We start from the raw sequence: 69,825 nt of genomic DNA, 5'->3' as shown, positions 1-69,825 counted from the left end.
TAAATCAGTTCACACATATGTAACAAGTCATGTGGAAAATAAAAGTTGCACACACATTACTTTATAACATTCTACATCTAAAGAACTACAGGATACGAGAAAGTGAGAATTGATTAGTGACCAGGATGAGAGGATTCCCTGAGGAGCTGATAGTTTGAGACCCTTTTGACCTTGAAATCTTTACATCATACAAGATCGACCAGCTCAACTTAGACACTCGCATCTGGTAAGATACTTCAGAAATTATTCTATTGAGTGACCTTAAAAGGGGCAATATAAGAGAAATAGTGTTTTGGTGCCTGCTGTGTGTCCTGTTCACGCTCTGCAGAGCATGACAAACGAGCATGTGAACACAGCAATCAGACAAAATGCTCAACATTAACCTCAAAAGGACAACAAAACATCTGAAAAAAAAGGGAGAAAGAACATATGATTCTCACTCATGCTCTTTATTTAGTTGTAAAAATGGAAAAAATTGAGTGCTATTACATTAACTTAAAGGTCAAAGCTTTAGTGGTAATAAGGGTGGCGACCTTTATAGCAGATGGTCAGATCTGAGCAGACAGCCTTTACTTATCCGCTGCACCAGTACTGCTCCAGGCAGTTTGTCTATGAAATGCCATATGCCATCCACCTCTGGCCACAGTTTCAACCATGCTGACAATCCCAACCTTAAGGTTAAATGCTTATTTTATAAATTACTATGAAAAATTGTTATGACAGTCCTAAAATGAATAGTTCACCCAGTAATGAATATATGAATTTCTTACAAACTGCTTTTGCTTCACAAGACATTAATTGATGGATTGTTACTGGTCTGAATGATTCCAGCTAATCTTTGACTGAAAGAACTTGGTGAATAAGAGTGGCTGCTGAATCAACACATGAATTACTGAAGTGTGAATTATTATTACTTTCAATGAACCAATTCAAAATTAAGCAAGTTTTGTGTTCCTAAGGAAATTGATCGGCTAGAGATGTATATATTACTTGTGGATTATTGTGATATTTTAATCAGTTGTTTGGACTTTTATTTGGATGGCACCCATTCACTGAAGATAATTCATTGGTGAGCAAGCGATGTAATACAAAATTTCTCCAAATCTTTCCTAACTCATCTACATCTATGGGGGCAGCTTTGGACTTATAACCTGAAGGTCGCAGGTTCGAGTCTCGGTGCTGGCAGGAGTTGTAGGTGGGAGGGAGGGAGTGAATGAATGGTGCTCTCTTCCACTCTCAAAACCCATGGCTGAAGTGAGCAAGGACACTGAACCCCCAGTTGCTCCCCGGGCACTGGATATATAGCTGCCCTCTGCTCCGGGTGTGTGTTCACTTCTGACTGCTGTGTGTGTGCACTTGGATGGGTTAAATGCAGAGCACCAATTCCGAGGATGGGTTACCATACTTGGCAAATGTCATGACTTTCACTTTTCACTTTCATCTAGGATGGGCTAAAGGTTATTCTATAAACTAATACATTTATAAACAAAATTCAGCATTATTTTTTTTTTTTGGGGGGGGGGGGGGCGTGAACTGTACCCTTAAAGTGACAGATCTGACAGGTTGCTGTCCTTTTTACAAATTTTTCTTTTGCAAAATTACAAATTCAGTTCTTGACAGTTTTATCTGCATTCAGCACTTCTGGATTTGTGCAACAGTAATTCTCATTTAGAAAGCCTTATTCCCTGCAATAATGAGTAAAACTGAATTTTTACAGTCAAATGCAATTAAACCACACCATTAGATTAGATTAGATTAGATTCAACTTTATTGTCACTGCGCATGTAAGGTACAAGGCAACGAAATGCAGTTAGCATCTAACCAGAAGTGCAATAAGCAGTAAGTACAGAATATACAAGGTCTACAATATGTACAATAACTATACAGATAAGTATTATGGACAAAATTTACAGATTTAAAAATACAATCAGCATGATATACAGATAGGTGTACTATGAACATATTATACAGATTAAATATGTGAAGTGTATGTACACTATAGGCAGAACTATGAACATATGAACAATTTAAACTATTGCAATGGAAAGTAAAGTGCATAGAAAATATTTAAGTGTGCAAATGGGTTATTCAGTGTTCCTGGATTAACAGACAGTAGTGCAAGTAATAGCAAGTTTGTTGTTTTTGCTTGTTGTAAATAAATAAATAAATAAATCAGTCAGATGTAGTGATGAAGTGGAGTCTCGAGTCAAATGCAATTAAACCACACCAATGGAAATCTGTGTTTTTGTTGTATGGCTGCCATTTTAGTTAAACTGTCTTTTAAATCCTTTTAAACATTAATTATGTCTCTGTGGTCAGAGAACAAAAGAAAAAGCCAACTGGCAAAGTACCACCCTGAAAAAAAGCTGAATTATTCTTTTGTACTTCCTTTCTTCCCAAAAAGAACAAAGTTCGGCTTTAACTTAGTTGAAAAGTCATCCTTCAAAAGTAACTAGTGCTACTAGCCTAAACAATGAGGTCAAATTCATGATTAAGGTGGACAATTCATGACAACAGAATGTCAGGAGGCCAGTTTAATGCTTCATGTGAAGGACACTCCTTTTTACAGGTGCCGGTCTAACTCTTTATCAAAAGGTTGCTTCACTTTACATTCTGAAATCCGTTTAGTTATATAAGACTTTTGCAGTCATACAAGTCAGGGAATGAGCACCCCTACTGGCCGGACTAAAACTAGCTCCAGCAGCAAGCTAGTTGTTCACAATGGGCTACCAGTCATCAGAATGTGCTACAAGCTTCAAAAAGAAAATTCCAAGAACAAAGTTCGGCTTTAACTTAGTTGAAAAGTCATCCTTCAAAAGTAATTCAAGCCAGGGAATGATCCGCTCCTGCTGGGTGGACTAAAACTAGCTGCAGCAGCTAGCTACATTTTCTCAAATGGTCTTCCACCAGTGTACCAACCAAGCTCTGGCCTGCTTAGCTTTAATGAGGAACCAGACTCTGCCTACTGCATGCAACAGCTGCGTTCATAGTATGTGCTTTAATTAAGCTGCTCTAATAGAGGGGTAGCACATCCTGTCAAGGATATCAAAATCAAAACAATTTGAGTGCAATTTAAACCCGGATAACCACTCTAAGCTCGTCTGCCTTGGGAAAGCTAGCGTGTCTCCGACATAGTGATAACACTCGTTGCCTTTTCTAGTGCAGCTCAATCAGGTCTCGTCCCATTTGTCGATCTTTCTGATATCACAAATCATGGAAATTATGCGTTGTAGTCCAAACGAGTTGTTCGTTGTAGTTTTTGAAAAGTGATTTCTGTTAAATAAAATATATCCTTCTAAAGTGGACTTTGAGCTTTGTAACTTTGTAGATTTTTTTTATGCTCAAACAACAACATTAAAGACTAACTAAAGTTGAAAAAGTGAAAAAGCATAATAGGACCCCTTTAAGTGAATTCTATACTTCTGTTGTGGGCGGTCTCCTTTCAAAAGCTGATAAACATTGCTCTACACCAGCACGGTTAACTTACCATCTGTTAAACCCTGAACTCTCGGTTGATTAACCCCAAACCTCGCTTACTTAAGGTATGTGGCTCCAAAAATGCGTCCAGGAGTAAGTTCATTCAACACAGAGTATTATATGTTCCTGATTTAGACTCAAGACATTCTCAACAGAGCAACGAATCAACGAGTTGCTATGGAAACAGACGCTAAGAAAAAGCGCAGCCATGCTGTTTCTTTCTTCTTCTTTTGTTCAATGGTCATTTACAAGCTTAGTGCATATCACCACCTAATTTATGGTTGTGCAATCATTTTTTCTGTTTAGTCTTTAATCCTTGAGAATAAGAATTATGTTTGTTTGATGCTAATTATATATTAAGTCATATCAGATATATATCTTTATAAGAGAAATACATTATAGAAAATGCCAATGCACGTGTGAGATGATAATATAAAATGTAATAAATATATATAATATAGTGAATTAAACATTACCATGTCATAATAGTGTTTTATAATTTATACAGATAACTGATATGCCAATAAAATATAATAACCATATTAGTTAGATACAATACAGTTTTATATATATATATATAGATATATATATATATATATATATATATATATATATATATATATATATATATATATATACATAGTAAGCTATATACATAACTGTCTATTGTACAAATATATAATATTGTGCGCTATCTGTCACGGCTCGTCAGTAGATCATGTGCTGATCATGCATGCACTGATAGCGCTGAAGTGAACTAACCCTGGAACATAACCTGCAGGTTATCTTCAGAGAGCAAGTTGCTATGGTTACTTACATACCCTGAAAGTTACCTCCAATTTTGGAACCAAAAGCTGAGGTAATCCGCTCACTTATCCTCAAACATACCTGGGTATGTCACTTAACCTGCTTTTTGGAATAACCCCCAGGTGTGACCATTTGGGTGGGAGAACAGCTTCTACAGAGGCTTCTCATCCCCCATACACAGATGTAATCTCTTTGGGGCCGAGAATAAATGTTTATGGCCCTTTTGTTCTGGTAGTATTTAAGGGAAAGTTGCAAATCAGTCATTGGGATTCTGTAGTCAGCAAACCCCATGCACATGTGAGACTCTGGAGCTTTGCACTAGAACTCACATACTGGTGTGTGTCAGGTATGCATTTCATTTTTTATCCAAAAGTGTAATTGTGTTAAACACATTGTGCCCATAGAGCACACTGTATAGTTGTTTGTGCTACTACGTGTGCACATAGGCTAGTTAAGTTTATTCTCTAAAACACATGATTGCTTTGCTATAAGTGTTGTTTGAAATACTTAGTTAAAAGATTATAAATGCTATGCATTTTAGACCATGTGTCTTGTGTTAAATTAGGATAAGTGTTACATGTGTGACTATGTTAAATTTGTTTGTCTATGTGGATCACTTGGCTGTTCCCCATATAGCTACAGTATCTATGTACAGGAGCATGGTTGCCACGCAGCTACAATGTGATTCACAGTTGCATTATCCTTTCTTAATTGGCTTCTAATTGTTTCATTGTGTAACTGGCATTATACAATTTTACCTGACTAATAATAAAATGTTATATTTGATTTATTCTGAACTCTCTTGAAATCATTATGACTAGTAAACTATGAGAAGGCTTTTGTTAATGTAAAATCTACGGCCAGGATAGGTCAAAATGAAGGCTCATGAATGATAGGAGCAGTAGGCATGTCATCGGAAACCTTCTGATTTCTGTCTATCACTGGTGTTAGCAAATTGTACGGGAAAGGACTGAATAAACTACACTTTTTGTCATAAGCAAGAAGTAGGTGGCAGGCAAAACAGGTATTAGTACCTACACCCTCTGACTAGCATCAGACTGGCGAGTTTGTGATCGTATACACAACATTTTCAAAACGATTCGCGTTTACACATATCCATGAAAATGGGCAAAAACGCTGTATTACGTATGCCAGGGGTGAGTGTGATTACACCAATTGTACTTGATTACACCAAGTACAATATGTTCCTGGATCAACATTCCTGGAACAATATTCCTATCAACCAATCAGAATAGAGATATAACTTTTCAGGAAATATCTGTTTTAGGCTTACAGTCAGGGTTAGGTGCTTCTACACTCTTGTTAATCAGCTATCATTTCACACTGATTTTAGGAATAAATTATTGGTTAAAATAGACATTTGGTCCCCAGTGAACGGATAATTGAAAGTATAGTGAGTCCGGAATAATCAGGTATTTAAATTATAAAACAACGAATGCTATAAGTTTTTTAAATTATTGTTGCAATTTGTATTCAATAAACACTTGAAACTGGAGTCAGATTGAACACGGAGCTAGACTAAAATTTAAATGAAATCCTGATCAATTCAGAAGCACAAGTAAAAGACAGAATATGCTTTTTGGGCTGGCGAGTGGATTCTTACAAGACCAACAGTTGATTCCATTGCAGAAGTTCAAGTGGAATAGCTGTGCAGCAGAGGTGGTAAAATAGGTTTGAAGGTGTTATTTTGTGCTTGTCGGACCTTACATAGTTTCATTCATTTGAGTTTTTTTCTCCTTTCATGTTAAAGATTTGACTAAAACACATGCCATTTATTGATACTTTTATTCAGCAAATATGCAAAGTCCCTTTTTTGATGTTACAAAAGATTCCTATTCCAAATAAATACTGTTATTTTGAACTTTATATTAATCAAATATCCTAAAAAAAAAATGTATCATAGTTTCTGCAAAAACATTAAGCAGCATACCTAAATTTCAACATTACTAGTAAGAAGTGTTTCTTGAGCACCGAATCAGCATATTAGAATGATTTCTGAAGAATCATGTGACACTGAAGACTGAAGTAATGGCTTTGGAATCATTGGAAAAAAAATCTAACAGAAAACAATTCTTTGAAAATGTAATAATAATTTACAATATTACTTTTTTACTGTATTTTTGAGCAAATTAATAAAATTTCTGAAATGTATTTTTCCTCAAATTAACACAAGAAAGGTTCTCCTGGTCTGATCAGACTCCAGACTCTTAAAACAGTGGTAGCAAATTTATTTACCTTAACTACTGAACCGTACAAGTCACGGCAGGGAAGATGGAAGACAAGAAAGAAGAAAATGATGGGGGAGGGAGTGTTATCGAACAACATCTGAATGAAGTGAGGGGGAAAATGAAAGGTGACACAGAGTTTGTTGTCCTTCTGGGTCATATTCACAGTGACGACACTAGCTGCTTCCTACATTCAGCTGAGGTCATGCAAACCCCATTTAACAAATTAAAATGTCTATCTATCTATCTGTCTATCTATCTATCTATCTATCTATCTATCTATCTATCTATCTATCTATCTATATCTATCTATCTATCTATCTATCTATCTATCTATCTATCTATCTATCTATCTATCTATCTATCTATCTATGTCAGCAGATAAACTGTTACTGGCAACTCCTCACTCCAAAAGAAAGTCTAAAGGTGATAGAGCATTTATGGTTGTGGCTCCCAATTGTGGAATAGTCTTCCACTTCATATTTGGCAGGCTCCATCCTTAGAAGTTTTTAAGTCTCAGTTGAAAACTCATCTTTTTACATTAGCTTTTGCAGAGGAAAGACCTTCGTAGAGACCTTTCAACGTGGAACAATCACCAATGCGTAATGACCGGATAAAGGGTAGTTGTCATCTGTTGGTTGGTTTCATAAAGTGGTTCATTCTTACCAATTACGTTAGATTTTATTGCTTTTAATCCTTGTATATGCTTTCTATTATATTGTGAAGCACTTTGGGCAACTAAATTGCATTAAAATGTGCTATACAAATAAATAAAATTGAAGTTGAAAGTAGAAGTTGAAAAACATTTATTTCAGATATTCAGCAAAGAAACACTCATCCATATAACTGAAATAACATAGGAAATGAATAACGGTCATTTTAGACCCATGTTGTGCATTAAAGGGGTAGTGATAAAAAAAAGATTTTTTAAAAAAATGAAAAAAGTAAAAATTAAAATAAGGATTTGTGATGATCAAAAACAAGTTAATTGAGGAATTCCTGAATGATGAAATTAATTTTTTGCAAAGACATAGAAAAAATAAACTCAGTCGGATCACTTTAGACCAAGGATGTCCATCAGAGGGTTAAAATCCTTATGCAATTCGAATATAGATTGATATGGTGAATTGCTTCTGTGAAACAAAAAAGGCCTAGCATGTACATTCATCATGGCTTATTAGACCAAACTCACATCACCCTACATGACAAATCCATTATGTTTGTAGACGATAAATACACAATGTCCAGAATCACTCGGAACTGCAGGGTGCTGGAGGTGTGAAAAGTATGTAAACAGCAGGTGCTAAATGCTTTTGAAAACACACACATGAATGTGTCAATGCTGTTTTTGATGTGGAAAAAACATTTTAAAGCAACCTAAGAACCTCAGCAGTTGTGACCAACCGTGCCTATGCTGAAGAAATGCTCACATATGCCTTTATATAAAAATAAATTGAGGTCCACTTATGTAAAGTTCCAGTACAGTAAATTCATTCACAAAGAATTCATTATTTTTCTATAGGCGTAGTATAGACGTTTTTGACTGTTTTGACAAACACCAGGAACATGAGATGTCAAGTTAAAGGTTTTAAAAACATGTTTTGGGAGCAGTTAAAACATGCTAGACTGACATTATTAACAGTAGCACTGCATGATTTAAGAAAGGCAACTTTTAAAATAAATAAATAAAAATGAACAAAATAAAAAAATGCACACCGAAACCCTGATTTTTTGATTCTGCACTGCCATTAAAAATATTCAGACCTAAATTTAAGTATTTGAATTGCCTATAAAAAATTCCATCCATTTTGAATAGTTTTTACATAAACTAACAAACTTAATGTTATGCATATTTGAAAGTCATAAATAAAGGAAAATGCATAAAAACGCCAAGATTTTATTTAAACAATCATAACATTTCAAAAAGCATTTATTCAAATTGCTTAGAATCAGCATAAATCTGTTCATTGTAAAAAGATGTATTTAGTTATAAGTATGAACATGGTTAAAATATTACTCACTGTGGATCAAGCAACATTCAGTTAGCTTAAATGTATGAGCTTGAAATAAATTACATTTATTGATAATAAATCTATGTATCTGTCTATCTATTACTGTATCTGACAAAGGTGCATCACATGAAGTTTAAAACTTTTTGATGGAAATTTAATATACAATTCAAAAATAAATTTTAAATTAAGACCTTAAATGTTTTTTTTTTGGCATACCTCACACCTTTAAATGCAATAATGTGTTTATGAACTCTGTGAAACACTATAAATTATAGTCACTCATCCTCACCCTGGCACAAATAGGGCAAGATGGAGCATGTGACTACAGAGCGTCAATTTTCTCAGTCAAATTGGTTGGATTAAAGCAATCACATACACAAAGTGGAAATCTTCACCCAGCATTCCTCTCGACGGACTCACCTTTTAAAGTGCATCTCCTGATGAGGCCAAGCAATTAGACCCTTCCCCACAGGCTCTCAATTCTTCTGTCTCTCTTCAGCACACGACAGAGTGCCGGGAAAGAAAGAGCTGCACTCTGCATGTTTTATCATTTCATCTGATGTGGTAATTTTCTGCCCTAAATCATAAGTACGGCAGATGATTATTACTGCATTGTTTACTAGGCCTGGATGCCTCGGATCAAGCCGATGCTTACATACCCCCCTGACATTTTCTGCATGCAGAGGAACGAGACAAAAAGAAATTGGAACAAAATATAAAAAGACTAGACTTTGTTTCAATGCGTCAATTAAGTGACGCAATCAAATGACACGGACAATGACTCAACTTGTGTGCCAAAAAAAAAAAAAAAAAGTGACAACGCGTACAAACAAAACGCATGATTACAGTCTGTCTCATGACCCTACATTAACTGGGTAGCACATACGCATCCATATGTACATCATGCACGTCTGTGGAAGCGGACCGGAAGGAAATACATATAAGAGAATGTTTCTCACACCCCATTTCTAACATTCACAATTATAAAAGAGGAAATTGCACTACAAAGACCTGCACAAGAACAGCTGGTCTGCACGTGGTTCTTTTTGTATGTTTTTTTTTTTCTCTTCATCTCTCCTTATTCCTCCTCGTCACACAGTCGGCTTTCACTCCTCCATTTTGTCTTCACCACATGCTCCCACACTTTCAACACTATCAAAACTGTGATTCATCATTGCAAGCAGCCACCCCGTTCACATCCTGTCATTCAGTGCCAACAAAGACATAGACCTGTTCCCAGTTCTTCACCCTTCCCCTCGCTCCTTTTATGCAATCTTAGATAAGGGCACAAGGCCACACACTACAATTGGGAAATTGAATTACCCTTCTGTTACATAAGTATTTGTTCAGTAATTCAAACGAATAGTCCTTTGGGTGTCATTAGGCATCTGGCACACAGTTTTACTGATGTGGTAATGGAGAGTCTTTATCATGTGAATGGCACATATTAATGTTTTGTAACAGGGAGATAAACACAGGAACAAAAGAAGGTTGACGAGTGGGATGAAAAATTAAAATCACAATAACCCATAAACTTTTAATTTGTGCTATATTTTGTGTGTGTGCATTTTTATATCTTTAAAAGTAAAAAGTGGTTAGTGTACAGATTTGCATTTAAATACAGGGCAGAATAAGCACAATGTAAACGAATAACCATTGTTTAAACGTACAGCTTGTGTCAGAAATGTGCAGTAGTGATTTATGAACTTCCATTCTAACTTGAGCGGCAAAAATTTGTTAATTCTTCCATACATGAGCTTATGAAAACTCTCCATCATCTGAAATTGCCCTAGCCCTAGTGTAAGTTCATTACCAGGATAATATATTACGTGCCATATTTGCTAAAAAGTAAAATTTAACTAATACATAATAGATATTGTTAATGAAAAGTGCATCAGATTAAAAGGAAAAAAAAAATTAAAAATGGAGTTGATTTAAAATACAAAAACAAAACAAAAAACAAAAACAAAAGAAACAAAAAAAAAAACATACAAAATACAGAATAAAAATACATTTCCCTCCATCTTATTTCACAATTCTAGTGCGAAGACGTTTCTTGATAAGGTTTTCACTTTCTTTCTCCTCTGGATTCCGGCCAATGATCTACAAGAAAGGTCAAATGTCAACTGTCACTAAGAACGTTAATGTCATTTTAGGTTGAAATTCATTGTACACATTGACAGCGTGAAGTACACTACTTTTCAAAAGTTTGGGGTTAGTAAGAGGTTTTTTTTTTTTAGAGAAATGAATCCTTTAATAAGAATGCATTAAATTGATCAAAAGTGTGTGTGAAACTGTTTCGAATAAATGCTGTTCTTTTGAACTTTTATTTATCAAATAATCTTAAAACAAATGCATCATGGTTTTCAAAAAATAGCAAAACTGTGTTCAACATTGATAAGAAGAAATGTTTCTTAAGCACCAAATCAACACATCAAAATTATTTCTGAAGGGTCGTGTGAACTGAAGACTGGAGTAATAGCTGCTAAAAATTCAGCTTTGCCATCACGGGAATGTTTTTTTATATATATATTAAAATAGAAAACACTTATTTTGAATTGTAATATTTCACATTAATGCTGTTTTTACTGTATTTGTAATCAAATAAATGCAGCCTTGTTGACCTTATAGGACTTCTTTCAAAAACACTAAAGAAAAATCTTACACGTTTACCAGTACACTACCTGATGGGCTGGTATGTCCATTGGGGAGGAGATATCTGGTCTGTCATGTTTTTGTTTGTCACGTTTGGTTTTGAGTTTTAGAGACATCGCCCCACCATCAGGGGACTTTCTGCTCATCAATCCCATGATCCTCTTTGCTGAAACAGAGAAAGCATACGATTGTCAGACAAATAAGATGGCCGAGTCTGACAAAGTCTTGGAATTAGCAAAAGGGTAATAATGATGGAAAATGTTTTTTTCCAGACCTTTACTTCCAAGAAAGGTAGGAGAGCCATGAAGAAAGTCTCCAATCTTCTGGATGGTTTTGTCTTTTTTTCCTTTTTGGTTTGACTCCTGGGCATTAGAGGGCTGAGAGGAATGAGAACAGTGTTCACCACTCACTGCTATGATCAGGATTCAAGACTCTCTCAATCACAGTCTTTGAGTGTGTGTGTGATGCAGTGACTCTGAGCCACGTTCTCTTGCTTAACTCCTCCACTGTCTATACCTCCTTCTTCCACCTCATTTCTAACTCATTACATCTCTTAATTAATCTAAACCTGAATTTCATTATCAACCTGTGAGATTGATTTCCTTATGACAGAACAAATTATTATTATTTTTTTTTTTGTGATAAATTTACTTAGTGCTTGAGTATTATAATGTGGTCACTGACCTCTTCCTGATGAGGCGTTAGGTGAGGAGTCATTCTGCTCTTTGTATTTCTGATGTTCTCACTTTCCACCCCATCCTGAGGAATGACAAAGTGCAAGAGTAAACAAATATTTCAGAGTTTGGAAGGCTAACATTAATGCTTTGGTTTCTTAAGGCCTGTTTCACACATTTTGTTTCTGCAAAGTGTGAGCAAAGCCACAGCTACAACAACCGGTTTGCATAGTGCTTTCATACTAATAGTGTTTCTGCTGTGTAACAGACCTACACCTCTGTACAGAAAACAAAGTGATTTCTGGCTTACAAGATACTTGCAAGAAAATTTATCTAAACAAAGCCTATTATTTTATATTATAAAATGGTTACTGGAAGTGGGCCATATTGAATGTTAAAAAATTGACTAGCATGAAATCTAAATGTTGGGGGTCAGATTATTTTTTAGAAATGAATACTTTTATTCAGCAGAGAAGCATTAAACTGTCAAAAAGTGACAGTAAAGACATTTATAATGTTACCAATGTTTGTAAAAAATGCTGTTCTTTCTATGACCCTGAAAAACGTCTCGCGCTTTCCAAATGTTTCACAAATATTTTCAACACTGATAAGAAAAATAAAAGTTTTTTTTTTTTTTTGAGCATCAAATCAGCTTATTAGAATGATTTCTGAAGATCTTGTGACACAGAAGAATGGAGTAACGACTGCTGGAAATTAATCACAGGAATAAATTACATTTTACATGCAGCCTTTGTGAGCCTAAGATACTTCTATAAAACAATAAATAAAACAATAAATAAATAAATCTTACCAATCCCAAACTTTTGAATGGTAACAAGTCCACATTGGACCTAAACTCCAAAGTGTAGCTATAAATTGCTTAAATTGTCTGAATTCAGTCAGATTTACTGAACAAAAGGGTTTGTATGCACCAATCGCTGCATGTAAATAAGAGTTTAGCATGAATGCTGTAACCACTTAATAATACGGCTGCCAAAAATTAATATGTGCAGTTCACACAATGCAGACAGTGAAACAGGCCTTATTAGAATCTGAATGCTTCGCTGTGATTGGTCAGATAAGATGTGATGGATGATCAACTAGAAAAGGAAAAGAACAGTTACCCAGACGCAGTGGTTAACAGACCCTCTGCTTATGTTCTGACCAACAAGCAATCATAGAATTGCTAATTATATTATATGTTAAATGCATATGGAGAAACACTAACAGCACTGAGTGTCTGACTCTCTAAACTGAATCTTTCATCCTAACAAAACACAAATTGGTTTCAGGTCAGCTGGAAACAGTGCTGGTAAAATTCTTGACACTCAAAAGAGCACAAACCCCTGAGGATTAGTTGACAGATCTAGTGCCAAGAGAGTGCAGTGTATTAAATCATCATTAATAAGACAACAGAGCATCTGCCATATCCCTCTCAATCTCTCTCTACACACACAAACATATAAACAAATAATACATGAAAAAAAAAAATCCAATCTGCAGAATAAATAAATTATTCAGTCTGAAAGAGTTCTTAGTCTCTCCAGTGACTCATCATTTTCAGTTTCTTCTTGTCTCTCTCTCACCAACCTGTCTGCGTTTTTGCTCCATCACTCCCTTCCTGTCGCTATCTCTCTCTAGACAACAAGATCACATCTGTGACATTGCATGTGACAGCCAATGCCACGCTCGTAACCCCCACCAGTCTAAACAGGGCGGACAGGGGCGGATCTCTGTCTGTCACACCTGTCACCTGCTGTTTCCAGTGTTGGGAGGTGAGATACTATGCCACTCTCTTACTTGCAAGCTCGCATTAAAGGAAGACTAATGCCCTGACTTCCAGGAACCTGCCAAGTCGTTCACCGTTCAATCGTATCTGAGGGAAACGCATGAGAGATCAAGAATGATGGCTTGTTCTGCAGTCAGGTGCTGGTGTTTCCCTGCCATGAAATGGGAAAGTGTAATTACAATAATTCAGAGGTGTCAAGGGTGAAGGTATTGCATGATCACAATGATTTCCTCCAATTAAATGCGAAAAGTCATGATCTTGAGGATTTGATGAGTGAATGATGAATTATGGGTGTATTATAAATTCTACAGAGCATTATTTCCCAAAGCCTTTGTTGTTTATGCATCATGTAGAAACAAATGCCCTGGCACTGAGTGCATGGATGGCTCTTACATGAAATATCACCCTAATGGCTCTGTAAAACCATATAGCAAAACCCACTCCATTTACACACCCACCTTGATAGAAAGGTTATTATTTCTTTGATACATCAAAGGCTTGTGGGATAATGACTCATAAGCTGCATTTCCACCATCAGGAACTCTAAACAAATGGCCTGGATGAAATGGTCACAAAAACTTTATTAGGGACTTTAAAGGGTTAATAAGGCAACTGGTAGGATTTCATTTCTTTATTTTTAGACTTTATAGGTACATTGATCAAAGAGGTCTAGGCTAGGCCACGTTCTGCTTTTAGTAAATGAGTTTGGAAGCTAAAACAGAGCCTTTAAAGTCAACATGAAACAGCATATGCAAACTTTACTTTCGTAATGGGACACATTTCAGAGTGAAAAAAGAATATTCAATGAGAATGAAATAGATTTTACCCATAAGGAAAAAATTGGACTGTAAATAAGTGGGAAATTTAATCTCAGGATAGAGCCAGACCTAATTTCAGTTTGATTTTGGTTTGTGATGGATTTTGTGTGTGTTAGTGTCTTAAAGTTTTTTAGGATTTTTTATGAGGTATCCCAATGGTAACACTCTTTCACATCTATTGTTATTTAGTATTGCTGTGGTGTTTATTACACTAACTGGAATCAGGAAGGTTTCACTACCACTAAGAGTAGATAAAAACAATGACTAAGTACACTACCATTCAAAGTTAGGCCTCAGTAAGGAATTAATACTTCTATTCAGCAATGATGCATTAAATTGGTCAAAAGTGACAAAGACCTTTGCATTTTTACAAAATAATGTTTTTTTCCCCCAAATAAATGTTGTTCTTCTGAACATCCTATTCATTAGAGAATTAGTTTCCACAAAAATCTTAATCAGCACAACTGTTTTAATAAGAAATGTTTCTTGAGCACCAAATCAGTATATCAGAATGATTTCTGAAGGATCATGTGACACTGATATGAAGACTGTTGAAATGGCTGCTTGAATATCAAGCTTTGCCATCAAAGGAAAACTTAAATTTAAACTATATACAAACAGAAAAATATTTTTAATTGTTAAAAATATTTCACAGTATCACTGTGTTTTTGATCACATAAATGCAGACTTCCTGAGCACAAGAGACTTTTTTGAGAAAAAAACAAAAAACAACAGGAATATGTATTAAATGAATATATTTAACAATGAACATTCTATCACTGCATACATATTTTCTGTGGAACTAAAAAATATCTGAGGACTTTTTAGGCCTGTCTGTGCTGAAGAATCTTTGTGCAGCACGTCAAACCTAAAAAAGACCATAAATCCTGACAGAATTTTTTTCTTTTTTGTGAACTGTTCCTTTAAGAAAGTAAAGAGAGTCTCTTTGGGTTTCATGTTGATTTTAAGGACAAACTTTGCCAGTAACTTATTTAATGGAACACCTCCATCACACAGACTTGCCCAAATTGATTTAGTGTGAAATAAAAAATATAGAGGGCCAAAAAACAAGTTTACGATTTCATGGATTTATACACCCAATATCCAGCTCAGTGGGATAACCTCAGGAAATTAACATGACCCTGAGTGTCAGAGGCCAGACCATTAGGAGTCCTGAACATGGAAGAGCTGTGGTAGGATTAAACAGGAAGAGGTTACCTGAGCGCTGGGTTCAGAGAAAGCTTTCTTTTTCACCACGCTGCTTCTGCCTCCTTTCCTCTTCAAGCGAACAGAAGCCCCATTAAAAATAGTTTGTTCCATTCAATTACAAAAGTCTCCAACAATTAGCAGCTACAAAGCATGTGGAAGCGTGACTCTGTTGCCAGGGACAACCAGCGAGACAGCACACAATTCTTTGTCAATAAGAGAGCATTTATCTGGAGTGAAAAGCATTTTTTCAGTGTGCAACATAACATCTTCACAGTGCTGCTGTTTGGAAAGAATAGCATGACCTACCCAGACTAGAGACTCTTAAGTGCATAGCTACCCTTATAAAGTGTAATATAATAAAATGTTAACACCCTGTTTAGTCTGCGTTTATGGTAGATTTAAATGTGTGCATCCATAATCCCTTTGTCTGAACAATTCAATAAAATTTCCATAAACCGGTTTTAGAAATCTATAAACCTACTGTGTATTCTATAATTATTGTTATTGCTCCCAAAACAAGTGTGCACAATTTTTTATGTTGCCTGGAGAAGAGTGTGTGAGGTTAGGCCAAAGCACGCTCAACCACACACACATATAAATATATTCTCACACACAGAACTACATGCTTTATAGGACTGCCATTTTGCTGCCCATGCACATTGAACACTGATCGTTAAGCATAAGTGAGGAAAATTAGAGCCTTGTTAATGCCTAATTAGGACAATTAAAGGGCTGCTGGCAGTGCAGATTAGGTCAGCAGCAGATGGTCTGCTGGTTTTATGAAGAGTATCAATAATAATTTTTTAATAATCAACTAAAGGGGAGGAAAAGGACTGAACACTGTGTGATAAATCTGAACTAACATTCTACTCAATTTCCCATGATTCTAAGGCCAGAAATTGAAAAGATCAGACATACAGCTCAAGCACAAGATGATTGAAGGTCATTCCAGTCACAGCACTCGATTCTAATTTGTGTGAATTGAGAACTATTTTCTAAACCCCCTCCATCCATTTCATTTCTCACCTTCTCCATCTCTCCGCTCTTCCTCTTGCGTGTGGGTCGGGACATTTTTACAGTAACGGCGGAGTCTTCGCCCTGCCGCTTAAGAGCGAACCGATCCGGCTGCAGAGGGCTAAAGGAAATTTCTAGCTCGGGCCGCGGAAACCTGGAACGTCTGCCTGTTTCCGTGGAGATCTCTGATGAATCTAGCACCAGCGGACAGCTACCGGATGAACTCTGTGATATGAAGATCATTATTATTAACGTGATTATCATAATCAATGGATTGAGAAATATGTGCATATATTCATAAAGTAGATACTTTTAATCAAAAATCAGCAAATGCAACAAATTCATCTAATGAGACAAGAGGTTCCAAAACTGTAAAATACTACAGATTAGATATTAGAAATCCTACTGACCCCAAACATTTTAAACAATAAACATGTCGGTTTGTTATGGTTCGGTATGGTTTCGGTACAGCAGGGGGAATTTTTTATTTTTTATTATTATTAAACAGTGGTATTCTGAACAAATTGCTCTTTCTTTAAATAAATTCAATTATATTTCCCTAGAGATAAAAATCTACCTCAGCTTCTGCTCTAAACTATAGGGAGCTCTTTTACATTACTATAATGTTACAATTAACAACAGAGCCCAAGCTTAAATTTAATTACTATTTATTGTTAAATATAATAATCAACACTCAACTTAAAATAAAAAAAAATTGTATGCAAACATGTAAACTGCACATAATGCAGTTTTTGAATTAACTTCTAAATGATAAAATTTCTATTTGTTGTTGAAATATATTTATTCACACAGTGGCTGTCAAAACTTGTTTCATAACAGATGTATTTAAACATACATTAAATTATTAAGACATCACTAACTAACAGGTAAAGTAAACTATAATGAGTATACGGTCTAATATTTCACAAAATGCGCTTCTCTGCACTTCATTTCTTTAGCGGTGGACACTAATGACTTGCCTGAGATAAATTAAATGCTACATGCTATTTTGTTTACAAGCTACTTTATTGATGTCTTTCCACGGTTTAACCACTGATTGAGCGATTCCGTGAGGCATGAGTTGTTTATTCAAATTTATTTCACACTAAAGCTAGTAGTAAAGAGCAAGAGATGATAACGCTCACTCCACGTGGCTGTTTGATCTGTCGTGCCACATCAGAGAGAGTCAAAACTGCATTTATTGTTTGAATTTCCTGAAAAAATTGACATAATTTGAATGATGACACTTTGTTTCTTATTAAAAGTAACAATATATGAAACTGGAAGTTTCCAATGAAGTTTCACTTCTGTATCACTTCTGTACAAATACAATGCTGTATTTGTTCGGTACACATGCATACTGGACCCTAAGACCTGTATTGAAAATTTTCAGTACGAATACATGTAGCATTACACCTATAGTTTATTCACATACTAATACATATATGTCTTAACTGTCAATTTTTCAAAATTAAGATTTATACATCATCTGAAAGCTGAATAAATAAGCTTTCCATTGGTGTATGGTTTATTAGGATCTACTATCAATCAACTATTTGAAAAACTAGAATCTGAGGGGGCAAAAAAAAAAATCAAAATACTGAGAAAATCGCCTTTGAAGTTGTCCAAATAAATTCTTAGCAATGCATATTACTAATCAAAAATTACTTTTTGATATAGTTACGGAAGGAAATTTACAAAATATCTTCATGGAACATGATCTTTACTTAATATCCTAATTATTTTTGGCATAAAAGAAAAATCGATAATTTTGACCCATACAATGTCTTTTTTTTTTTTTGGCTATTGCTACAAATATACCCCAGTGACTTAAAACAGTTTTTGTGGTCCAGGGTCACATGTAATTAATCAATTTTAAATTACTGCGGTCTAAACAAACATTAATCTAATAGGAATTAAAATGAATTAACCGTGAACGATAATATATTAATAAATTAATATTAATCTAAATCATTAATTTATTATACCATTAGTGCCAGCATAACAACTTTCCCTTGTGGTGTTTATCTATTGTTACTGACAGATCATTCAAAACTAAGAGAGATGAATATGCACTTGTGAAAACTAAATGACAACTAAAAGAATAAAAATTATAAACAAGCAACAGAAAGTAATTGACATTTTTACAATTAAATGATAAATAAGACGTATTTCTTTTTTACCTGACTGGTGACAGATCCTCTGGCTCTGCTTGTGTGTTTAAGTGTACTGGTGTTCAGAGGCTTTGTGTCAGATAATTCTGCTTCCATTGTCTAGCACAGCAATTTAGAGACAGTCAATCAACATTCCTCACTCAACATCTAATTAGAAACTCAATTTAATAAACAGCTACAGTATGTCTAATAAACAACACATATCACCTCAGGTTGGTACAAATAAATACTAAGAACTGCCTGAATGAATGCATGTGTACAAAACAGGCAGTGTGGGGAATTCTTTGGAAAATAAATAAAGGGCTTTTCTACTTTTCTAGTATAATAGAATCTACAGGTCCTTCTCAAAAAATTAGCATATTGTGAAAAAGTTCATTATTTTCCATAATGTAATGATAAAAATTAAACTTTCATATATTTTAGATTCATTGCACACCAACTGAAATATTTCAGGTCTTTTATTGTTTTAATACTGATGATTTTGGCATACAGCTCATGAAAACCCTAAATTCCTATCTAAAAAAATTAGCATATTTCATCCGACCAATAAAAGAAAAGTGTTTTTAATACAAAAAAAGTCAACCTTCAAATAATTATGTTCAGTTATGCACTCAATACTTGGTCGGGAATCCTTTTGCAGAAATGACTGCTTCAATGCGGCGTGGCATGGAGGCAATCAGCCTGTGGCACTGCTGAGGTGTTATGGAGGCCCAGGATGCTTCGATAGCGGCCTTAAGCTCATCCAGAGTGTTGGGTCTTGCGTCTCTCAACTTTCTCTTCACAATATCCCACAGATTCTCTATGGGGTTCAGGTCAGGAGAGTTGGCAGGCCAATTGAGCACAGTAATACCACGGTCAGTAAACCATTTACCAGTGGTTTTGGCACTGTGAGCAGGTGCCAGGTCGTGCTGAAAAACGAAATCTTCATCTCCATAAAGCTTTTCAGCAGATGGAAGCATGAAGTACTCCAAAATCTCCTGATAGCTAGCTGCATTGACCCTGCCCTTGATAAAACACAGTGGACCAACACCAGCAGCTGACATGGCACCCCAGACCATCACTGACTGTGGGTACTTGACACTGGACTTCAGGCATTTTGGCATTTCCTTCTCCCCAGTCTTCCTCCAGACTCTGGCACCTTGATTTTTCCGAATAACATGCAAAATTTGCTTTCATCCGAAAAAAAATACTTTGGACCACTGAGCAACAGTCCAGTGCTGCTTCTCTGTAGCCCAGGTCAGGCGCTTCTGCCGCTGTTTCTGGTTCAAAAGCACACGCCTGTGCACGGTGGCTCTGGATGTTTTTCTACTCCAGACTCAGTCCACTGCTTCCGCAGGTCCCCCAAGGTCTGGAATCGGTCCTTCTCCACAATCTTCCTCAGGGTCCGGTCACCTCTTCTCGTTGTGCAGCGTTTTTTTGCCACACTTTTTCCTTCCCACAGACTTCCCACTGAGGTGCCTTGATACAGCACTCTGGGAACAGCCTATTCGTTAGGAAATTTCTTTCTGTGTCTTACCCTCTCGCTTGAGGGTGTCAATGATGGCCTTCTGGACAGCAGTCAGGTCGGCAGTCTTACCCATGATTGCGGTTTTGAGTAATGAACCAGGCTGGGAGTTTTTTAAAAGCCTCTGGAATCTTTTGCAGGTGTTTAGAGTTAATAAGGTTGATTCAGATGATTAGGTTAATAGCTCGTTTAGAGAACTTTTCATGATATGCTAATTTTTTGAGATAGGAATTTTGGGTTTTCATGAGCTGTATGCCAAAATCATCAGTATTAAAACAATAAAAGACCTGAAATATTTCAGTTGGTGTGCAATGAATCTAAAATATATGAAAGTTTAATTTTTATCATTACATTATGGAAAATAATGAACTTTTTCACAATATGCTAATTTTTTGAGAAGGACCTGTATATAAAAGCTCTATTTATGACTCGTAATTTCTCCTAGTATACAGAGAACTCAACTCAGGTATATATATATTTTAAAAAAATGATTGTTTGAAGGACAAGGCCACTCAGCAGTGTATTTAGTACAAATGCCAAAATGCTTTTTGAGAACATTTAGAGTAAAGTCACTTCAAATTACGATCTTTATCTTTTGACAGCAATTATATTTTGTCATATGCGGACTCTAATGAATCATCAGAGGTAACGGGTGAACGGCAGTAATAAAATACATGTGTCAGACCTGGGTAGATGAGTTTCTGCGAAGGCTGCTATCTATGATGCTGACACGGAGCTGTTCCTTTAGTTTCTGGATCTCTGCCTCCTTTGCAGCCAGCTCTGCCTGCAGTGCATCAGTCCTGCTGTCCTCAGTGACCTCCTGAGATAGGGACAAAATGTTCATGTAGGGTAAGATCGATGATGGAATGAACTGTAGAACAACACAGCAAACAATCAGGTGGTAATACAGCTGTTTAATCTGCATGGTTTAAAAACAATGTTTATTTACAGAAGCAAGACTCTTGTTGACAATAGGAATCTGTGTGTGGATACATGACACATACATGTCTTATAGTCACACAGGCTACATTACTAGATCTCCTTTATCAGACCTGCCAACCTTAGAACATTTTTTGAGTACCATCAGTGTGGCAGGCGGGGGGGGGTTGGAGTGGGGGTAAATAGTTTACAGTTTTACTGTTTACAGTTTTTTTTCCTACCGTAACTGTTTAGTTAATCTTTGCTATTTCGTTTTTTATGCTATTTAAAAAAAGGAAAAGGAAAAAAAAAAAAGTGTACTTGTAAAAAAGTACACTTAATTAAAACTCCAGTACACTTCTGTATAGGGCTGGGCGATATGAGCAAAAATTCATATCTCTTTATTTTTATGGCTGATTAGTTGTATATGGTAGCCTATCTTGGTATTTTGTATTTGGATTAAACAAATGAAGTGAATGTAAGCATGTAGGCATATATTATGTGCAAAAAAAGGGTTAAAATCACATAACATTGTAACATTGCAATCTAAAAACAAAAAAAAAAATTTTTAAAGCAGAAGTTAAAGTTACTAAACTAAAAATGAAAATAATAAAAAGCACAGAATAATTGAGTAAAAAGGCTATTTTGATTACCTCATTACACTTTACAGTTAGTGTTATCATACAAATACACTTACTCATATGCCACATTTATTGTCCAACTACAAATATTTCAGAAAATGTATATTTTAGTCAGTTTATATTGCGCTCTGCGCCGTGCTCATTCTAAATGAAGTCTGTGGAGATTAGCGGAGAATTGCTAAAGCAGAATCTCATGCACTTCTGACAGGAAAATGGAGATATTTCCATGGCTTTTTAACATTTACAGATGGAGAATATACCTGTGAAATGTAAGTTATGCATTAAGGAAAACAGCACATCTCCAACACATTAAACAGCATGTCCACGTCATCCTCACACGCAGCCTTTCTGTCAGAGAATCTGACGGGGCGAGCGCGCACCGCTTTGAACTGAAACTATAAACTAGGCTTCTAGGAGAGAAATAAAACGCAGAAATTATTTAAAAGCAAAACAAACAAAAAGAGTTATGATTGGTTAAACTCTTCATCTTTTTCTGTTGCTTGTTTTGAATACTGCACATGGACAGAAGCAAAAACTAGATTTTTGCGTAGTTTACAGTGACAAATCGTACCAGCGTACTTGTTGGCAGGTCTGCATTATTATAATATATTTTTCGGCTGGACAGTGGTCCCAGTCAGCTTTAGTTCAAATAAAAACAATTTCTGAATTGTATGTCATTTTTATTAGATTTGCTTGGCTTCAAAAGAGCTGTATGGCTCTTTGAAGGTCTGCTAATTTGACACTAATGCAGTAAACAACTCAGGACTAAATTAACCCTTTAGAATGTCTGTCAGCCAATCAGAATCAAGTATTCAGTGCCACCAAACAATGAAGACACTGCTATCACACTTTCCAAAATGCACTTGTACTGCCACTGAGTTAATAACCGCAATAATTATTAAATAACATCTGAATTAAGAATGCTTTTATCTCAAATAATTTTACACATTTAAAAATATATGCTGAACAGATATATGAAAGTTGCATTATTACAATGTACATGACATTAAAATAAAATATTTCCAAAAAATGTGTATATTATGATAAATATTATCATCAACCAAAATTTGTAAGAACATAGTGACATTTTTTGCTTTTTGCCTATCCCATGCAACGATTTGCTAATGCATCTACTGGATTCAGTTAGGTTTGAAATCTGATGACCTGATCTTGATTTAATGGTCAAGAAACATTTCTTATTATGATCAATGGTTGTATGAATGTTGAAAATGGTTGTCCTCCTTAATATTTTTGTGGAAACTGTGACACTTTTTTTCAGGATGCTTTGATAAATAGAAAGTTCAAAAGAACAGCATTTATTTGACAATTTTTAAATGTTTTTACTGTCACTTGATCAATTAAAATTTTATTTTCTAGAAGTGTAGCATGAACAGAAAGAGAGTTTGTAACAGACACTAGACTGACCTCTGGTGTTTGGGGTGTGTTTCTGGACTGTAGGATCTTGATTTGTTGGTCTTTCTCTGCATTGGACATGATAAGCTTTTTCAGCTGAACCTCCAGAGCAGAGACGAGTGTGTCTCTCTCTTTTCTCCAGCTTTCCATCTCTTCCTCACGAGCAGCAAGACGTGCGGCAAGAGACTCCTAATTGACACAAATCAACAGTCACTCTCTCTTTAACTAAAAATATATTCAGTGTCTGAACACACACTGCTATTTACCATTTCGGCCTGTTGGCGAGCATGCCGTTCTCGATCATCAGCATATCGCCTCATATCCTGGTTCCTTCTGTCCTCAGCCTCTTTAGCCTGACCAATCAGAACCAACTTATCCTCCATCCACTTCTTGCGCTCTGCCTGGTGCTTTTCATTGGCCAGCTACAAACATGAACCCCGAAGAACCAAACAAAGACAATAAGCATGCATTTCTTATACAGTTGAAAAGAAATAGATAATACATTTGGCCAACAGACCTTTAAGCTCTCCTGGGCCTGAGTGGTCTGTTGTCTGGCTTGTAAAACATCATCAGAAATTGATCCGGAATCTCTCCTGTTCTTCTGTTCAGGTAGCAATTCTCTCAACCTCTTCAATTCTGGAAATAAATACGGTGAGGTAATAAATAACATAAATATAAAGATTTTGAATTTTAATGGTTTTAAAACAAAAAAAAAACGTTGATGTAACAATAAGAAACATGTAAAATTCTGTACTTATGTCACTAAGAAATAAATACATATGTGACTATAATCATATGAACTCCTTTTACAGATTTTTTTTCCCTTTAAAGGTGATGATCTTTTAAATCTCCTCAAATCATGCTGGAGAACATAAAAAGAATAAAGCAAAATGGGGAGATACCAAATATTGGATTTTCTATTAAACTTGAATTTTTTATTAATTTTTTCAATTTATGTTACGTTAGACAGCAACAACCTGAAATACTTTCAACAAATGTGTGTGTTTTTTTTTTTGTTTGTTTTGTGTGTATATATGATATATATATATATATATATATAAAATTATGTATGATATTACTATTAAATGGTAAACAGTACATTAAAGTATTATGAATGCAATATTCTCCATGTGATCTTGTACCCTGAGTGAGCTCATTTATCTTAGCCTCTCTGTTGTCCAGCTCCAGGTCCAGCTCTGTCTGCGTTTCTTCCTGCTCTGTCAGAGCCAAACGCATGTCTTCAATAACACGCTTGCGCCCCTGCAAATCTACGGAAACCATCAACAAACATTAACATGCTTTACTGTTTATTGCAATGCATTTAATTAAACACTTGACAATAAATGACACCCATTACTGCACACACTTGTGCAGACGCAGGCAATTAAGCAACATTTAGCCTACCTTTACATGCTTTCTGATAAAGCAGCAGATTCTCATCTGATTTCGATTCAGAAGATCGTTCCTGTTTTAGAACAAAGAGAAAATAATTAGTTCACATGACAGTGTCAATTAATGTTTCTCTCTTTGTGGTTTTAGCTATTGATCGCTGGGTGGTGCTTACAGCTTTCAGCTGGTTGATGGTGCGGTCCCTGTTGGCGATCTCATTCTGGAGCTGTGCTTTAGTCTTTTCTAGATCACTGAGCTTCATTCGTAGAGATTTCTCAGCATCCCGCATGGAGGAGATCTAAGCCATAAGCCAACAGCAGTCAGATTCAGCAGTCAGGCCCAGACGGTAAAGATGTTTGAAACAAAGTGAGTTCTCACCTCTCTCTGGACCTGCTGAATCTGTTTCTTTGAGTCACAGAGTTTTTCCCGCAGATCAGATGAATCATCTTCCCTTCTGCGCAGATCAACAGCCAAACTGTTCAACTTACACTCACTAGTTTTAATCTCCTCCTTTAACCTGAGTGATGAAAAAAAAAAAATCACATGCACATAGAATGAATACCAACAAAGAAAAATAAACAATAAATCTGAGGCAAAAGTATTGATAAATGGTGTTTGATTATTTGGGCAAATGTGAGATTATCTGCATCATTAAACCATGTCGGCTTGGTCAATTAAGAGAAGTTTTTATCTTTACCTTTTGTCAGTTCCAAATTGATCTTTTTTCAGTGATGTTCGAGTACATGTGTAAAATGAGTTTTCTTTTCACTTCAGCAAATATGCATTTCATTTGCTATTACTGGATTGTGGGTATATTTTGGTATTGTAGCATCTATCCTGCTCTCTAAATATTGGCATAAACCAACGAAAAATCCATGTTGGTCAACCACTAGCTAAAAGCCTTAAAGACATGACCATTATTCTGACAAAATGCATTACACACAATCTCAATTACAAATAAACTTGTTTATTCAGTAAGAAGAGACAATAAAAAGCCTTCCAGGCTGCTAAAATAAATCAATGTCCTTCTGTGTGGGATAATCATTAATCCAACAAAAGCAGCAATCTTGTGCACTATCTTTGACAAATAAAGAAAGAAAATTTCTTTCAGGGAATAAGTAATAACATTTCGCAGCTGTTTGATGCTTTCATGAAAATCATCAATGCTTATAGAAAAGCTGCTAATACTCCCATTCACACCATTAAAGTCAGTTTCAAAGACCAAAAACAAGCTTTGTTTTACAAAGAATCAACATTAAACAGCCATTCACTTCTAAAAAGGATCAAGTAGTGAATTGACTAAACACAAAATGATAATACATTTTTCCATTTCACACACATTTTATATATTACCATTCTAAAGTTTGGGATTGGTAAGATTTTTTTTTAATGAAGAAGTCCCTTATGCTCACCAAGGCTGCATTTAAAAACTATTTAAATAATATTACAAATTAAAACAGTTTTCTATTTTAATATATTTGAAAATGTATTTGAATTTATTCCTGTGATAGCAACGTTGAATTTTCAGCAGCTATTTCTCCAGTTTTCAGTGTCACATGACCCTTCAGAAATCAAGGGTCAAACCCCTCAAGAAACATGTACTATTATTAATGTTGAAAACAGTTGTGCTGATTAATGTTTTGTTTTGGAAACCGTGTTTTTTTTTTCTCCCAAGATTCTTTGAAGAATACATCAAAGAAAAGCATTTCCTTGAAATAATGTCACTTTTGATCAATTTAATGGATCCTTGCTGAATAAAATTAATTTATTTCAACCACTGAATGGAAAGTGTATATAAATACATATGAAAAAAGAAAAATAATGAATGTGCTCGACATGTGTGACACCAATGCTAATGCAACTGATTTTGTATGGTATTTTGTAACTTGTGTTTTAGGAAACTGTAATGCAATTGAGGAGGAACATAACTGACCGGTTGATCTCTTCTTGTCTCTTCTGTAGCTCTGCATCTTTCTGAGCGATGGCCTCTTCTGCCACAGCCACCAGCTCTCTCCTCCTCTCCGCCTCCCTCCTGCGCACCTCCTGCACAGCTTGCGTCTCCTCATCCTCCAGACGCTCTTGCGCTTCCTTCAGCTTTTTCTGCAGCACTAAGAGCTGAGCTTCCTTTGATGCTACGGCATCCTCCCTCTGTGCCAGCTCAGCTTCCTTTTCAGACATTGTGATGTTTATTTTGCTATGGGTCTCCCTGTTTTTAGATCCAAGAGTGTTAGGGTTTGTCAGCCCAACCTCCCTGTCTTCAAGTCCCTCCTCTTTAGACAGATGTGCTGTGTTTCTCTCTTCCTTCTCGTTCTCAAGGCATCTGACCTTCTCCTCTAATTCAGCTTTGATCTCACGAAGGGTTGTCACCTCAGCCTGCAGGTCAGAGTTGACTTTTTTGAGTTCATCATAGTCAGCTAATGTGTATCGGGATGTTTCTGCTTCCAATTGCAGTCGTGTAATTTCCTGTTCAAGAGTCAAGATGTGTTTGTTCTTCTCTCCCAGTTCATAATCTTGCTTAGCCATTTGTGATTTGGCAGCAGCCAGTTCTTGAGAAAAACCTTTTAAATGTTCTGTAGTGTTGCTATAATTGGACACAACTTCTACCTTCAAATTGCTGCAATCCACTGCCGTTACCACTGATTTAGTTTCTAAGGATGTCTGCTGTACCTTCTCTTGCAGAATATGTTCCGGTGAAACTCTTTCTTCCAGTTTAGACTTTAGATCCTGAATGCAAACCTTTAACGTGTGGCACTCCTGCTCCAGATCTGTGATCTGCTTGTCTTTTTGTTTGGATTCAGCAAGGCAACACTCCAGCTGACCTTTGACCTCAAGAAGGGCGGAGTCTTGACATCCATTATCTGGAACATTATCTTGGACTTTTGAGTCCTCCAGGGGACCTATAAAGAATGGAGAACTTCAGAAACCCTTAACAGATATGTATATGTATGTATATATATATATATATATATATATATATATATATATATAAACAAATATTTTTATATTGATGATCTGTCAATGTGACATGCAATAACACAATATTTCTGAGTGTTTGTTTAATACAAGTTTTTTAATTTTAAGATTTCTTCAACATTTAAATTAGTTTGGTACAACCAGGCATTTCAAATTTATTGCTACTGGTCTGGCAACAAAGCAAGTAATTAATTTAATCTAAAATGCACTAGTCTTTACTCACACATTGGGCATATAATTAATTTTCAATTTGATTTCATTCTGAAGATGAAAGAGGGGCATTTAACTGTGGAATCACTCAGCCTGAAAGCCTCCTATTCATACTCAGGAAGCACCTTGTGTGTCTGGGCTGCTTTAATACTATAATAACATTTCTGTTACTCTTTCTTTTTGATTTAAAAGTCAAGCATTCTTTTATATTGGCATTTCCACCCTTTTATAACTTATAGTGCTTTTAATTGTGTGCAGTGTTCTCCATGTGTAAAATAAATATACTTCTTTATTCAGTTCATAAAAACAGTACACTTCACAGAAGTACTTCGAGATTTAGGTGGTATGCACTGTGGTAACTTTTTCTAAAACTTATTTATAATGATCATTTCTTCATGTTTGAGAGCCTTTTTCGACCGTGAAGGTATCGTCGTCCTTTGACCTGATTCTCTCGGCCAGCTCCTCTGGTTTTGATAAAAGCTGGGAGGCACTTTTCAGCACCTGGGGCGGAGTCTGTACCTTTCTTGAGAGGGGGCTGTCCATCAAGCCCCTCCCTTTCCTGGCGCCGCTTTCTGGTTTCAGTCCGGGTGTCAGGCCGCTGCTCTAAGCAGGTACAATCACATTTAAGCTGGATGATCTCATTTTTGATGGAGTCAATTTGAGCCCTCTGGAAATCCAAACAAAAGAAAAATTAAACATAGTAAATAAAGACATTGTGTTTCTGTAAAGGAACTGTTCACCCAAAATGATAATTCTTTCATTTTTTTTTTTTTTTGTGGAAAAATAATTGATTTTGAACACGTATCTTCTACACGAGTTCATAGTGACAATAAGCAAGCTCCAAATAGATACAAAAAAAAAAAAAGATTCCTTTGTAATGCCAGACAAACATTCTTTTCCATAACCAGTTAAAATACTGCTACACTATTGTTTAAAAGTTTGGGGTCAGTCATTTTTTAAATTCATTCATACATTTGTTGACTTTAATGCATTTATAATTTCTATTCAACAAAGACTGCATCACAGTTTCCACAAAAATATTAAGCAGCACAACTGTGCGGAAATGTTTCTTTAGCACCAAATCAGCACAGTGGAATGATTTCTGAAGGAGCATGTGACACTAAAGACAAAAACAATTATATTAAATTGTAGTAATATTTTATAATATTGCGTTTTTTACTGAATCGTTGATCAAATAAATGCAGCCTTAAACATAAAAAAAAAAACAACAACAATCTAACAGAGACCATCCAGTTATTATGGACATTTGAAATCAACTCTCTAGATGTTCACACTCACATCCTGAGCTGTGTTTTCTACATGTTGGTCAAGAGCTGTCTGGAGTTTGGAAACCATCTCGTCCTTTTGTCTGCACATTTCACTCAGCTCCCATTCCCTTTGCTTGCGGCTCTCCAGAGCCTATAGTCAGAAGAACAAGCCACAACTTACACATTTTTACAGTTTCTGAAAATAAAAAAAAGTGGCGCTTGCCTATGCAGAAATGCTGTGAGTCTGGTCCTCATACTATGTGTTAAAATGGCAGAAGCATTTTACAGCGGCTGTTTTACCTTCTTCACCTCCTCCAGTTCATCTGACAGTCTGCTCTGGGTTTCCAGCTCTGTGAGGGAGTATGGGGCTTGGTGTTAGATCAAGCAGTTAGGAAGCCTGGTAAGGTGGAGTGTGAACACTAAGCAAGTGTATGTGGTTAGTCCTACTGCAAAAGGTTCTGCAAAAGGTTAATATAAAAAATTAAAGGGGTCCTATTATGCTCTTTTTCAAGGTCTTGATTTTGTTTTGGGGGTGTACTAGAACAGGCTCTCATACTAGGTTGTTCGAAAAACATATTTTTCACTTATTTTACATCATTACATCACCTCTCTCCCCAGTCTGGCATGAATGACTGGAATAGTTCCTGCATCAAATGAAGGCCCGCCTTCTGAAATACCAAAATGCCCTGTGATTGGTAAGCTGTGCCAGTCTGTGTTGTGATTGGTTAGCTGGGCCAGTGTGTGTTGTGATTGACAGCACTCGGCGCCTGGTTGGGAAATGTCATGCCCCTTATCATAGCTGTGAGCTTCAGTGTAAATATTGCATCAAAATCAAATCAATTTGACAGCAATTTAAACCCGGATGATTCTAACCACTCTAAGCTTGTCTGCCTTGGGAACACTAGCGTGTCTCCGACATAGTGGGAGCACTCGTTGCCTTCTCTAGTGCAGCTCAACCAGTTCTCGTCCCATTCATCGATCTTTGTGATATCCCAAATCCCGGAAAATATGCTTTGTAGTCCAAACGAGTCGTTCGTTGTAGTTTTTGAAAAGTGATTTCTGTTAAATAAAATATCTCCTTTTGAATTGGACTTTGAGCTTTGTAACTTTGCAGATCTTTTATATGCTCAAACAGCAACATTACAGACTAACTAAAGTTGAAAAAGTGAAAAAGCATAATAGCACCCCTTTAACATCGAAAGGAGAGGGGATGCACAAAACATTTCTGTGCAAGGGGAGATTTGTTGTGGGTCTGCTTATCTGCAATCGTTTCTCACCCTGTGTCTTGAGTGACAGCTGATTCTGAGTTTCACTGAGCAGGTCTGAAAGTTCTGTGACCTTTTTCTCAAGGTCTAGCAGTGTCACGGAGACTTTAGGGTCAGAGGACACCAAACAGGACTGGGCAGCCTGGGCGTCCGGTCTGATTCCAGCCAAGTTACTGCTCATAGCATCAAGAATGCTGTCTGGAGAGACATGATTCTCTTCCTACACACAAACACACAGACACACACACAAATTCACCACTATAATTGAGCAGTAACAAAAAACATAAGATCACCTTTTAAATAAAGTGTATAGTAAAAGTATTTAGAAAGTATAGTACAACCTGAATATCTGCTCTGAAAACTACAGCATATCTGTACCTCTGATTTGGGCGCAGCTGAATTCATGCTGTCGTCCTCCACAGCTGTTTTTCCCACCAGGTTTTTAAGAATCTCCAGTCTCCGTTCACAACGTTCCTCAATCAGTTCCCGCTCTCTAGATATGCGCTCACTAAAATAGAAAAAACAAAAAAGACACAGAAAGCGGTCTGGGTCATCATATAGCATGACCTGTAATTTGCTTTAATTACACATAATTAAGCACGGGGGCCTGTGATCTCTGACCTGTAATCTTCCTGCATCTGTGAAATCAGCTCAGAGAATTCTTTTGTAACTTCATCTCGAACACGTGCCTCAAGAGCTAAGTGTTCGGCTTTCTCCTTCCTCAACTGCTGCTGAATCTCCTCTATAAACTGCAGCTGGGCCTTTACATACAAACACAAAACAGCCATGCTGACGCAGAAACCTCAGTGTTATGCAAACAAAAACATGCAGCAACTATTTAAAAATATTAATACACACATCGATATTTGTGTGCCTAAGTGGATGAAAAAACAGTAAAAATGTGTCTTGTCTGATACTTAAAGCTATGACTGATTAGGACAAAAACTAAAATTACTATTGATGTAACTTATGGTGTAAGGTGCCAGATCTCACCTCATAAACACCCCTATCGAGCAGCACAGTCTCTTTCCCCTCTTCCTCAGCATCCAGAATGGTGTCCTCCATTTCACTTCCCTTTTCATCCTCATCAGTGTCAGAATCTTCATGGACATCCTCAAGGCTGGGGTCCCATCGCACCAGCGAGCTGCGCCGCATTTCCCGTCGATCAACGTTGTTGATAATGAAGGACACCTCTCTAGCACTCCTTTTCACCACCACTGGAACGCTCTTAGTGTTGAGAACCACCACCTGAAAAGCACAGAACTATCCATAACACAGCTCCAAAAAAAAAAGAAACATTTAACATTTCAGCAAAGAAAAAAAAAAAACATTTCAGCAGTTTAAGCGATGTCAAGAAACCTTGACAAATATGATGGGGAAACAATTCAATGGTCTAAAAATGTAGGATACAGGCCCTAAAAAATAAAGAAATTGTCATCAATTATTCACCCTCATGTTGTGCCAAAACCCCTAAGACTTCCATTCATCTTTTAAATATCAGTAAAGATATTTTTTAATGAAACCCGAGATTTCTGGACCTCCATTGAAAGTCCATTCTACTGAAACTTTGATGCTTAAAGTTTCTAAACACATTGTAAAAATAACCCCTATGAATCAAGATGTTTAATCTAATTCTTCTGAAGATGAGACACAATAGCTTTATATAATAAATTCATTTAGACTTGTATTCACGTGCATTGATTAACACAAATACATGAAGCATATCAAATATAAACAGGAACTTAACTGTACTTACCATATTGTGTTGCTTTTAAGTCTTGGATTAAACCAAGGATTCATATGGATTTCTTTAACAGTCTCTTTATGAACTTTTTGAAGTGTCAAAGTTTTGGTGGAATAGATTTTCAAATGAAGGGACAGAAATATTGGTCGACCAATATATCGCCTAGGCATATATATCGGCCGATATCTGGCATTTTGCAAATATCGGTCGATGTGTTCGAGGCAGAACTTTTATTTTGATGGCGCTGAGAACAGCAGCGCCTGAGAGCACACAGCTCACATTCTCCCTCTTGTTCACCGTCGTTGTTAACAGTTCTGTGTAATACGGATAGAAGTCTGTCTATTAAATCAGACAGAATGGTTAAACAAAGTAATTAATGTATGCAAATATTATTATAACGATTGCTTTTATATTATAAGTAATAAGCAAACATAGGCATGACTTTCTCATTTGCTGTCAGCATTAAGCAAATTTGCATTTATATCATTTAAACAAATCTTTGAATGACTAATGAACATTGCAAACCTTGCAAGCTCAGTCGAATCCAGCTGTGAGATCTTGTGAAATATGCATTTTTATCCAGCATGATGAAATGCATGCGCTTTATGCATTTGCCCACTGTCATATTCATGTCATTTTCTCTGTGAGCTGTATGTAAAATGAGTGTTTCCCTGGCTTTATTTGAAAAATATGATTCCCAATGCACAAAAACTTCCCAGAATACTGAGTGCCCTGTTGGTTACAGTGATTACTTCCTTTTTAATTATATTTTTATTAAATATTTATTTATTTGAGAAAATACTTTGTCATCTAAAGTATAAGTATGTTTATTTTATACATTTATTTTTTAATCCATTGTCAAATGATTTGAAATGTCTTAAATATCAATTAAAATTTTAAAAAATTTTTATCGGCTTTATATCGGCTATCAGCCCCCCCCCACTTTCCAAGATATCGGCATCGGTTGTCAAAAAACCAATATCGGTCAACCACTAGACAGAAATCAGTCAGCTTTCATTAAAAATCTCAGGTTACATTAAATATTCAAAGACGAACGGCATGAGGGTGAGTGTTTAATGACAATTTTCATTTTTGAGTGATCTTACCCTTTAAGGAGTTAGACGCAGACATATTAGGATGTTACACACCTTTTGAGCTACAGCAGAGAACTTGAGCACGTTGAGCGTCTCATCATACATGGAGGCACACTGGTTAATGTTTACAATCATACAGGCTTTGCTCCGGCCGGTAAAGTATCCCTGCAGATAGTGAGTGAGTTTACTCTCTCTGAATGGAACGTGCTGTCTGAAAGGACAAAAAAAAAAAGTGTTTAAAGGACAAAGAAAAGTAAAAAATAAAAAGAAAAGAAGAAAAAAAGAAATTGTATACCTTGCCTGCTGGTTATTTCTGAGTGCATTGATGCATTTTCCCAGGCTGAGTAGAGAGGTGTTGATGTTCCCTGCCTCTTTCAGCCGTTCACCTATATTTAGTGTTTTAGCACATCGCTCCGAACCGGCCAGATCACACAGAGCCAGCTTGAACCAGAGTACATACTTTTACAAACCATTCTGAAACACAACACAACCTGTAGACAGCTCAGATCAGGATACACAGACTCACTCGCTAACTGACTCCACTCTGGGTATTCCCAGTCCCACATCTTCCACCTTCAAGATCCGGACAGAGAAAATACTGTGGCTAAAAATCAGGCAAAGATGACATGAAGTCAGAATAACATATGCATACAACACTCACTGTGTTAAAATGGATAAACAGCATAAAGTTACAGAATTTGTATAGTGTACCTCCTGCTGGATAGCAGGTTGAGTTTAGTGCTGGAGATGCTCTGGTTTCTTTTGCCCAGTTTCATTACTTTTAAGGCTTCATCAGCACTGCTCACCTGCACCCATCTCAGATCTAGAATACAAAAACTTTTATGAGCAAAGACACAATCTGATTCAGCACCTTAAATGAACAGACAGAATCACTCTTAACACATGGAAATGCTCTCATTGCTAAATTTTTTCTTGTTGCTCTAGCACCAGCACCTGGCCAGTTTTAGCTATTACACATTATCCCAAGAAAAAAAAAAAAAAAAATGTTTCTGGAGATTTAAATTGAGTTATTTAAAATTAAATATAATTGCTCTTTGGAATGATTTAATGAAGAAATACTGCAGTGTAATCTCACTCCTCCAGCTCAAACAACATATGGTTCTAGCAACACCAAGGTCATGGGTTTGGTTCTCAGGGAATGCCTGAACTGATCAAATATATAACTTAAAGTCACTTTTGATAACATAATCTGCTAAATGCATAAAAGAGAAATGTATATGACAATGCAGGCTTACCGCATGCATTATTTTTTTTATATGCAAAACTTTATAACATCAGGGTTTAACTTTTGCTTGGATAAGCCATCAGGTCCATGGACACATTGTAACGGTTTAATAACAGAATAAATAGTAAATTACAGAAACAGGTGACCATTTACCTTTGATGAATGAGTTTCCTTTGACATCCTGACAAAGACGGAGGTTGGTTCTCCGTAAAGCATTGTTTGAATGCTGTTCTAGCAAGTCATGGATGTTCTCATTGTAGATCTCACAGAATGAGACCCAAATAGAAAACTTGGTGTGTATATCCGGATCCACAGCTAAGCTCCTCTCATTCGCTGCAGAGCTTATATCACTTAGAGTGGAACCATCTAAGAGGCAACCAGAAAGTTATGGGTCAGCCAGGCAAACAATATATAATCAGACTGCCAAGAACAAGGTGTAACTAAAAAAAAAAAAATCTCTTTACCTTCAAGATCAGACTTTGAGCTATGGCAAGATGTACTCTTCTGTGCATCAGTCTAAAGAGAAGACAAAAACTAAAGATTGAGACAAACTACAATTTTTGTCACGTAATTTGGAATCAGAAATGGACCACAATTTGTAAAAGTAATCAACAAAGCTACCTCTTTAAAAAGCTTTAGTAGGTTGCGTTTGGCAACTGCTTCCTCATTTTGCTGATCTTTGGTGAGCCGGATGAAATCCCGGCACCTCTGGGGTTTTAGGCACATCTGGGTGAAGATGCGACCATCCAGACTACTGAAGATCATGTTGAGGGAACGAGGCAAGATGCCTGGATCAGTATCCGGACCTAATACATCAACAACAGTATAGAAATTCAAGCTTTGTATTTTGTAAATGCATCTTAATTATTCATTTTCTTATTATGAATGATTCATTCATGCATGCTGTGTTGATAAATTTTTTGACCTTGTAAGTATTATTCAAAATGTCACAAGACACATTCAGATCTGCCTCCATTCAAATAACCAATGGATAGAACCCCTGGAGAAAATGGACAGTCCTTCTTGCCCGTCTTTTTATTTTTGATGCGGAATTAATTATCCATTGCTACTTCTGAATTAACACAGACACTCTTTTACAAGGTTGGTCTGATTGAAACTGACCTCAATTTACCCTGACCCTACTTCATATTCCTGGCCTTTATTGTGTTCTTCTTCAGAGAAAAAAAAAAAGTTTGAAATCTTTCATTGAAACATAACTTTTTGCTTCTTGCTCAAATTAAAATGCGTTTTGGTCTTATGGAGCATTAACACATTGACTATTAAACTCTATTAACAACATTAGTGGCATTATGTCAATTACAACAGAAAAAGAATTCAGTCTATCAAAAACAATAAGAAAAACAAAATACACAAACCTAAAAAAGTGTAGGTCTTCCCAGCATTGGTGATACCGTATGTAAAGACCAGAGAGTTTTGTCCCTCTAGCACATCCCTCACAAGACCCTTCACTGTGCCATCAAACATCTCCTTCTGGGTAGTGTCTGGACCATAAACCTAAAAATACCACAATGCTAATATCACCTTGTGAATAATCTGTCATACAAAACCAAGTTATGTGCATGACTCAAGAAAGAGCACAACATTTGACCTCAAACAGTATTTCCAAAGACAAATATGAAGATTCTTCAGAATGGTTAAATAGGGAAAACTACTGGCTCACATAATCAGTCACAATCTAGACGGTTTGTGCTGATGGGTCTGCTTGCCTGAGAGAACTGGAAACGTTGAGCTGTAACTGGCACTGATTTATCACTGAGCCTGGCAGAAAGAGATGATTGTGGAGCTTTGAGGAGCACAGTCTCTGGAGGGTGAATGGCCACACAGTCTTCAAAAACACAGAGAGAAGGCACAGACTAATCATTTTATTTAGATGCAATGAATGATCACATTTTCAGGGGCATTTTCCTTTTAAAATATTTTTCCTAACCCTATAAAAAAATGCTACACTAGGGTGTGCATTTTAGGATGCTTTTTTTTTGGGTGAACCATTTATCCCTTATTTTCACCTGTGACTCTCCATTCTCAATCTCAGCTGATGAAAATGGTCTTATCCTGAGATACACCTTCAAATGTTCCTTCTCCAGGTCAGACGGGTCCTTCAAAAGAAACATCAAGGCTCAAAACATCTCTGTTGATTATTTCATTAATCATAATATAAAAATCACACTTTATCCTGTAGTATTGTTCATGGCCGGCTGTCATCTTACCTGGAAATCTGAACACTCGCTGAAATCTGAGGACAGATTTCTTCTTAAATCTCCCACAGCTATCATATCCGGTCTTTCCGTATCATCCTTTAGCCCTGACTCCATCATATCGCTCTAAAAATAATAATAATAATAATAATAAACACATGAGAGAAGACATAAAAGATCAGGATGAAATAACAGCCTCTGATTTACCGAGTATGACAACCCTTTAATCACATCTGATGGTAATAATACAGGTCCTATATATTAAGCATTTTGTCAGTTGTATAATCTTATGTTCATTTTAACAGACAATTACACAATTTTACATATTTATTTACATATAAGTCAATCTGACACACAAATAAATGACATTAACACCCACCCGAACTGACAAACTCACAGATAAGAACAGGACAGACAAACATGCTCATTAAAACATGCTAACTTGGTTGACTTACATGGCTGTGAGTGGATAATGTGTATTATATTGTTTTTAACTCTTAACTTGTGTTTTAGCGGCTGTGTTTATTCGTGCTGCCTCATCTCCCAAACTGTCGCGCGTACATATTTTCAAATTCCACCAATCGGATAAGCGAGAGCAACCGCAAAGACTGCTGGGAGCGCGTGCTCGTGCACGTCACAGTGACGTTAAATATGCGCGGACCGTGGACTGCGCATTTCTCATAACTAGATTGCTTCTTATTTGTACACAGTTGTTTTGTGTTCTTCTTTGATTTGTTATTTCATTTCTTAAGTTGTGTTGTTTTAAATGTAATTTGTGTAATACGTAGAAACAAGTTTTTTAGATAATGCACATTCAAAATACAAGAATAGGCTAAATAATAACCAGGCACGGTGCCAGATTTTTTTTCTCTACCATTGCTCAATGGGGGCTAGACCAATATATGGGGATGCAAAGAAAATAAATGGTATTGATGACGTCAGAGTTACTTCATAAAGAAATGGGGCTAAACCGGGGCTATTAAAAATTGTGATGGGGCTATAGCTGAACTTTGTTTATTGTATAGCTATTCTTGTCTAGATATCTTTATTTTTAATAGACGTTGAGACCTAAATACTTCAGCTCTTGCTTGGAGACATTAAAGTGGCATTTGCAGTTTGTGAATATAAAGAATATAAAACTTTACATTAAACAAAGTTAAGTTTATAGGCTTACTGTCCATATTTTTGTCATGAAAATAAAGTAACAGGTAGGGTTAGGATAGGTGTAGGGAGGGCTTTATTGTCCTAATAAGGTGGCATCCATTTAATAATTTGAATAAAAATCAAAATTTACACTCAATAAGTTATTATTGCATACTGTTTTATGATGTACAACAAAGTGAAAGTGACGTGACAAAGTATGGTGACCCATACTCAGAATTCATGCTCTGCATTTAACCCATCCAAAGTGCACACACACAGCAGTGAACACAAACACACCGTGAACACACACCCGGAGCAGTGGGGAGCCATTTATGCTGCGGCGCCTGGGGAGCAGTTGGGGGTTCGGTACCTTGCTCAAGGGCACCTCAGTCATGGTATTGCCGGCCCAAGACTCGAACCCACAACCCAAGGGTTAGGATCAAACTCTAACCATTAGGCCACGACTTCCCCAAAACAATACTGAGTAGCAGATAAGTGCCACTATTTTCAATAAGTAGTAGCTATAAATAGCAGAAAATCCTGCTATTTTAATATTGTGTAAATAGAATCTATTATATTTGCACTTTGTATAAATAGCATATTGCTAAAAATGCTGCTATTTTTACTTAGTGTAATTAGTATCCTTCGCTATTTGCACTTAGTGTAAATAGCATCTTTTGCTAAGAAAATATGCTATTTTTACTTAGTGTAAATAGCCGCTGCCTAATTAATACGATGCTTCCTGCTGGGAAAAAAACTTTTCATGTCTGGAAATTTCACAGTTATTTTGTCTTCAAAAATGATAGAGGAAATAACATAGTTGTAAAGCGTAAGCTATGAGGACTTGCTTTAACCAAGGCTACTGTACTTAATCAACTTGAACATTTGCAGGTACGACTAGCATGGAAATAAACATGTTAGCTAAAATGTAGTGTTTGTTAGTGATTTAAAATTCCATAGTGTGTTTGACTGCAGCTGCGTGTAAGTTTTCTTTGGGAAAATGAGTCCCCACACCCCGAATCAGTCAATGCAAAATAGAAAGATCATAGCATTTCACATTTACTAATATGCATATGGTGTACATTTTTAAATTTGTGTATAAACTTTATTTATTTGTACTTGTACATGTTAAAAAAATATAAAAATAAAACTGTAATACTAAACTGTATAGCCACTAGATGTGTCTATACACACACACACACACACGGGCTGTAATATCTATGGTGAAACAAGACACAAATTGTAATAGTTTTAAAATTGTTTTTACTTTAGTTTATATTTGTTTTAATTTTAAAGTCATAGTTAAATAAAAGTACTTACATATAGCTTTTTTAACTTTATTTACATATGTAACTTGAAGTAATCCAAAAGTAATCAGATTACATTACTTTTATTTTGTGGTACTTGGATTATGTTACTGAATACTTTTAATGAAGTAATTTGTAACTGTAATGGAATACATTTTAAAAGTAACCCTCCCAACCCTGTATGAATGTGTATGTATATATATATAAAGAATATGTTTAATATAAAGAAGTCACATAAAACTGTCAGGAAACACTTGGTGGCTCATACCAAACACTGTATTCACATATGTTTCAAGTGATTCACAATTATATTTAATGGTTTAAAAGAAAGATTTACAAAACACATATACCAATGCACATTTCATAAGGGATGTCCATGGACCCAGTGCCAATGTCTTTCACAAATCCAGTCCATAATTACATTTTTAATTACAACAATATCCATCATAATAAACATTCTCAGACCAGCATTCACATTCTGTTCCATTTCTGAACATTTGTAGTTCTGCCTCTAGTCTTTCGACATTTTTTTCAGTAGCTCAAACTGCCATGGACATTTTTAAAATGCAGTCACAAGTTATGAAATTAAAATAATATTAAATAATTACCCTGAACAAGCAAACAAACATACAACAACTCACACATGTTACTGCCTTGTGCCACTCACCGAAGATTCTTTGCTCTCAAAATCCATTGAGACAAGTGAGAAAACAATATTTACAAAAAAACCTCATCAATATTTCAGACGCTCTATCGCCAGCAATTAGCATCATCATTATGTAAATTGCAAGAACTGTTCAATTTAACATTTAATATGAGAGAAAGACAGAAAGAAAGAAAGAAAGAAAGAAAGAAAGAAAGAAAGAAAGAAAGAATGAATGAATGAAAAAGAAAAAGCATTTTATAACACTTCAGCATTAAGATGAATGTTAAAAAAATGTTCATTTGGATTTGGTGCTTCCTCTTCATTTAAGTTATTCAGGATGTTTTTCACACCTTTTTGCCATGAAAGCAGAGTCTCCATTGGTGTCTTTCCATCCTGTAAATAACAGATAATTTTAGGATATATCCCCTAAAATTTAACCATTTAAACAGATTTACTTACTAAGACTTCTGAGAAACACGGTATGAAACTATTCTTTTTTTTTTTTTTTGCACTGGCTATTTACATTGTTTCTTAGTTATAAAATAATCAAGCATTATAAATCTTTATGTTTATCATATCTTTGATATCGTGGAGAGTCAGTACAGAATCATGTAGTGCCTCAATCTGTCTCTAGAGGGCACCATGTAAACTTCAACGTCATATGGTAAGGATTGTATGTACTCTAATTGAACTTACATTGTTTTTGGCATTTAGACTGGCTCCATACATCATCAGCAGTTTTATCATTTTAAATCTGTTTATCCTCACTGCGTCGTGCATTGGTGTGTCTCCCTCCTACAAAAACAAAATGCAATGGCATTAGAGAAGACTAACTAAACTAAATGTGGGAAAATGCATTAATATCTTAAATTTGCTGTTCAAAATTACACAAAAATAGTCCATTTAAAATTATATTATGATATAATATATATAAAATAATATAGTATATGCAACTTACCATATTAAAAATTCTGAATGTTTTGGAAAATATTTGAAAAGAGTGCAAAAGAATTTTTACCCTGTCTTTCGCATTAACATCAGCTCCACAGTGAATGAGATGCTCAGCACATTCGTAATGTCCCGTCCGAACTGCAACATGGAGGGGTGTGCTGCATAGCTGAAGATACACAACGAGAGATTTGGTAAGTACATTTTGTGCTAAGAGTGCAAACTACAGTGCTGCCAGAGGCACTGGAAACTTTAAGAACAAGAAGGATAAAAATTGCTTCATCATTGTTGCTACAAAAACTTTAGTATGAAAAGCATGAGAATGATTTGTGAATGTTATTATCACTGTCCAAATATCCATCTGGTGACATATGTTTGCAGGATCTTTCTATCTACCTTGTCTCTGGAGTTGAATTTGGCTCCTTTATTGAGAAGCAGCTCCAGGGCAGGCAGGCTTCCACCTCTACAGGCCCAGTGCACAGCTGTGGCATCCAGCTATGAACATGCGATAAAGAAATTGCATCTCAGAATTATAATAAAAAATAAATGTGAGATAATATTCTTGCAGCACTGGTGTAACAGTCATATCCACCATCTGTGCTACCTTGTCTTTTTGATCCATGGATGCTCCACTCTCCAGGAGCTTCTGCATTATCTCTATGTGACCTTGAGCACTGGCTTTATGCAGAGCTGAGCGCTTAAACTGAAAGAGAGAGAACAAGTGAGAGTCAGTATTGATATTGTTAACAAAAACTTTGTTAATTGAAATGAAGAGGATAAAAATAAAATCTAAATATTAGATTAAAAAACTATCAATAATCCATCACGCTCCCTAAGGTCGCAAAACGCTGGACTTTTGGTAGTACCAAGGATAGCAAAGTCCACTAAAGGAGGTAAAGCTTTTTCGCATTTGGCTCCCAAACTCTGGAATAGCCTTCCTGATAAAGTTCCGGGTTCAGACACACTCTCTCTGTTCAAATCTAGATTAAAGACATATCTCTTCGGCCAAGCATTCAAATAATGCATCTCATAATCTTGGACTGCAGTTATATCTGATCAAATGCACATAACTATTCTTTAGCTTGGGTTAAACAAACCAATTTTGCTTGGTTAAAACAGCAGCTAAGCTAATTATGCCTCTTTTAGTTTCTCTGTTTTTTGCCACGAGATTGACATTGTCTAGATCCAGAACACCTGAGAAGAGATGATGCCAACCCCTCAGGGGACCTCAGATGATGCCAACCCTGAATCAACATACAGAACTACCAAATTTTGCTATAAGTTTGATTGCAACATATAATTGCTGTTAATAGTGTTCATCGTCTTTTTGATTACGCCTTTAATTGATTTTTCCATACATTTCTGCCATATGTACATTAACTGACATAGTCATCACTGATAAGCTACTACTAAATATACTGTAGAAACTTAATTTTCTGTAAAGCTGCTTTGCAGTGATTTGTATCATGAAAAGCGCTATACAAATAAACTTGAATTGAACTGAATAATACTAAAATATCACTGGTGAGAGTTTAAAGGGATAGTTCACCCAAACATGAAAATTTGTCCATCATTTAAACACCAAAATGTTGTTCCAAACCTTCTGTGGAACATAGAAGATGATATTTTGAAGAATGTTGGTAACCAAACAGTTTTGGTTTACAATAATTTCTATGACTTTTTTTCATTTCTGGGTTAACTCTCCCTTTAATTCTGCAGGACTGAATAGCACAAGTGAAGGAAAGTGTGAGATGTGTGTGTTCTTGTGTTATACACTCACATGATCACAGGCATTGGGGTCTCCACCATCTGCTAAATATTTCTCAACAACAGGCATTTTATTCTCTGTGACAGCCTTTAGGAACAAAGCCTGGTCCACAGTTTCAGGCTGAAATGATATTAGGTTATAATTAAATCTCAAATAGTTATGCTATAGTCGTATTAAAATGATATAGCCATATTTGTAATGCATTATGGAAGAGTTCCTTACCAGGATTTCAGGCTCTGGCTGTTTCTTTGGCATTTGACTCTTCCTTTCCTTTCTCCTCTTCCTCAGCTGCAAAATATTGAAGAGGTCTTCTACAGTTTCTAGTTTTAGCTGTCCTGATCGGTCAACCTAAAAAAATGACTATGTTACTATATGGAATTGTAGCCATGTTCACTTTTATCAAGTTGTATTCATTCTTACATTGAGTTTGAGGTTCTCTTCACATGGTCTGATGTCATTCTGGGTGGTGTCATTCAGGTCCTGTTGTGTTTGAAGTCCATCCTGTTTTTCCTGGATGATGCTGGTTTCATATTCTCCTGCACCAAACACCTCTGCACAGGCACCTCCTGACACCTTTCCCTCGCCTCTCTTCCCAGTGACCTGTGATTGGACGTGACACTCATCATTCTTGGATTTCATATATACCTATGAATTAAAGTCAATGGAGCACAAGCAACTGTGGTCTAGTGTGACCACAGCATTTGCACACTCAGTTTCAAGGACTAAACAGCTTCCAGGGAAAGAACAAGTGTGCAGTTTAAAACAGATGTAGTTTAATTTAGTGATTGTGTGGGTGGGGTGGAGAGAGCCTTCAGCTGTTTTGAGAACCTAAAAAAATAATTACAAACATTTGTGTCATTTCAGTTGTTTAAAATAGGAGGACAGGCCTGTGCACTTGGGTCATTCTAGACACCCTGGATCCTTCTTAATCGCTGACAGATATTTAATAACATCACACTGTTCCATCCCCCTCTCACACTCATACTTTTTTTTTTCTCTTTTATGCAGTCTTTCTTTTGTGCACTTTCTTTCTGTTTGCTATAGCCTATTCTTTATTTATTTCCTTATAATAATATGTAAACACAATTTTTTTTTTTTTTTATATAGTTTATTTTATGCATTTTCTCTTGTGGTCTTTCCTTATTGTAACTTCTCTCTTTGTTATACTGCCTTTCTTTTTCTTACGTTTTTCAATTCTTTTCATTGTAAATGCTAGTTGTAGTATGCTGTAACAATAAAAAGTGTAATTTTATTATTACTGATATACTATTACAGCATATTAATATTTTGAATTCGCTTTTAATTTTATATTTTAATTTATTATTTAAATTTTAAGTTAAGTTTTAGTTTTGTTATTTTCTTTTAGCTTTATATTTGTTTAATTTATTTCAGTTTTAGTAATTTTAGCATTTCATTCATGTTTTTTTAATTAGCATTGCTGTATTTCAACTGTAGCCTATAATTTTAGTTAACAATTTTCGATAACACTTTATTTTAAGGTGTCCTTGTTACATGTAGCCTACTTACTATTACTATGAAAACAAATGATGCATTATACATGCAAGTAATCCTAACCCTAACCATATAGTAAGTAGGCTATGTGTAGTTAATTAATATTAATCAGTACTTAAATGTATTATTACACTGTAACAAGGACACCTTAAAATAAAGTGCAACCCAATTTTCCTTATTATATATATATTTATTTCGTTTAGTCTTACAACATTTCAGCATAAACAGCTTTGTTAAATTTGTGTATGTGCTTTTCTAAGTAAACACACGCATTTGCATGGGATTTTTGCTTATAACATGTCAACTTTCAGATGAGACTCCCAGGAAGCACTGCATGCATCATTCAGCACAAAACTTACCAGCTCTTCAACAAGCAGCAGTCCCATGATGTCTGTGATCTGGAAGTTTGTGTCTTCTCGTCGGTTGCGCGTTTTGCTGTAAGGCTGTCAGTGGTGATATGTAGTTGTCTCTGTGGTTAATTAGAGTCCCAATTTCCCAAAGCGATTGGTGTTGCCTGCTCAGCTCCCTGATGATCTGTGCATCATCTCTCCATCACCTCCCTTATATATAGGCTACACGGTTCCAGAGTCTGGCGAGGTCCATAAAAAAGTTACATCATGTTCCTTACTTTCTCTTCCACTCTTTCGCCGCCCACAAAATTCCAATGGCGCGAGACACCTTCATTCATCCATCCCGCTCATCTACTGAATCCTGAGTAAGCGATGACTGCACGGGGCAGGAACGCGCGGCTTCCGTTCTGGAATGGATGGCGCGGCTCACCAGTAGCTCCAGACTCCCAGGCCTGACCTGCGACCACTGACACGCGGGTGGGCAACAGGTGCACGACTGCATGACTGCATAGTCTATTCAGCGTGTGAGAAAAGCAATAAAGAAGTGTGACATCGTCTTTTTGACAGTTATAGTAAGGGAGACTTCTTGTCAGACTTTTAAGGCTACTCCAGTGAAATTTTCTTAGGGTAGGTCTATTTATTTTAATTCAGATTGTGCTTAGGCACATATACAAGTACTAAAGTCTTGCTTACAAAAAAAAAAGCTTCTTAACAACCACCATTATAGCCATTGTAAAGTGCCACTAGTTGTCACAAAATGGTAAAGCTTCCATTAGGCCTACTCAGTCCTACTATAGTTAGTACTAGTATAGTTTTTTTTTTATCCAGGTAAACATTGATAATGAAACAATTACAACATACAAATGAAATCATTTATAAATGCAAAAATAGAAAGTACAACAAAGATATCAATGGAAGCCAGTTCTGACTTTTCTTCTCAGAATTGCGCTATTCTGAATTTATATTTCATAGTTTTGATAAGAAAAAAAGTCAGAATTGAGAAATAAAAAGTCACAATCACTTCTCAGTTTTATATGGAAACAAGCTTCCACAGGTACCATATCTTTTTGGTCAAAAAAAATATGAAAACATATAACGAACAACTTTGCAACATGTGGCAACTAGCCCTAATTCCCTATAGTATAGAACAGTACAGTATGCTTATAATAGTCTACATTGCTGTATACTATTTATTAGTATATTTGTTTATGAGAATTACATTTATATTTCAAGGACATCTATGTGAGGCAATCAAGAGCTGTTAACACTCACTATATTTAATGATTGATTTAATTCAAGCTTCCATTGTAACAAATGTTCAGAAATAACACGTCAGCCTGTCAAGTTGCGCAAGTCTGGCGTGAGCATGACAGGTATGGAATGATGTCTGTGAACGTCCTTGCACACGACAATACTGTCTGATGACAGTCAGTAACAAAGGCTTTAAATAGCCTCGTGGTAATGACAGAGTGACAAGTTTGAGACACGTTCTCACCTCTTATGGACAGAGAGCAGTATGTACAGATAAATTTGAGCTGATGTCATCCATCAATGGCTGTGTTTTGCAGGTGCCTGCTTCTACAAGGCGCTCATGCCCTTAAACCACAAGCTGAACAGGTGCAGAATTGCATACAAGTGCGATCGGTCATACAGTCAGTTAGTGATACATCTAAAGTTTACTTTAAAGAGTGAGGAGCTCACCCAGTCCATCAGTCATAAATCAAAATCAATCACAAGATTGTTTGTAATGGTGTTTTCCTTAAAAGGAGACACTTAGGCCACTGTCTAGACCTATATCTGAGCTTTCAGTGCATTCTCAAGTGTCTTGCTCAAGGGCAGAAGCCTGGACTGCCAAATGTGGGGTTTACACCTTTTTACTAACCTCAGTCTTAAAAAAGCAATTCAAGATGTTCTGATGTGACAGTTATCGATATTATTGTAAAACAATAATACATTATATTTAGACTGTTTGTTTGTTTCAACAAAATTGTGAGTAGCTACAGCAAAAAAAATACAAATAAAACAGAAAACACAAGTTAACCCTATAATGGACCCTTTTCAAACTGTGATAATGCTTTTCAGCTTTCATCAGCATTGTAAATACTGCTAAGATATATTTGTACATTTATATTTAATATTTCCAGTTTTAAAATGTATATTTATAACACTTTATTTTGTGTTATATTACCCTTGCATCAAATTATGAAAAACTGAGGTATTTCTAATACAGCATCTGTGTGAGTGATTGTCTATTTGACTGTCTTCTGGCTGTCATTACCAATCTCTTTCTCTATTTTCCCGATTTGAAATTTGTGTAAACACTATTGTCAAGTTTTCTTTTATGATATTTGAGCAAATTGGAATGCAAAAAAATATATATTTGATGTAGTCTACCGTTCATCACTATATAAGTTTGTAATTTATAGCTTTTAGTGAATAACATATACATTGTTTTATTGTTGTTGTTTTTTATGTAAAATTATTTAAATTTTAGAGTTCTCTGGATGGATCTCCCAGGAAATTGCATACTTCCATCACTTGTCTGTGATAGTATAAGACATATTCTTCCAAATCCATCTTTTTCTTTCTGTTATTTATTCCTCCGTATGTAATAAGCAGTTTTTAAAAGGTACATAAGCTGCATCCCAAATGATGCACAATACACTATGCACTTAAATATGCACTGTGTACTGTAGTGCATGAATAATATAAGTTTACTTTGTTTTTCATAATCAAAGTCTGATAGATAGACAAGTATCTTTTAGAATATTTTAACTTTTAAAATGTCTTTTAATGCCCCTGTTAACAGTTAATTAAAATACATATTTGGGTTACTCTGTTGAGCCTGGATTGAAGAGCTGAGAGGGAAATCACGAGTCAGCCAAAGATCAGTTTTAGATCTCTGTAGGGTGTGGGATATTTAGACAGGGTGCAGCAGTAGCCATGCTGTAGGCTGTTAAGTCATGAATGTAGTGGAGTCCTCTCACCTTATTTGAGACAGCAGCCCCCAAAATATGACAGTTATGCCTATTAATAGCAGTATAAATCCAATGGTGGTGTTAAACTCTTTTATGGAACAGCTGTTCATGATTAAAATTAAAACAAAAACAACAAGTAATAATAGTAATAATAAATAAATACTTAAGTCAGTGACTGACTCTCACACTTTGTGTGAATACTCTATAAGTAGCTAATAAGTAGCTCCTATTGTTCCATCAGATGTAAACAATTCCCTGCAATGCAGCATTTTTGACAATCTCCTAGACGCTGCACCTGTAATAAAAGAGAGCAGTGAGCATTCAAAATCAGATTGCAGGGACAGAAAAAACTTTTACTTTTAAATGAACACCAGCCGTCAACACTTTCCATGCTGAATTGCTAATTGAATGATATCTGTCAGTCAGCTGTGTTTTAAAGGCATAACCCCATGTGTTGCACATGTGTGTATGTGTGTTTGTATTGACAGGTCTGAGGTGTAGTTAAATTTAGCCATTGGCATTGTGAATGTCTCTAATAAGGGTTATTTACAGGGTGTTACCAAGTGTATATGTGACAGTATCATTGAAGGCTTGTAAGGATTCAGAGCTCTAACCCACTAACCTTGGCAAATGGCTTCTCTGGCAAATGATTGCATGTGTGCAGCACACGCAACAGCTGCCTTAGTTATTATTGATATAGTGATGATTTTTTATTTTTGTGGATCCAAACAGGCACCGCACCAAAATAAATAAATAAAAGGGAAAAAATCATGTATTGATTAAATGTTATTTGACAAATCCATATATTTTATAGTTATTTTATAGCATTATAAGTATTAACAAGTTTTACAAAAATAAATAATTCAAATACAAATGGCTATTTATAATTCTGATTTAACCCCAGAGCTGAAAAACAGACTGGTTGGGGGCCCCAGGCCATACTGGAGAGGCTTATAGGGGCAGTAGAACATCAGCAAATCAAACATAAGAATGTGGAATCATGTTCTCACAATGGCTTGGAATGCTACAGGGATTCGGAAGTGCTGTGAAGTTTTAAGAATGGTGAGGGGATTTAGGAACCTCCAGTCATGGGAATTCTATGTCCTCAGCTGTGGCCATATGGCTCATGTGTTGTTTTAAGATAATATATCTTTGTGCATGACAGCTCACATGCGGACCACTTGATCCCATCGATGTGTCCACAACACACATATTTCCTCATCACCTGATCATTCCAAGAGCACTTAGAAAGTTTCTGTGACAAGATAACATATTTTACTGGTGACTTACGTGTATTGTAATGCTTCCACATTTAGGTCTGAGTGATGAAAGGGCACAGTCAAATAATACAGTAAAATCAGTTCGAAATAAAACATGAGTTTTGTTGTTGTTGTTGTTAATAGGAGGTTCTGTTGTCATTAATTAGTTAATTAATTATGTATTTTAATGTAACCTGAGGGATTATGAAAACCACATCAATGAATTAACAACCCAGTCTCATTATAAAATGTATAACTATTAGGTGGTGGCGATTTTGTATTAATTTGTATCGTATAGCCATGATATACTTATTACTCTGATAGATTGTGATGAAGTTAATGATGATTAATCGTCATTTCTGTGGTGGACACGCAATATACACATTATTCAGGCAATGGATTACATAATCTGAGAATATTCTATTTGAATTGGTTCATTATTAAAACATTTTGCATTTTATAGATAGGCTATTTCTCATGTCTGTAAGGCAACAGAGTTTCGGTTTATTTTTGACAAGCTCAAGTTCACAGGGACAGATGGCAGAAATTTGAGTATTCTGTTTTGTTTCATTATTTTACAGCTCACAACTTGTTTTGTTGTAATTTTGTTGTTATTGTTGTTATAAGATTTTGTTTTGTCAGTTGAACAGTGATATGTTGTTAAATGCACTGTACTTCTATCCCTCACAGCCTGGTTTTCATTCCTTTCAGAAATTAACTAAGGTCTATAGAGAACCCAATTTCAAAGGAACACCAGATTTGTCACGACAGACACATTTTATAACATGCACTAATTCCTGTTATAGTGTCCCTTGCAGTAGCGCTGAGAATGCAGCTCATACTTGCGTTGGTTAATGAACTGACACATTTAATGACTTTTAATGAGGTTAATAGTTCCAGGATTAAGATCACCTGACAACTCAAATTGGATAGGATGAAATGTAGTTTAGTTTGGAGTTGAGTTTAGTTTAGAGTAGCATAGAGTAGCATGAACATTGAGTAGGTCCATTTTTGGGGATATGATGCAAGACATTGTAGAAAGCGTTTTGGTTAAGGTTCTCCTTAAGGTTTCTGAGAGTCCACATGGATTGACTTATGCTTTGTTTAAGCTCTAAAGCAGCCACAAACGCTAGAGGGAAAAGAGATTTTGTGTGCACCTACAGTACAGCAGACATTTGAGAATGCAGACACACACTGGTATGAACATTTGGTTTTGCAATTTAAGATTTTACTTTTATGGCCTTTCTTGCAGCTGCTGAAGTGTTATAAATTACATAGACATACACACACATTTCTTCATGGGCCTGTATTCTGTTTCCCTTCTTTGTGCCAAACTTGAGCACTCATTCACATGCATCCATAATGTGATGATCACCTGGTACACAGGTTCCTCACAGCTGTTCGCTTTTAGCTGAAATGTTTCTTTGAAATTCAAATATGTCTGTTATGAGTTTGTGTTATGACTTGAGAATGTGTATTTTGAGCTTCGCCTTTGTTAGTAGTGTTATGCAAGCAGTATTGCTTAGCTACCACTTTCTCTCTCTTAGTTTCTCCCCTTTTATTCATCTATTTCATGTCATCACAGTCAGTGGGAAGCAAAGAGTTCATTGTTCCCTTCTTTTTAGTCAAAGCAACAGAATCTTATCTGCTTCTGCAGTCTTTGTGTGAGAGGATGAAAGCTAGAGGCAGAAAAAAAAGATGTGAGAGAGCAAGACGAGCAGGAAGGAGCACAGAACATCTTTATTGAGGTAAAAGCTATCACTCAGTATAAAATAGCCTGTGCAAAGATAATGATTCTCTGTTTTTAGAAATGTTTCTATTGCTTCATTAACGTTACAAAAATGTTGTATTTGTATAATTAAAAAGTTGACTAGAGACTGTATTTTTTAAAAGCAAGGCAACCATGAAGTTTAACGAAATGTAATCATGTTTCATTTGTGCCAGTAGATGCTTGCATCATTATTTCGCTCCATTTCATGATCTTTCAATTAATCAAATTAATTTAATAAATAATCAATACATTAATAAATATATGTCATGTATTTTTCTGTCTATTTCTTTCTTTTGCATATGTTAATCATGTCTAAAATATGTTATAGACTATACATTTATGTTCAAGAAAAGCTTTAATAAGTAATATATATTAGTGACCATGTACAAATTTTTTATAGATATGTATGTAAGGGTTCTTGAAGTGATCCAAAATGTATATTTATTTATTATTGATTGATTGATTGCCAGTTCATACATTCCTCCTCATGGCAGGTTATGTTTGACAAGCAAACAACCAGCAGTCAGAGTAACTCAACAGACGTGGTAACCTCAAACTTTTTGCATCAGTTATTGAGACACATCTCTGATGCAGTGTATCAGTACAGTGCTTTGAAGTTCTAGCTGGTCTCGAAAATGTTGTTTGCCTGTTAATAACTCCTGCTTTTTGAGTAGTACACATTAAATGCCTTTGAAATGACAGGAGATCACTTCCTTTGTTGTTTTCCTACATCTCACTGTTTTCATGTTTTTTACTATTGTTGTTTTTTCTATAAATAGTGCTATATAATGGCAAGTGAAATCACAAGAATTTGAAGGACACCCAGAGGTATAAAAAGAAAGTCTCACTAAAAACCTTTTTAAACTGCATGTAAACATTCACGCTGTTTGTTTGCTCATAAAGAGAATGAAAAGAAAATTACATGGTATCATTCTGTATGTCTACGGACACCACAATTTTAGCACCTGACTAACAGTGTGTTGACGAATAGATACAGATCTGAAAAAAGACATCACAATGCATGAGGGAGCAGAGATGTCAGAAGATCTTTCATTGAGGAGCTGGATATTCAATTGAAAAGGCACTGCACTTACAGTGGGGAAAATATTTATGTGATCCCATGCTGATTTTGTAAGTTTGCCCACTTACAAATAAATGAAAGGTCTGTCATTTTTATGGTAGGTTTATTTTAACGTATAGAGAGAGAATACCAACCAAAAATCCAGAAAAAAACACATTATATAAAGGTTAGAAATTGATTTGCATTTCAGTGAGTGAAATAAGTATTTGATCCCCAAGCAAAACATGACTTCCCTTGTTGGCAAGCACAGAGGTAAGAAGTTTTTTGTAGTTGGTCACCAGGTTTGCACACATCTCAGGACGAATTTTGATCCACTCCTCTTTACAGATCCTCTCTAAATCCTTAAGGTTTCTTGGCTGTCGTTTGGCAACTCAAAGTTTCAGCTCCCTCCACAGATTTTCTATAGGATTGAGGTCTGGAGACTGGCTGGACCACTCCGTGCTTGACTGTAGGGATGGTGTTCTTGGGGTCATAGTCAGCATTTCTCTCACTCCAAACACGGCGAGTCAAATTAATGCCAAAGAGCTCAATTTTGGTCTCATCTGACCACAGCACTTTCTCCAAAGCCTTCTCTGAATCATTTAGCTGTTCTTTATACGGGCCTGTACATGTGCCTTCATGAGCAGGGGGACCTTGTGGCAGTGCAGGATTGAATGGAAGATATGGAAGATACCGATTGTGTGGACAGATGTCTTATACACCTAACGAGCTGACATTAGGAGTAACTTCTTAAAGTGACAGGAGTAATCTGTGTTCCACATGGGCACATAACCAATCTGTGGGAGCCAGAATTCTTGCTGGTTGGTAGGGGATCAAATACTTATTTCACTCACTGAAATGGAAATCAGTTTCTAACCTTTATATAATGTGTTTTTTTCTGGATATTTTGGTTGACATTCTGTCTCTATCCATAAAAATAAACCTACCATAAAAATTACAGACCCTTTATTTCTTTGTAAGTGGGCAAACTTACAAAATCAGCAGGGGATCAAATAAATATTTCCCCCACTGTATGTTCTGTTGCTATGGTAACACAGTAATGGAGAGTGTTTACATTGTTCAAAGCTATAACACAGAGATGTGTATCTCATTAAGAAATGTACATATATCCCCATTCACCCAAAAGAGTGTGTGCTCTTACCCCCACACAAAGGACTCACCCACACACTTAGGAGTAAAGGGAAGAGTTTGAGAGCCTTTTAGTACAAGTATCCAATATAGACACTAGCTAGTAGTAAGGTTGCAGCATCTTAAGCAGTTTTAGAGTGCATGGGCTGAAAACTGAGATGATAGCCTTAAGTAAAGGAGACTGGGGCTATAGTTGTCACACAGAGGGAGTTGTTTAATCAGTAACTAAGGTTTTCAGCCAAAAGTCAAATTACATAAATGTATGTCCTTTCTAGCAGTGATTTTGTTTTCAAATACTTAGTTTAATACTGTCTTAAATTATTTTATATCAATACAATTCAATAAATTCTAATCTTATATTACACAATAGCTCATGAATGAATGTATGAATGAATGAATGAATACCTTTATTGTCATTTGTCCAACAGTACAAAATAAAATTTTTAGTCTTATTGTTAAAAAAAGGGCACACACCCACGTACATTCAAAAATTGCACAAAACCCTTAAAACACATTTGAATAAAGAGCAAATATTGAATACACAAATCCTTGCTTGGATAAGCGAGTGAACACAAGGAGGAAGTCGTGGCCTAATGGTTAGAGAGTTTGACTCCTAACCCTATGGTTGTGAGTTCAAGTCTCGGGCCAGCAATACCACGACCCCCAACTGCTTCCCGGGTGCCGCAGCATAAATGGCTGCCCACTGCTCGGGGTGTGTGTTCACTGCTGTGTGTGTGCACTTTGGATGGGTTAAATGCAGAGCATGAATTCTGAGTATGGGTCTTCACAAAAAATTCAGACATTCAAGAATCAACTATATAATGAAGGAATATATAATGTTATTTCTTAAATTTACAATAAATTTAAATATTTAACCAAATTGTAATTATTTTATGTAAGTAGTGTTACATTTATTTATAAAAAATATAATACATTATATTTGCATATTGTAAATTAAAAAATTTTGCTGTACAAATGTTTTTTTTTTTTTTTGCTTTGCAGTTTTGTTTTGGAATTATATATTATATATATATATATATATATATTATATATATATATATATATTTTGGAGTTTTTTTTTTTGTTTGTTTTTTTTTTTTGTTTTTTTTGTAGCTTTTTGTATAGGCAGCACGTCAATTTATTGGTCTATTTAGAAAAGTACTTAAAATATTATTAAACAAATAAAAATAAAATATTTGACAAGTTAACCCAGATTTCCCTTACATTTATTTTCAGCTTCACTTGAAAAAAAAAAAAAAAAAAAACAACTTCGTGTGTCATCGTGTCCAAGATTTTAACTTAATTTAATATATTTTTTCCCCAATTCCATCTCTCTGTGGCCCGTTGACTTTCAGAGATTCACTTGATCATGTTTAGATGGTGAGAAACTGCTCCAAACTGCTCTCTCCCTCCGCTGGTATCAATCCACAGCAGCGCGTAAACAAGCGCGTGAGTCCCCCGCCCCTTCTCTGCGCGAGCTGCTGCCAGTTCCGTGTCGGCCGCGAGTTTCCCAGCCACGCACTGCCTGCACGCGCTCAATCCGCCGCCGGGCTGCAACGATCTGACTCTCTCTGGCTTTCGGAAACCCCTTTTTCCAGTCTCCGTTAACGGCCCAGCACAGAGCGAGGCGAGGAGATTCGTAACGGTGAGTGTATTTCGGATGGCTACGGAGCGTGCGAATCTGCGCTACGTTATCGGTTTGGGGGCACCGAATGTGTGTAAAGTTTGGGGAGGGGAGAAATTGTGTCATGTGGTACGGCAGAGGCTGTGTGCCCGTCAGTCCGCTCTGGCGGAGCGGATAGATACATAATTACAGAATGTAAAACCGACGTCGAGAGACGAGCTCAACTTGCCATGTGTTATAATTTCCATGGGGATGACGTCACGCAGTCCTTGACGCTAGTGCTGATGAGATAACGGGACTGTGACACACTGCGCGTTTCGTATGCACACTAAAAGCTACACAGGAACAGGTCATTGGTTTATAATGCGTTTTAAAGAGACGTCCACAGTCCATTCTCCTCAGTTATTAATTACGTAGTAGACTGTGAGTTGCTGTTCTCCTCTTATACATATATGTATTACATAAAAGGCAGAGAGCATCGCGAGGACTAAGTCGTCCTGAGAAATTATTGACCAATGGCGTTGTTTTTCTGAAATACTGTTACAGTGCATGCACATGTAAATCTGTTTAAAAATTTAACCCTAAGAGAATATTTTCGTATGGTATATATTCTAATTTTCTTGTTGAAATTGCTTTTAGAAAGCTTTAAGTTATAATAAGCGTTATTTATTTTTTGTTTTTGTTTTCTTGTGTAGAAATGTTGGACTTTCACAACTGTTTACTATCATAGGCAGGTTGTGACGACTTGCATAGTATAGTGCTATTATTGGGGCATGTTGTCACAAAAAGGTCAGTGTGTTCAAAGACATACATTAATATCAGAGGCAGATCCTGGGATATTCAAACACCTTGCTACTAAATATTGTAAAAAACGTAATTTTCTGTAAAGTTGCTTTGCAACGATTTGTATTGTAATAAGCGCTATACAAATAAACTTGAATTGAACTGAACCTTGCACACATTCCTTCAAGTAACTTTTTATGTTTGCATATTTAGAGCCCTGTACTGATGTTCCAAACAGTTTGGAGTAGTTTATCTATGATTTGCCTTTTTTTTTTTCAGTGGTTAAACAGAGAATTAAGGAAAGAAATACTTACTCGAAAAAAGGCTAAGAAAAATGGAGACTTCTAATAATCTCTATTTGATTTATATAATGCTAAAACTGCAACATTTGGTACTGACCCTCTAAAAATATTGTTTGATATCCTACTTTTTGTTAGTCTTTGGTCAGTTCTGAAATCAGGCTCTTAAATATTCAAGACTTTGTTGTGTGTGCATTTGATGCAAAAAAACGAACGAGGGCCTCAATATTCCTGCTGAATCTGGTGGTTATATTGTGGCCACATGACCTCAAAAGAACTTTTGAAATGACACACCCTTAGCTTTTCCCGTCTCTCCTGACAGGGACTTTCCTAAGAGTTTTCAGACTGAAAGGAGTCCTGAACTCTGATGCACTTTGACTAATATGGCTCAGCTCAAGTCTGGTTTCAGTTGGACTGGTTTCGAAACAGACTGTGTGGCATAAACAGTTTTGAGTCTTTGCTTGTCATGGGGATACATAATGTAAGACACTAAAAGCAGGTAACAAGTGTTCTTAAAATTAACTTTAATTTGTGCTTTTTAAACTAGGGTCACTCTCTCAACAATAATGTCTTCAGATCGGAGTTACAGCTGCCTCAAAACCGAGGCGATGACAAAATCACATTGGCAGCCCTGTGTTGGTGCACAGGCAGAGCTGTGACTGTAGCTTGCAATCTCCTGACCTCTGTGACCTTTGAGTCGAGATGGCGACCCACCGAAAGCACCTGGTCCGAGATTTCAACCGACACATCACCTGCTCAATTTGCCGTGGGTACCTGATAAAGCCCACCGCTGTCACAGAATGCCTGCACACTTGTAAGTCGTCCATGTCTCACACATTCTCTTTATGTCCTCTGCACAATTCCTTTACTCTTTCTGAGAATAAAAACACACAGAGTATTTTAGAAATCTTTATTATTAGAAATGTGTCAGAGTAAACTGGCCTCTTCCTAGAATTGTTTGGTTTTATGTGGTAAGTTTATTAAAGACTTGTGTATGATTCAGCTATAGTACCTGCAATATCTCCAAAAATGGTTGTCATGTCATTATTATGTAATGGAAAAATGGCCTGCCCAAACCTGCTTATCTGACCTGCCTCATATCTTTACTGTCTCCAAAATCTGTTTGTTTCACACTTAACATTTTTAACATCCAAATTCTTTGTGTAACCCACCTGAAAGTCTCCTAATGTTTGGTAGATACAGTGGTGAGGGTAATACAGTGGGTGTTTGTTTCAGAGCAGAGGGTCACCAAAAGTGACCTATTAACCTTTAAAAAAATCCAGTATTGTAAGGAAGTGACTGACTAAAACCAGTGTTGTAATTGTAAACTAAAAATTGTTTTGGTTAATTTTAAAAAAGCTTAAATAAAATATAAATTTCCAATAAAAAAAAATGCCTGGGTAATTACTTGAAATAAATAAGTTGTAGTCAAAATGTAAATTCAAATTTAGCCTAAAAGAAAAATATAAATAAAAAAATAATATAAGATAATAAAAAAAGAAATTAAAGAAGTAATACTTCTTTAATACTACTATATACTACTTAGTACTAAAATAACAACAATAAAAATGACAAACGATATATAAAAAATATAAAAAAAATAATTTTTGCTTATCTAATGCTGTTGTTGGTCACTGTAATTTATGGTATTTTCTAGTTTTATTGGTGGATTTATGAGTATAAATTGTATTTTGGTGGCATTTATCTGTTAAATGCAGTCATTGTTTTTGTTCTGATTAAAAAAAGTCACTTGATAGTTATGTAGTTGCTTAATATATTGTTTTTAATTATTTTAACTTCAATGACCTGTGTCATGTATGAGCCATCAAAAAGTGATTAAAAACATTTTGATAGTTTCAGAGTATTTTGACCTGATCCACTCATTCTCTTTTTTTCTTTTCTATTCTTCATTCTCTTCTTTTTCCACTCTCCTCTAGTTTGTAAGAGTTGTATTGTTCAGCACTTTGAGGAGAGTAATGAGTGTCCGGAATGTGGGATACAAGTCCATGAAACCAACCCTTTAGAGATGCTGAGGTACCCAAACTCACTCGTTTCTCAAAAGTACTGATTAAGTACACACACAAGTCCTCCTGTGTTTTATATGCTATCTTGGCCTTTCTTTTCGCAGGCTAGATAAGACCCTGGAGGAGATCATCTTCAAACTGGTGCCTGGACTAAGAGAGAGTGAGTGTGTGTATATACACATACATAGACACTTTATTCTCTATAATGCACGTCTGATATGCATTTTGTAGTTAATGTGGTTGTGCTTTGGTTACTAAGGGTTTCTATATCTGTAAACTGCTTCTTAATGTACTTTCTTTAAATGATTGTCTTTATTTACTAGAGGAGGAACAACAGGAAAGTGAGTTCTGGAGAAAAAATAAGATCAAATCAAATGGAGAAGGTAATGCTTAGCTATTCCCTACACAAAACCCATAACCTCTCACGCACACAAGGTTAAAGACCAGATTTCTTTTGTCTATCTTCTAGATGGCCCTAGGGCTAAGAAATCTCGCCTGAGTGATGAAGAGGATGATGATGGGAAAGGTGGAGACTACCACAGGAGTGATCCTCAGATCGCTATTTGTCTGGACTGTCTACGAAACAATGGCCAATCAGGAGAAAGCATAGTTAAGGTACGTATAGACGGTATAGTTCAAAGTATGTATATGTATTGAAAAGATGTGTGTTTGTGTGTGTGCTTGTTTATAGTTTTCACTCCTTGTCTCTCTGCAACAGGGTTTAATGAAGAAATTCATCCGTTGCTCCACCCGTGTTACGGTGGGAACCATTAAGAAGTTCCTCTGTGTAAAATTGAAGCTGCCAAGCTCTTACGAGGTAAAATACTGTTTTATTACAGTCTCAAAGGGCTGTCAACACAGGCAAATGCTTCTGTGTATGTATTGAGAATTAATAGGTTCCTTTCACAGTTGAATATGAGCTCTTACCCATCAGCTGTAAAACTTGACAGTCTTTAAAAATTGTTTCTAGGGTTGTTCTTTCTGAGACGTTTCACTATATGTGTATGTAACACACAACATGCCATTCTCTTTATGTGCCTATTATTTGACTTGAAATTTAATTTGCTTGCTGTGTCGACTCTGTACCTGTTTCTAACAGCTTGATGTTTTGTGTAATGGAGAGATCATGGGCAAAGACCACACCCTGGAATTCATCTACCGCACTCGCTGGAGACTTCAGGGTGACAGTGTAAGTGTGTATGTCTGGGTTAAATTTTGCCGATATTGTTGAGAATTAATGTCCCTACAAGGATAGTAAAACGTAAAACCACCTGCACGGTATGGACCATCACACCATCCCTAGGAGGAAAATGGCTTTTTTAACATCCTTATTCTTTATTAATGACTCAATGATAACTTTAGGATTTGGGGATGAGAAATATCATTATATCATGATCAAATCTCAGTATAAAAATAACAGAAGTTATTAGAAAGTTACCACCATTATTGAAAATCAAAGGTGTGTTTTTATGTGTTTGTGTGTGTGCAACATTACTTTAGACCTGCAAAGGGGTGATTGGAGGTCTGCAAAAAATTTGAGAGAATTCTACAAAATGTATTTTTGTTAACATTTACAGTAACATTCAGAATATTGCATCTTGACTGATATTACTAATTTATTCTGCTGTCTTAATACAGGTCATATATCAAAATTTAATTTACAAAACTGCATATAGTTTTGTGTTCAAAAAAACTTGTGTTTTCCCAGATTATATTTAAAAGCCAGTATAAAATGGAAAATCTATTTTCGAAATACATGTTATTAATCTTATTTTAAACGATTCATTCTTGAATGTTATATTTTTAACTTTTTCTGAACTTGTAATTCTTAATCAAAACTTGATCTTCCCATAAAACAGAATTCTCTCTGGTAAAATATGCAGATGTGTCCCATCATTTAGTCCACTTTCTTACAGTCAACTGTAAGCTTGCATTCAGACTTTGCCTCCATTCAAACAACAACTGATGTAATGAACCACAACCCTGCCTTTCAATTTTTTTTGTCAATAATCCATTTCACTTGGTTGTACATCACAATATGGAAGAAAAGCTCTGCTACTTCTGTTACATTGAATCTTTAACAATTTCCTTTAGTCAATGACAATATCAAAGCTTATTCCTTAATTTAGAAAACATGTTGTTTTTATAATATCACTCTTAATATTTTTATTTTCACACAATATGAATAGATTTTATAAATGAAAATTGTATTTTAGGAAGGGGGTCCCTCCCAAGGGAATCATCATAATTGAGTATCATTGGCATCAAAAACCTCTGGAGTAGAACTTTGACAGAAAAAATGATTGAAAAGTTAGTTTGACCCTGCATACATGAGGGTGTTTGAATCTGTGTGTGAGTGTGAGCGCTCATGAGAAGAAGTGTGAACAGCTGTCGCTGAGTTGGTGGTTTGTGGGGGGCAGGAGCAAAAAAAAACTGCTCACAGCTACTGACAGATCTATGAGTCACATTTCTCTAGTTACACACACACTAGAGGTTGACACAAAATCAGAGGACACATCGATGCCCATAGGTTTGTGTCCTTTGCTTTCACACTGTAATGTAGTATGATAGAAAACTATGATGATATAATGAAAATGATACCCTGCTTAAATCAGAATATTCACAGTTGAAGTCATTCTTTACTTTCTCTTTTACCCCAGGCTTATCCTATGGTTCTCGAGTACCGTCCAAGGATCGACTTTGGTTAAACAGCACTTACAGCTTTGCGGAAATCTCATGCAGACTGATGTCAAGAGATGAACAAAAAGCAGAAAAACTGAATGATTGTGCCTCCGCTGAAAGACAACAACACAAAGCCCCAAGACTGACAGGACTGCTCTCTTCTTCCTGTGCACTGCTTCAGCCTCTACTCCTCCATTCCTCCCTCCTTCATGTTCCTGTTTGGCAGTTGTGGCTCCACCCACTGGCACTGTATCAAGTTTGATGATTATATTCTTCCAAAGCTTTCTCTGCACGTTGTCTCTATGACAACGCCTTAGCGTAGAACGGCCCATTGGGATAATCTGATACAATCTAGCACAGACAGTAAGCAAAAACTGTGCCCGGCCAGGTGACAGGAGTGAGGGGAAATGGAGACATTTTTAAAATGAAGTCTCACTAGATTTTAGGTCGTTTTATTAGGCGTTTTTATCCAAGAGTTTGCACTAGAGGCAAATCCAAATGTCTCACTGTACTGTTGCTGTTCTGTGTTACCTTTACGCTCTCTCTCTTTCCTTTGTTACTTTTCTCTCTTACTCTCACCGCCCACATTGTCCCTCATAAATTCAGTGACTCTTTTTCATGTCATCATTCTCTCTCGCTTTCGTTCGCTCACACAAACTCGCTCTCTTTTTCTCAGCCTCTTTCCATCTTCCCTCACTCTCTCTCATTTTTCTCCAATGGTGTTTTTGGCTCTGGTCTGAAGTATTGATGGATCTCATTCAGCTGGAATTGAATGAGAGTGCTGTAGATGTCCCAAAATAACAGCACTGAAAGGCACTCTGGGTAAGCGGTTTTCCTTCACATGGAGCTAAGGCCAAATCTTAGATTCGTCCAAACCAGATCATTATCTTAATAGAATTGATCTAACAATAACTGATGCCAGATATGCTTAATGCAGTAATTCACTGAGAAATCTTATCTTTAAAAAACAGTTGAATGGGGAATGACTGAAGTGTGCCAGCTGCATCTCTCTAAGAGCAGCTTTGGCTCACAGGCTGTTAGTTGTAAACATTCTGTTGTTTCCTGTTTAATCAGAAATATATTTAAATGAGATCAAACAATCAATTTCACCTCAGCAGATGTTTGAATTTTGGTCCCACTTTATGTAAGGTGGCCTTAACTGTACTTTAAATTAAAATGAATCATTTGATAAAATGCACTTATTGTGTACATACATGTTTTTACATTGTACTTATATTTAAAAAAATACCTGCATGTAACTACATCTGTAATTACATTTATAATTACCCCATTGACCATCCCTTACCCCTTAACCCACCCTTAAGGCCACCTAACATAAAGTGGGACCTTAATTTTAAAAGCAACATCCAGATTGTTAATAATACATGTTTTACAGTGTATTTTGAGTGTGGTGTGGGAAAACAAGTGTGCAAGGGACATGCCAGTAATACATTTGGTTAACCCTACTTCCACAAAATCTGATATTTCTCTATGTGCTTCTCTACTACGCAGCATTTATCAAGTCATGGACATGTTTGTGAGGAGAGAGTTTGAGATTCAGTCATCACATTGTTTTAAATACTGTAGTTAAGAGTGATATTTTGGACCATTAATTCAGATAAGGTCATAGGTTAACTTTAAGTTTGTTTACATGACAATGTTAATCTTTAATGTATGTGTAGTAGCCTATGAAAGGAATATTCCACTTGAACTCATAATTACAAGAAATAAGTGAACACCAAATTGCAAAAAAGTTGCCAAACCAATTTTATGCACATTCCCAGAATGCTTTTTGAGAATTTAGGGTTCAAAACATGGAGTTTTGCCAATCCAGATTATATTCCATAGAAAATTTTATGTTAAGGTACTTAATGTAGAACAGGATTACAGGAATCATTATGTGAACCTTTGTTTTGGATCATCTCAGGGGATGACAATTGGTGAAATGAGGGTTTGTTCAATGTTCTCCACTTCAGCTTTGGAATCAAGGAATCATAACAATGGGTTTTAGAAAGTCACTACAGTGCTCAATACAGTTAATCAAAAGATGCATATAGAATAAGAATGACATTTGAATTTCTCTGCAAAACTGTTTTCAGTGGGTTGTACCTATATGTATCAATAGTTGAAATATATTTGTCCAAATGCTTCTCATGACAAGCTTAACCTTCACGTTATACCAACATGATCTATTGTACTGAATCTTAAAAATCAACTGCACTCTGTCAGTTCAGTAGAAATCTTGATGTTGTTGTTTAGGACAAAGGCCACTGGCTGCTCTCCAAAATCCAATTTCCTCTCCACTAAGAAAACATGCAAATCAAATATGAAGTGTCTTTGAGCTCTGATTATAAATATAATGTATTTTTGTATGTTGAAGCACTTATGTATATTTGAACCTATAATCAAAAGATTTTATGTCAATGCTTGTCTTTTTCCTAATAGATGATGCTGCTTTGGGTAATTTATTCTTTTTTTATACGTCCCACCGCCTGCTATGTGTGTTCCTCTTGTAAATGTTCGCACTGTTCATGAAAAGCTTCCTAATGCTGTTCATGACCTATTGTTATTTAATTAATGAACATTAAAATATGGAAAATTGTGGATTTTTAAAAAAATCGAATTTCTTTTACTATAATCCAGAAACATTTTATTTATCTGAAAACATTCTTGAGTAAGTTATACTTACATGACAGTATTGCCGTTGGATCTATTACACGGCATAGATTGAAGGATTTAAGAAGTCTGTTTGTTATTCATATTAATATAGGCTTAAGGGCTAAAACCTTTTAAGTTGTTGAGTTGTTGAACACTGTTTCAAGTGTGTGATGATATTAGTGTGAGTTTAAATCTGACAATGAAAACAAAGACAGGAATGTGCCTTCTTTTAGACTGTTTCTATGCACTGCTCCCTGCCCCTCTCTCTCTTTCTCACTCACTATTTTTCTCCCCCACTCATGCACATGGAAGTGGAATGTGACATGCATTTCTCTTAGTCTGTGCATCACTTGTTCAGCTGTCTGTTGGCCCTGCTGTTCATCTTACAAAAGAGAAGGTCAAAAATACTTCATGTAGGGCAAAGGCAAAACACACTTAACCACAAATATGTACATGCCCAGTGACACTTGCTGTAGTTACAAACTTCAGTGTTTAAAATACATGATTTAGGATTTTGGAAGAACCATGTCAGCAATAATTTTTGAATGTTTACAGTACATTGCATGTGTTTGCAGATTATGTAAACTGTGAAAGGAATCAGTTCCCTAAAATACTTTAAATGTGAAATCTACATAATCAACAATAGTTCCGAATATAAATGTCAAAAACACTCACGTTCATCACACAAATGAAAATAAACAAAAAAAAGTCTGCCACCGTCTCTCTCTTTTTAGTCTCTTGCATGTCACAACAACTCTATTTTCAGTCAGGATGAGTTGGGGAATTCACAGCTCATTTGTTAAACAGAGAAAGTGAAACTGAATCCCTCCACCCCCTGCTAACACTCCAACATTAAACCATTACCGAATAAAAAGAAAGCACATTACAAACACGCACAAATGCTGGGAATTCTCCTCTTATTTACAGTGGATTAAAGCAAGAATCCCATTTCAGCAAATATATAGTGTTCAAAGCTTTAACAAGTGATTTTTTGTTATTAGAAGAACTAAATAGAATTGGAAGAAATTGTTGTTTCCAAACAGGTTGACACAGCCCCGCCTTTGCCTCATAGTCCCGCCCCTTGTTGGCAAAGGGCAGCACCCAATCTAGAGATAAGGTGCATCCCAAATTGCATACTTACGCACTAGTTTATGACGTTCTGTAGTATAAATAGTGCAAGTAGTGTGTTCACACTGAAAGTTCCAAAAAGAAAAAGTATACTTTAAATACCCAAATGATGATGCACTTAAAGGGTTAGTTCACCCAAAAATGAAAATTCTGTCATTAATTACTCGCCCTCATAGGATTTAAAACCCGTAAGACCTTCGTTCATCTTCGGAACACGTTTTGTGCTTTTATCAGTGTTATATGTGAAAGATAAATTTAATTATTTGGTGTGTTTATTGATATTGGTGAATTGTGTATTTATGTAAATTTGATTAGTTTAAAGTATTTTTTCCAAAGAGATATTCTTTATCATAGTTAAGACTCTGCCACACCCCCCTAAAATAGCTCATTAAAACATGCCCATTTCTACGTGGAAATATTTGCGTAATGCCGCCCAAATGTTTACGCAGAGAAAGAAGGCATGGTTTCAGTAACTGCAGTTGGTGTTGAAGCAGCCATGTCAGGGAGATGCTATGTGTTTCTAGGCGAAAGCAAAAGCACTTTATTTGGCCTTCTGAAAGTAGATGCATTTAGGAAGCTTTAAGATTACTTACAACAGAACAGCAATGCATTTTATGGATGACCGTTTCGTGAACCTAGGAGAGGAGGTAATTCTGACTTTGCTACGACAATCTGGTGCTTCTGAATCAGCTACTGTAAGTATGTTTTGTTATTAGCTGAAGTATTTGCTATTGATTGTTCAAATGTGGAGTTTTGCACGTTGTGTATGTGTGTGAGAGAGAGAGAGAGAGAGACGGTCACACAGTGGAGTCAGCTCTCTTAACCGTCTATGGCTTGTGTACTGCAAACACATACAAGCTTCATCACTGTGTCTGTCACGAGGCTCTGTTCCCCTTTCAGGCTTGAACTGATGGTAAAACTAAGAACATTATTAGATGAAGCTCGCGATTATGGAAAGGGGTGTTACATTTCCGACGAGCACTTGCGATGTTCGGCCAATCACAATGCACTTGATCAGTTGGCCAATCAGAGCAGACTGCACTTGTCGGAAGGAGGGACTTTGTAGAAAACAACGCTTTTGAGAGAGGCAGGGCATAGAGGACCTACAATAATGTACAATATTTGAAAAATGATGTGTTTTCTGAACATTAAAGCATGTCAACATATTCTGTTACTCCAAATACACAAAATAATGATCTTTAAAAAAGCATCATATGACCCCTTTAAGATATTTTTGATGGAATCTGAGAGCTCTCTGACGCTCCATAGACAGCAACGCAACTGAAATGACCCAAGTCCAGAAATGGAGATCTGTAAATACAACCGCAATTAAACAAAGATACTGGAATACTTTTTGTGTGGAAAAAAAAATTAACAATTTATTCAACAATTCGTCTCCTCCACATCACCCTGGTGCCATTTTGGAGAATATCCGTAAACGTATGCTGTTCTGTGTCACCTGCGTCATTTCCTACATTGTTGTGATTTGATCTGAACAGAAACAGCGTATCCGGCATGACACAGCTGACACAGAACAGCATACGTTCAGAGAATATTCTCCAAAATTGCACCAGGGTGATGCGGAGAAGACAAATTGTTGAATAAAGTTGTTATTTTTTATTTTTTTTGCACACAAAAAGTATTCTTGTACCTTCGTATAATTGCGGATGAGCCACAGATGTCACATGGATTATTTTACAGGTCACCGTGCTACGTTTCTGGACTTGGGATCATTTCAGTTGCGTTGCTGTCTATGGGAGGGTCAGACAGCTCTCAGATTCCATCAAAAATAACTTAATTTGTGCTCCGAAGATGAACAAATGTCATACGGGTTTGAAACGACATGAAGGTGAGTAACTAATGACAGAATTTTTGGGTGAACTAACCCTTTAAATAACCAAAAAAAAAAAATAAAAAAATGAAGTGTTGAATGTTGGAAGCTTCATGCACTCAACTGTCACAGCTTTAATTACAGAGCGAAGGGGGAGGGGCTATCTGACTCAGATTATGAATGACGATTGTTGAATGCTTGAAGCACCTTACATTCATCTTTCACATCTTTGATTGAAGGGGGTGTCATTTGGGACGCAGCTATAGAATCTATATTACAATTTTAATGTCAGTACCCATATCACACAAATCTGCTCTTAGTTCCATATATTTAAGTGCTTTATTTCCCATGTCTATTTTTATTATTTGATGTTCACCATTAGCTTTATCAGTGCAAAAAAAAAAAAGGCCATCTAAAATGAAATTTTAAGAAACAGGATAAGGAGAGGGCAGGGAGACACAAACTGGTGTTTGATCTGTTATCCTCTCCACTTATTGCTGCTTTGTTGCATCATACTGTTGCTGTGATTTAACCTGTTAGTATCCATAGGCTAATTACATCATTCATGAAAGTCACATTCATATTCCCTCCTGAATTCTGTCCAATGACTCACTGACACAACTGTTCTCTTATAGGCCTGTCACTGGCCAGATACTGGAGCTGATGGCTGGGTGTATTCTGGTAGCACTGTGTTCATTTGGATCTTGTTAACATGGATGATCTACTGTAATTAGAACCTCTCTAATCCAGGAGGCTGCTGTTAGTCATCTTCTTTCTCTACTTCTCTCACCTTTTCCTCACATGAAGTCATTAGGTTAATGTCAGAGATCTCATGATATTCCATTTTTAGACGTAAAGAACAAGCCACATGGCACCAACAGGATCATATATTGGAGTGACATCACCACAGAGTTTATTCTTTGGGAATGACATGACAGTGTTGACATCACCACTGTGCCAAAGGTCAAGACTAGAACATATTAATACAGCAAAGCCGTGCATGTGCACATGTGTGTTTATGCTTGTGGGTTAACCATCTAAATGAACTGGTTTATATATAATTATAATGTTAAAAAATATAATTTTTTCAGATAAACAGTGTTCTTTTTAACTTGCTGTTCTTGCTGTGTTTGCAATCTATATTCATTATTAAGGCACTATGCTCAAACTATTTTAGTCTAGGGCTTCTCTGCCTCCAACAAGGGGCAACTGACCTGAAAAGCATTGAAGACACTTTGCATTAATTCACCTGTCAAAGAGATAAATTCTAAAAAATGTATGCCACTTGTCCAGGTGATCTCACTTTACAGTTCAAAAACTGAGCAGTGTTTTCTGAAAGAAGCAGTCTAATCGCCCTTCTCACATGTACTCATGATTTGCCACCAGAGCTCATTCCCTGCCAGAACCAGCATCTGAACACTGTTCATCCTCACAGCACTGCTAATGGATCACCACCTCCTTACCAATATCATCCAGCTCCACACTCCAGCCAGGACATTGCACATGGGTGCATCTCAGACACACTTTTGCATCCAGATCGTCTCACATCCAAAATCTTGCTGTTCTGGCCTGTTCTGACCACTGAAATAGCCAGTCACTGTCATTTTATTAAACTGGATGCTTTAGCCCCTCACTTAGCAAACAAACTGTACATTTTTACTCATTAAAAGATTTTGGAGTTGTGCTGCACGTCTGTGTTTGTTTTACAGGTGATTAAACCTGATCTTAAAAATCTTATGAGAGATGGAGATAGTGAGGTCTGTGCCCTGCTGGAAAAAAACAAACAAACAAACAAACAAAAAAACAATAGAAAACATCACAGAAAATTATAATGGTACCATTACAGACATTACAAACCATCAACTTTTAACCATTAAAACCTTTAAAATGGTTTTCTGCAGTGTGTTTTGGGACATATTCCATTAAGATTTATTGGTTTTAACATGCCACCAAGGCGACCAATTACCAGTAGAGACCAACAGGCACCATAACCCAAGTCCCATTATAACCAGTAAAACCATTACAAATTTTGCGATTTGTGGCGCTCTCTGCTGTTTGAAATAGGATTTATTTAGGGTGACCGTTAAAGCCCTGAGCGGGGCTGTTTTCTTAATCCCGCTCCTGTTGAATTTCTGATCATCACCTGCTCCCGCAAACTTTCTAATACTTAATATAATATTCGCGCATCAGGGACCGAGCCGCTTTCAATATGCGGAGTATTTAAACTACTTTGGATGCAGCCCGTGTTGGATTCAGGGTTGCCAAATTTGCATTTTTTTTTGCACGGAATTGGGATGATTTTAAATTGTCGCAGCGGGTTGTTTTTCACTCGGGTGTTAAAGGTTTGAAATATTGCATAAATTACATTTGACTGAAATGCTTGTATTGACGTTTTAGATTCCACCTCTGATAAAACTGCGGCAGATGTAAGTTTTGTGGTTTTTTGTTTGGGTGCTTTTTTGGCGCAGATGTAAGTTTTGTTAAGGCTACTTTTTGGGCTACTTTAACCCACTGTAGCCTACTCTTTTTTGAAAACTAAAATATGGTCACCCTACTATAAACCCCAGGGTCTGTCTCAGAAAGACTATAGGTGTAACCCTGGTGTAAAATAGTTTCCACATACGAAACGATCACATCATTATAATAATAGCCCCCTTCACCGTCTGTTACATCCCATGAGGGGGAGACAAAATCCAGCCTTTACCAGAGTGATTTCAGAAACCATGAAAGACTTTAGTTTGACTGGCTCAGTTTTTGTGAGGTTTGGTCTATCCCTTTTCTTTCTTTTGCTAAACTGTGTTTGTAATGTAGCCTATATATGAAGAGTTTGGTTCCAAAATGCTATAAAACCATTTTGATTAATTTGAGTAAAAATGTGTTTTCTCTGGCATGAAAGTGGCAAGATGAAAACCACTATTTTCTGTTTCAAAGTTTCACATAGTATCTTTAGGTTATAATAACATAAAAAAATTAAATCCAGATTTAGATTTTCAAAGATTTATTATAAAAACTGATTATTTTATCCCAAAATGCAATAAATCCATTGAATAAATATAAAAGTTATTTTTCATGTTGAAACTGTTGAAAATACACAACAAAGTAAGTTGATCCACATACGACAACCTCTGAACTTCGTCAATAGTAATCTTATTAATAGCTTACGTTTCTTCCCCACCGCAGAAGCCACCACAGGTTCATCAATGTCGTCAAAATTATTATTATTATTATTATTATTATTTTTTTTTTTTTTTAGGGCTGCACGATAAATGCGATTGTCATGCGCATCTAGTCAGTAAAGCCAAATGTTTTAATGGTAAGTTTAGGGTAAGGGTATGTATGGACGGGTAGGTTTAGGGTAGGGGCAGGTATATGGACATTTAAAAAAGCCTCAAACCACATGAATAAGATGCTGGTAGCACAGGGCATATTTTATATGTTTGCTACTATCGCTTCTGGTAAAACTCCCTTAATTTGTATGGGCCAAACCTCATTATATGAATAATCATGACAACAAATTCCAAGGTTGCCAGTTGGCAGATGTTGTATGAAATGCATCTTTCTCACACGATCAACGTATACAAATTTCAACCAATTTGTCCCCTCAACTTGGCAACCTACAGCCCTGTGATGCTATTGATTTGTGTCAAAGAATATAGAATACCCAAGACATGTCACTCCTTTAGTTTTAAATGGGGAAAAATCAGGGGGGCAGGGTTTCATATTTTATTGAAGCATCCCTGGGTGCCGCCATTGGCTAGCGGACCCCCACCTGCTGTTAGCATTCCGTTGACTCCCATTCATTTTGGCGTCACTTTGACAGCAAATAACTTTACATCTGAGGCGTTTAAAGATTCCATTTGTCCATTAATTATTTCTAAAGAAACACGAAAATGTATAAAAGGCTCCATTACCTTGTATTTTACGTTATGGCCCAGTAGAAGCAGTTTTTGTAAAATTAGGCTAACGATTGCTTCATAACCTGCGACTCTCTGTCGCACAGTAGAGAAATTACCGTATGGACAGGAGGAGAAGCTCGCAGGCAATCTTTTACTGTCTATGAGGCAATCGGGGGGATTGTGATTATGCAAAATGACAAGATAATTAATCAGAATACTTACCAAAATGTGCTCCTGTTCACGCTCGCCATCT

The 69,825-nt window shown here is 36.1% G+C and overlaps 3 protein-coding genes across 8 annotated transcripts; 1 reads left to right on the top strand and 2 right to left on the bottom strand.

Annotated features, from left to right (window-relative positions):
* Window positions 1-9,911: 9,911 nt before the first annotated feature.
* On the bottom strand, window positions 9,912-37,370 carry kif20ba (kinesin family member 20Ba). 5 transcript variants are annotated; one of them, XM_042742228.1, is made up of 36 exons: window positions 37,212-37,370; window positions 36,769-36,882; window positions 36,568-36,657; window positions 36,268-36,387; window positions 35,917-36,055; window positions 35,162-35,346; window positions 35,005-35,056; window positions 34,694-34,906; window positions 34,006-34,117; window positions 33,821-33,898; window positions 33,590-33,736; window positions 33,349-33,505; window positions 31,450-31,704; window positions 31,078-31,217; window positions 30,835-30,964; window positions 30,641-30,676; window positions 30,469-30,487; window positions 29,492-29,541; window positions 29,223-29,342; window positions 28,443-28,590; window positions 26,674-27,637; window positions 25,119-25,257; window positions 24,916-25,038; window positions 24,756-24,816; window positions 24,494-24,619; window positions 23,869-23,987; window positions 23,618-23,773; window positions 23,364-23,540; window positions 21,065-21,199; window positions 18,885-18,974; window positions 16,714-16,926; window positions 15,697-15,756; window positions 11,882-11,956; window positions 11,472-11,574; window positions 11,227-11,363; window positions 9,912-10,645 (listed from the first exon to the last, which is right to left on the bottom strand). In XM_042742228.1, exons 2-36 carry the CDS (start codon window positions 36,874-36,876, stop codon window positions 10,568-10,570), a joined length of 5,055 nt encoding a protein of 1,684 aa, XP_042598162.1. In that variant the 5' UTR covers window positions 36,877-36,882; window positions 37,212-37,370; the 3' UTR covers window positions 9,912-10,567. The 5 variants fall into 5 exon arrangements, with proteins under 5 accessions (XP_042598162.1, XP_042598159.1, XP_042598160.1 ...); XM_042742225.1 differs by having other exon boundaries at window positions 30,469-30,676; XM_042742226.1 differs by lacking the exon at window positions 15,697-15,756 and having other exon boundaries at window positions 30,469-30,676.
* Window positions 37,371-39,502: 2,132 nt separating this feature from the next.
* ankrd1a (ankyrin repeat domain 1a (cardiac muscle)) lies at window positions 39,503-44,848 on the bottom strand. The gene is made up of 9 exons (XM_042742224.1): window positions 44,440-44,848; window positions 42,989-43,168; window positions 42,791-42,916; window positions 42,581-42,688; window positions 41,405-41,503; window positions 41,197-41,295; window positions 40,871-40,969; window positions 40,549-40,647; window positions 39,503-40,245 (listed from the first exon to the last, which is right to left on the bottom strand). Exons 1-9 carry the CDS (start codon window positions 44,464-44,466, stop codon window positions 40,108-40,110), a joined length of 975 nt encoding a protein of 324 aa, XP_042598158.1. The 5' UTR covers window positions 44,467-44,848; the 3' UTR covers window positions 39,503-40,107.
* Window positions 44,849-53,947: 9,099 nt separating this feature from the next.
* On the top strand, window positions 53,948-62,677 carry pcgf5a (polycomb group ring finger 5a). 2 transcript variants are annotated; one of them, XM_042742223.1, is made up of 10 exons: window positions 53,948-54,292; window positions 55,676-55,834; window positions 55,930-56,167; window positions 57,291-57,387; window positions 57,482-57,537; window positions 57,701-57,760; window positions 57,847-57,992; window positions 58,096-58,194; window positions 58,477-58,566; window positions 60,038-62,677. In XM_042742223.1, exons 3-10 carry the CDS (start codon window positions 56,056-56,058, stop codon window positions 60,083-60,085), a joined length of 708 nt encoding a protein of 235 aa, XP_042598157.1. In that variant the 5' UTR covers window positions 53,948-54,292; window positions 55,676-55,834; window positions 55,930-56,055; the 3' UTR covers window positions 60,086-62,677. The 2 variants fall into 2 exon arrangements, with proteins under 2 accessions (XP_042598157.1, XP_018945347.2); XM_019089802.2 differs by lacking the exon at window positions 55,676-55,834 and having other exon boundaries at window positions 53,951-54,292; window positions 55,901-56,167.
* Window positions 62,678-69,825: the final 7,148 nt, after the last annotated feature.

This window comes from Cyprinus carpio, chromosome B17 (assembly GCF_018340385.1).
Source record: "Cyprinus carpio isolate SPL01 chromosome B17, ASM1834038v1, whole genome shotgun sequence".
NCBI classification, from domain to species: domain Eukaryota; kingdom Metazoa; phylum Chordata; class Actinopteri; order Cypriniformes; family Cyprinidae; genus Cyprinus; species Cyprinus carpio.
Note: the sequence above shows the minus strand (reverse complement) of the source record. Positions and strands in the feature narration are given on the sequence as shown.

What these genes read in the sequence shown, in the direction of transcription:
- pcgf5a (XM_042742223.1), top strand. Translation starts at nt 56,056, where the DNA reads ATGGCGACCCACCGAAAGCACCTGGTCCGAGATTTCAACCGACACATC. An exon ending in CACAGAATGCCTGCACACTT is followed by an intron (nt 56,168 to 57,290) that starts GTAAGTCGTCCA and finishes ACTCTCCTCTAG; the next exon opens with TTTGTAAGAGTTGTATTGTT. An exon ending in GGAGACTTCAGGGTGACAGT is followed by an intron (nt 58,567 to 60,037) that starts GTAAGTGTGTAT and finishes CTTTTACCCCAG; the next exon opens with GCTTATCCTATGGTTCTCGA.
- ankrd1a (XM_042742224.1), bottom strand. Translation starts at nt 44,466, where the DNA reads ATGGGACTGCTGCTTGTTGAAGAGCTG. An exon ending in AAGAGAACCTCAAACTCAAT is followed by an intron (nt 42,917 to 42,988) that starts GTAAGAATGAAT and finishes TCATTTTTTTAG; the next exon opens with GTTGACCGATCAGGACAGCT. An exon ending in CCATGGATCAAAAAGACAAG is followed by an intron (nt 41,296 to 41,404) that starts GTAGCACAGATG and finishes GCATGTTCATAG; the next exon opens with CTGGATGCCACAGCTGTGCA.
- kif20ba (XM_042742225.1), bottom strand. Translation starts at nt 36,876, where the DNA reads ATGATGGAGTCAGGGCTAAAGGATGATACGGAAAGACCGGATATGATA. An exon ending in GCGAGTGTTCAGATTTCCAG is followed by an intron (nt 36,658 to 36,768) that starts GTAAGATGACAG and finishes TTTCTTTTGAAG; the next exon opens with GACCCGTCTGACCTGGAGAA. An exon ending in AACCTGCTATCCAGCAGGAG is followed by an intron (nt 33,899 to 34,005) that starts GTACACTATACA and finishes CCTGATTTTTAG; the next exon opens with CCACAGTATTTTCTCTGTCC.